We start from the raw sequence: 64,232 nt of genomic DNA on the forward strand, positions 1-64,232 counted from the left end.
AAGAAAAAAGGACAGTATAAAAGATTCTTATAATATATACATTTTAAATTAGTATGAAGCTAGCGTTTGATTCCAAAATTTTAAATATTTTTGATAAATTATTTTTGAGTGAAGTTTTGGTGAAATTTCATCATGTATTTGATCATGATTATTTTAAAGAATATTTGATTATTTCAAAAAATATTATTTTGTATTCATAAATTTTAAAAATTATTAAAATTCTCAAAAGTATGTATTATCATATTATAATAAATATGTTCCGTTAAAAAAAATGTGACATAATTGATGACAATCATCAATAACAAAATAACAATATGGACAAGGGCAATACATTAATCGTATTAAAAATAAAATATTATTTTTTTTCAATTTTGTTACTCAAATTATTATTTTTTCGGAGGAGGTAGCAACAAACTATTCTTTTATTAATAGATAAATATATTATTTAATGGTGTTAGTTGGTCATGGTAATGGAATTAATTGGTAGATAAACATTAATTGAATTAATAAATGATGAGTGTTTTTATAAAATATAAAAGTTTGAGATGATTTTTAAATTTTTGAAACTTCCCAAGTTTCCGAGTTCTAATTTATTCTAGAACTTGAGAACTTGAGATTCAAAAACTATTTGGAGCCCAACCACACCTAAGAAAAGTATTCCAATATGATCATATGCCTTGTATATCACGAAAACCCTTGTAATTATTTTTTTTGAGAAGTCAAAAATTATATATATATATATATATATATATATATATATATATATATATATATGTATATATATGTATATTGTTTTTTTTCAATAACGAAGGTATTTGATGGGGAAAAAAAGTGATTTTGACTAGCAGGAGTTGTATTTAGATTTTAAGCAAAAGGTAAAAAATTTGGCTTCTCCTAAAAATAAGTGTTTCTTTTATTACAAGATTGCCCATATAAAAATTATTTTTACCAAATTAATCAGTAGTAAGTTTTTTCTCTTTCCCATATTAATACTTACAAACATTTTAAAAAAAATATACATCAAATACAAATTACTAAGTAAAACATTTCTCAAATAACCAAGTCAAACACAAACGTATACTTTCCCAAATCACTTTTCCAAAAGATGTTTTGCACGAAATAAGTTATTTCTCAAAATACTTGGCCAATCAGGCTCTCGTAAGTATATTTGTGAAGAAAATGTTTCATGCTAATAATAAAGTTAATTTTTGAGCATGATATTTTTTGTTCTACTGATCAATGTGTTATCCTTCCTATATTAAGGTTAGCACACCAGAAATAATAAATATAAAAATAAAAAATAGTATTCGAGTCCACAGAATTCACTGTGTGTCCTTAAGAAATTTAATCTCATCACTGTACCCGAGGTTAAGGATTATTTCCTCCCAAGATAAAACGGATAAACTATTAAAGAAATACCGGTACCTCAAACTTCAATAATTTCAGCGAACTCAAAAGCCAGCAACAAAATCACAAAAGACTCAACTTTGTTTGTAAGAAAATATATGCAAAAGTGGGAGAATTCAATATTTTAAAAATGAGGGAAAAATCCTCTATTTATAGAAAATAAAGGGTAGTGTGAACATGTGCTTATTGTGGCTTATCGAAAAAGTTACAATCCTTCACGAAAGTCACAACTCTTCAAAAAATCACAACTTTTGTTGAAAAGTCACAACCTTTCGAAAAGTCACAACCTTTTGGAAAGGTCATAACCTTTCATTTCCTATTCATACCTTTAAAATCCAACAATCTCCCACATGAATAGGGAATGACTATTGTTAAAACATATGCATAAAAAATTGTGTGATTTGTAAGTAAGAATTAATTGCATCTGGATAAGTAGGTTTCCCATTGAACTTTCCGTAGTGAACATATATCGGATATACTTGGTCAATCGGTAGATTTGATATCTTTGAACCGTCGAGCTTTGGTGTATACCTAGACAACAAAAGTCACACAATCAACCCTTTAACTATTTTTGATTCTCATTGTTTTGTTCGTTTCAGCCGTGAACACTTCTTGGTTCATAAGTGCGTAGAGAACTGACCTTCCCGAATTCTCCTTGAAGCGGCTTACACTTCACACTTACATAGGTGATATCTAAATGTGTTATCCCATAGAAACACCATTTGATATGCCCTGTATCAAACTTAGATATCATTAAAAGGTCCTAATGCCTTATCCTTGTTACTGAACATTGTCGCATCATGAGAATGGATCATAAATATTATTTTGACAATGTTGAACCGTCATCAATGACTTTGTTTGATCTCCTTGAACCTAGATCATGGTATCTCCAGTCTTCTAGGTAGAGTTACCGCCATGATGATTTTTCCTCGACCATAGTCCCATTCTCTTTTATGATCGCTCAACTCCCTCTCTAGCTAGGCCTTTTGTAAGTGGGTCCGAGATATTATTTTTTGACTTTACATAGTCAATTGTGATAATTCCACTAGAGAGTAGTTGCCTAACGGTATTATATTTTTGGCGTATGTGACGAGACTTACCGTTGTACATAACGCTCCTAGCTCTTCCTATTGCAGCTTGACTATCACAATGTATGCATATAAGAGCCATTGATTTGGGCCAAAATGGAATATCTTCTAAGAAATTTCGAAGCCATTCTGCTTCTTCACCGGCCTAGTCTAAGGTTATAAACTCAGACTCCATTGTAGAGCGAGCTATACATGTTTGTTTGGAAGATTTCCAAGATACCGCTCCTCCACCAATAGTGAAAACGTATCCACTTGTAGATTTAGTTTCGGTTGACCCAGTAATCTAATTTGCATCACTATATCCTTCAACAACTGCTGGATACTTACTGTAATTTAAAACAAAGTTTTGAGTATGTTCTAAATACCCAAAACTCGTTTCATTGCCATCCACTGATTTTGATTGGGATTACTCGTGTATCGACTCAATTTACTTATAGCACAAGTTATGTCTGGCCGTGTACAGTTCATAATGTATATCAAACTTCCCAACATTCTTGCATAATCCAACTGAGCTTGACTTTTACCTTTATTTTTAGCAAGATCAAGGTTCACATCAATTGGTGTTTTTACACTTTTAAAGTTTAAGTACTTGTATTTGTCAAGTACCTTTTTGGATATAATGAGTTTGAGACAATTCTAAACAACAGAATAACCAAATAGGGATTTTTGTTCAACTTAATGAAGTTTTATATTCTTCAAACTGAAAAGAAAAACAAAAACTCAATTAACTTGATGAAGATTTTATTTCTCTGAACCAAGTTAATCACTTGAGTAGAAAGTCTTTCGATTTTAGTCTCTAACCCTCCAAACAGAATATAAGATGAAGCAAAAATATACAACTTGTTTCTAGTTTAATGATGAAGTTTTTATGTTCTTCCAATCGTAAACCGAATGAATCTTGAACACTGATGAAGTTTTTATACTCTTCAAATCAGTATTAGTTCAAACAGAATAGAAAATCATAAAAGTCCCTAATTGTTTCAATCTAATTGAAACCAAACAACAAGAACAAAAATTCTTATTGGATAAAAAGCTTTCTAGAAAAAAGATATAAAACTATTGCCATTTTAAGCTCATTCTTCACACCAATAAAAAAAATATTGAACCACCATCAATATTATTATTACTATTATTTTTCTTAAATATGAGCAGTCACGAAGTGCCTTTGTAAATTCTCATTCTTAGCAACAAAGTGCACTTGTTCCAAATTTCTTAAATACTAATTTCAATCCTTTGAAAGATACCAGTGACATTTGAAAAGCCACAAAAAAAAATTACTAGTAAAATTAAATGACACAATTAGAAAAGTTTTCAGTGGCTTCACCACACAACTTTGCCACATTAACCATTTTTGTTGTCATTAAGATGCAATTTTCATAATGAGAGATTATCAATATTAATATTTAATAAATTCCTTAAGATTGTTATCCCTCCTATATTAAGGTTAGCACACCAGAAACAATAAATATGAAAATAAAAAATAGTATCCGAGTCCACAGAATTCACTGTGTGTCCTTAAGGAATTTAATCCCATCACTGTACCCGAGGTTAAGGATTATTTCCTCCCAAGATAAAACGGATAAACTATTAAAGAAGTAGCGGTACCTCAAGCTTCAATAATTTCAGCGAACTCAAAAGCCAGCAACAAAATCACACAAAGACTCAACTTTGTTTGTAAGAAAATATATGCAGAAGAGGGAGAATTCAATGTTTTAAAAATGAGAGAAAAATCCTCTATTTATAAACAACAAAGGGTAGTGTGAACAAGTGCTTATTGTGGCTTATCGGAAAAGTCATAATCCTTAACAAAAGTCACAACCTTTCACAAAAATCGCAACTCTTCAAAAAAATCATAACTTTTGTTGAAAAGTCACAACCTTTTAAAACGGTCACAAACTTTTATAAAAATCACAACCTTTCAGTTACTATTCACGCCTTTAAAACTCAACACAATGATCATACGTGTGAATAATGATATTTCACCGAAAGAAGAGCAGTGGAATACTTTAATTTTATGACAATGGGGAAAGAAAGAAAAAATCAAAATATTGTATTCCTGAACTATACCAGAATGTTTTTGTCATAAGGTTGGTATAAGTCTTAAATGCTAATAATATATATCATTTTTCTTTTCTTATTTCCTTTTTAATGTCGGTAACATTCTCGTTTTAAAAAGAAAATTTGAAAAAAGGAAAAATTATTTTATTTGATATCCTTATCAAACAAAAAATATAAAAATAATTAATAAAGAAAAGTTTCTATAGACGGTATTTACAATAGACAATCAGGGGTTCTAGATTTACATAGTTACATATATAAGTTTGCGTAAACAAAGTAATTGTTGCTCAAAAATTATATATTAACTTAAAGATCATTATTGAATTCTTAAACTTTGAATTTTGAATCCACTATAATAAATAATAATATGTAGATATTTTTTAAGGAATACTACTAAAAAGTTTATTATACCCAAAAAAAATTGATATGGTGAAAAAGTTGTGTAATGATCCTGAAAGTCATTTTCAAATTTTTTTGTAAAATGATTATTTTATCCCTTCCGATAGTTGTCCCGAGTCATTTTTAATCTGTGTTGGGGGCTGCTTTTGGGAAATTCTTTGAAAAGATGAAGTTTTAAAAGTTTTTGAGTTTTAAAGGCTTAAAGTGTTCAGAAGTGGTATTTGGAACCAACCGAATCTGCGAATCTCGGAATGGAATTCCATCGATTCCAGCAGCTCCGGAATGTGGAAGTTGGTCAGAAGAGTTGATGGAATTAGATTTGGAGTTGTAACAAAGATTTGAGGTCATCAGTTGGTAATTCTTGAAATTTTGATCATGGGTTGATTTTGATCAACATTTGGGGACTCGATGTTCGAAATTGAATTATGACAACAACGTTGGATTCGAGGGATGATTTTGATTATATGGGTAGTCTTGGTTGAATATTTCCGAGTTCGTTTTGGTGTTTCGAGGTTTAAAGTTAGTTTAATTGCGACTTATCGAGTTTTTGGTCAAAAAATATCGAATTCGAATTTTGATATTCCATTGAGTCTGAAAAATCGAATTTAGTAGGGATGCATATATGATTTGTGTGTACAGAATTCCGAACGAATCTCGAGAGTCGATCCCGTGACTTTGAGACTTGTTTGAAATTGCTGATATCTGTTGCACTATTGTACTTTGCATTCGCGGACCCTCCTAACCGCGTTCGAGAAGGGTCAGCTTTTTAACCTTCGCATTTGCGGAGGGTCGTCGCTTTCGTGAAGGGTAGAGGTCAGTTACCTTCGTGTTCGCGGAGCTCTATCTGCTTTCGCGAAGGGTCCAACCTTCCTTCATCGAGTTCGCGTAGGCTTAGTGAGCCGCTATCACAAAGGGTTAAAAACCCCTAAATAGTGGCTTTTCTCCAAAAAGACAGGAAATGACTATTTTACTCCATTTTTGAACTTTAGAGATCGATAGAGAAGATTTGGTGAGGAGTTTTTTGAGAATTCATTGGGTAAGTGTTTTTGACTTAAATACTTCAATATCCAGCTATTATTTGGTGATTTTAGGCTTAAATTCATTGTTTTGAGAATTCAATTTTGAGGTTTTTTACTTGAACCAAGAATTTTACAAAATTCGAGTTTGTGAACTAATTTCAACCTCATTTTCAAAATGGTTTTTGACAATAGATTCCTAATACTTCAAAGAGCATTTTCATGTAAGAATTTTCAAATTTAATTTTCGTTTTCAAAATTGGATATTTGGGTCGATTTTGACCCGAATTCAAAAAGTATGATCCGGTATCGTTAATTTCGTAATTTGATTGAAAATATATTTGATTAGATTCCTACGATTCGAAGCATAGATGAAAGGGAAAGATTCAAGTTCCAGAGTAGTTGGGTGCGATATTCAGGCAAGAGAAGCTCTAAACCTTCGTAAACTTTTTAGAACGTGTATTCTTGTTACTTGTTATGTGATTTGATTGAATTTGGTAATGGGATGATCACGAATCATGAAAACACTTTTAAAAATTGAGCTTTCGGAGATTTAGAAAGGAAAAATTTATCTAATGAATCGAGTTATTTGATCTATCTGACTCTGTTGTCTTGTTGTGAAGCTTACACTATGATATCTCAGACATGAATTGTATAAGATGTTGGACTTCATTCCTTCCCATCAATTGCATGAATATTCTCGTTTGCATTTGGGTTGATGTATATCATTGAAGTCCCACTTAATGAATTCGCTGATGTGAAATGGTTTTGGCTAAGTGATAATGAAAGAGGAAAACAAAGAGGATTCGAGGGACGTGCCACACACCGTGGTTGTTATATTATTGCATTGAAGGATGTGTCACATGATGTGGTTGTTATATTATTACATCGAAGGACGTGCCACATGCCGTGGTTGTTATATTATTGCATCGAGGAACTATCACACGCCGTGATTGTTATATTTTGCATACGTGGAACGTGCTACGCGCTGTGGTTGTTATTTTTACATCACATTGGATATTCATTGCATTTCATTGTATTGCATTGATTTGAGTATATAAGTAATTACCCTTGCTCTGTGTGCTACTGAAACTGAAACAAGTGTGACTTGATACTATCCATTTGGAGTTTAGGAAACATATTTGACTTTGTACTACATGAGTTATATTTGCACATAGACTGTTAGATTAGGTTATTCTGCTTGCAGATCGTAGTTATGGAGGTTTGAATGTGGTGTGAGGAGTGCTCGTTCTATTTAGCTTTACATGCGTTTATTGTATTAATTGCTACGTATGTGTTATTTGGTACTCATCCTTTACTATCTACACCTGCATAGGTTCTGAATCCGGATAGTGATCCAGATTTCTCCTTTCTTCATCCGCGGCTTTTAGAGTATTTTGAGAGGTAACTATTGACGTCGGCGATCTCTCTTGCTTCTTTTTCATGCTTTGTTCAATTAGAGAGACAACTATATTTTTAAGACATATTTATTTTAGTTCTATTGTTTTAGAAGTCTGATACATGTGACAAACCAATCCTTTGTGGTTTTACAGATGATTAAGACTTTCGCATTTTTATATATATCTATTTACTTATATTGTTTCCATTTTATTTTCGTTTTATTTGGATTTTGAGCTTACTCGTCTCAACCCTCTATAGTGAAATTAGATAATATTGTTACACCATCAAATTATGTTATCTCCAAGACTCCAACAACATATAACTATTCCGCACAAACATAATCTGATAACCTAGGAATACAAGCATTACTTAATCCTATCAACTAAATACTGCACTATATTATTTAACTACTACTATTAATATTTCTTATCCGGTCAGTCAAGTATTATATCATATTATACAAGATTTTATATTGGAATTAATGGTTCTAAATTCTAATACCCTTGTTTACATGAAGCGTAGTACCATCAAAATGTATGGTAGAATAAATATGGTCAGTCTATTTTTAACGAGATTCGAATTCGGTTTCTAAAAGTTTTAATACGCAACACTTTTTATTTTTGATAAATTTTACTCGACACAAATTTAAATGAATCAAATTTATGTATATCATATGGTTATACCAAAACAAACTCAAACGTAAAAAAGGAAATGACTAAGGGGCCGTTCGGCCTTGCATAATTTTCACCTATTTTTCTTTATCAGAGAAATTGTTTAGACATAGAATTATCATAATTATTCAAAAGTTGAAGAATTTTTAAAAGTTATTTTCACAATTTTCATTCAAAATCATTCATAAAAAATTCAAAAACTATTTCAATTCATATTCATGTGAAACTTAACTTCTGGTTTTCTATTTCTTAATAACATTTTTAACTTGAAAATAAATATAATTTCAAATACTACTATATTTTTCTAAATATTACGATTTTTATGTCCAAACGCGTTAAGTTTTTGAAAATGGTTAACATCTGTGAACTGAAAAAAATTACAGAATGAAAGTAGGGAGTGGGAGGTGTTGTACTGTATGAAGTGACTGGATGGGCAGGATGTCCTGCCCTTTGCCCCTCAATCAAATCTATCCAAAACCCTCTCTGCCTTTATGCTACTACTCCTACTATTAACATTTTGTTTTTCCTCCTTTATTTTTATTTTTTTCCTTACATTTTCTGTACAAAAAGCAAATTTCTTTCTTTTGATTACTGATATTTATCTCTGACCATTCTCCTTCCCCATTGGTTCTTTATTTCCCACTAGATTGAAGTGGCCTCCCCCCTTCCCCTCCCCCACGCACACCTTCTTCAATCTTGGTGATTGCTTGCCTTTTTCTATAATAATAAAAATAAACAAAAAGCCAAATATAACCTTTGCTCATGTTAGTTTCTTCATTTATGGTTTAAATAAATACTGGGGTTTCCATTAAGTTGAGAAAAAACATACTCCACTAACAACTTGGGCTGTTGGACATTTTTCCCCTTTTCTTGGTCTGAATCTTGGGTATCACTAAGCTTAGTTAAGAAAAAAGATTATTTTTTTAAAAAAAAAAGCATATAGTATATGGGTAGTGAGATAGAATATCTATTTACACAGATCCCTATGGCTATATGGAATGCAGAGGTGCTATCCAACATTGCTTGCTGAAACTCATTCTCTTTGTTTAGTTTAAAAGGTCCAGTTTTTGTTCTCTTTTTAAGAGTAAGAAAGAAAAGAAAAGAAAAAAAAAAGAATGAGAAACTACAACAAAGAGAGTTTTGGGCTCTTTTCCTCACCTAGATTGAAGTGAAGTGAAGACTTCTTTTCCTCTTTTACTTGTGTGAGTGGAGCAAAAATATTTTCTTGGGGTTCATAAGTTCTTGCTGAATCTTGAAATTTTAAAGGTATGATTTTTTTATTTTTTTTTATTTTTTTTAAAAAACCTTTCTTGTTTTGAAATGATTACTCTATTTTTTCCTAATGATTGTGAACTGCCTTGAACAACAGAAAGAATATAACTTTACAACTTACAAGAAGATGAAGTCCATGAATGATGATAGCAGAAGCAGCAACAACAACAGCAGCAGTAATAATAGTTGTAATAATAATCATAACAGTGCAGCAGCTAATAGTAACTGGTTGGGTTTTTCTCTCTCACCCCACATGAAAATGGAGGTTACTAATTCTTCTGAAACTCAACATCAACATCAATTTGCTCAAAGTTTCTATCTTTCATCTTCTCCTCCTCCTCCTATGAATGTGTCAACAACCTCTGCTCTCTGTTATGAAAATAATCCCTTTCATTCTTCCTTATCTGTCATGCCACTAAAATCTGATGGTTCTCTTTGCATAATGGAAGCTCTATCAAGATCTCATGCTGATGGTTAGTTTAGTTTAATTTAATTTGCTTATAAAAATTTAATCTTTTTCACGTTTCTTGTTACCCCTTTTACTAATCGTTGTTAAAAAAGCTATGGTGCAAAGCTCTTCACCTAAGCTTGAGGACTTTTTAGGTGGTGCAACTATGGGGACAAGTCAATATGGAAGTCATGATAGGGAGGCTATGGCTTTAAGCTTAGACAGCTTATATTATCACCAAAATGATGAAGAGATTCAAGTTCATAGTCACCATCCTTACTATTCTCCCATGCATTGTCATAGCATGTATAACCAAGAATCACTGTTGGAAGAAACAAAACCAACTCATATTTCAAACTGTGATGCACAAATCACTGGAAATGAGCTGAAAAGTTGGGGCCACTATGCAGAACAACATGCTATTGACCAACACATAAATGCTACCTGCAGCATGGTTGCTGCTGCAGCAGCAGCAGCTGGTGTTGGTGGTACTTCTGGTTCTGGTGGTGGTACCGTTGGTTGTAATGATTTGCAGTCTTTAAGCTTGTCTATGAATCCTGGTTCTCAGTCCAGCTGTGTCACTCCAAGACAAATTTCTCCTACTGGGCTGGAATGTGTAGCTGTAGAATCAAAGAAGAGGGCTTCTGGTAAAGTTTCTCAAAAACAACCTGTCCACAGGAAATCCATTGACACATTTGGTCAGAGAACTTCTCAGTATAGAGGTGTTACTAGGTCAGTCCATTTCTTACATTTATTTTAATATTTTAGTTTATGGGGTTACTATTTCTCATGTCTTTGAATGGTATGCAAGGTGTTTGTCATTTTATTTTTATTCAAATGTGAATACTAGTTGCTTCCAGTTGGAAAGATTTGCCCTTTTTTTGATTTGTTAATCTTCATATCTACTTTATTGTAAGATTTTCAAATGACATTATGTGAATATGATTTCAACCAGACATAGGTGGACAGGTAGGTATGAGGCACATTTGTGGGATAATAGTTGCAAGAAGGAAGGGCAGACCAGGAAAGGGAGACAAGGTTAGCTAATATGAAATTTATATTCAATCCACATAAATGTTTGGTTTATGTTTCTCTTTGGCTGCCATTTTTTTTGGCCCCATTCTGTTCACAGTCTGACCATTGTTATGAATTTTTTGTCATGTATCTGCTTGATGTGGGGATATGCTATTCTAATCAACTCCTTATTTCAGTTTATCTTGGTAAGGAACATTGTCAACATCAAAATTTTAAGAAACATTCTTTTATATTCTTTACTTAGCACTAAACTAAAAAAATGATGTGGAATTTAGGTGGCTATGATATGGAAGAAAAAGCTGCAAGAGCATATGATCAAGCTGCACTAAAATACTGGGGTCCTTCAACTCACATTAATTTTCCAGTAAGTGTAATTAATCAAGTCAAGTTATTGAATTTAATGTCTTGCGCTTACAGGAGACAACAATTTTCTTGGCTCCTTTTTACAGTTAGAAAACTATCAGAAAGAACTAGATGAAATGAAGAATATGACCAGGCAAGAATACGTTGCACACTTGAGAAGGTGAGTTTTGTTACTACTCAAAATTTAGTCTTATATATTCTTGTGTTGTATTCTTTTGTGTTCTAATCATTATTATTATACAGGAAAAGTAGTGGATTCTCAAGAGGGGCTTCAATTTACAGAGGAGTGACAAGGTATACTTAAAATATCATATGAATAATTATTGTGTGAAACAACATAAACATATTCGGTGAAATCCACAAATGGGTAGTGTACGCAAACCTTACCCGTACCTCGTGCAATAGTATTAATTTTTTTTTCTCTTATAACAGGCACCATCAACATGGAAGATGGCAGGCTAGAATTGGGAGAGTTGCAGGGAACAAAGATCTTTATCTTGGCACTTTTAGTAAATTCTTGCAAACTCTTTTACATTGATTTAGTCTTTTAAACATGTATATTATATATAATCTCATTAAAGATTACAAGTAATAAGACTCTTTCCTTTCTGTTACCATGTAGTATCTTTTTTATCCACTACTAGTAATGCTTGTCTTCAAAGGCTGACTATATGCTGTTACTTTGCTGGTGTATTTCTTATACTTGGTGGGACTGAAAAACTTTCCCAAAAGCTGTTTTCTTCCTTGTGATCACATAATAAAGAGAAAAAGAAAAGTTCTTTCTCAGTGTATGACATAATTTGTGTATTTTCTAAGAGTCATTTTAATATTTTTAGGCACACAAGAAGAAGCTGCAGAAGCTTATGATGTTGCTGCAATCAAATTCAGGGGTGTAAATGCTGTTACAAACTTTGACATATCGCGATATGACGTTGAAAAAATCATGGCTAGTAATACTCTACCTGCTGGTGAATTAGCTAGGAGAACCAAAGAAAGAGAGCCAAGAGAGTCAATTGAATACAACAACAACATAAGTGGTGGTGGTGGTCAGAAGAATGAGGAATGTGTTCAAAATGACAACAATGGGAATATCACAGATTGGAAAATGATGTTGTATCAAACATCTAATCCTTCTCTAGGATCGAATTATCGAAGCCCCACATCATTCTCCATGGCATTACAAGATTTGATTGGCATAGATTCAATGAATAATTCAAGTAATCATGCCACAATTCTTGATCATGATCAACAGAACAAGATTGGTAACCACTTTTCAAATGCTTCATCTTTGGTAACAAGTCTTGGTAGTTCAAGAGAAGCAAGTCCTGATAAAAGTGCTACTGCCTCATTAGTCTTTGCAAAGCCTACAAAATTCGTCGTCCCCTCGGTTGCTAGTACTGTCAACGCTTGTATTCCCTCAGCTCAATTGAGGCCAATTCCAGTCTCCATGGCTCACCTTCCAGTGTTTGCAGCTTTGAATGATGCATGAGAAAAAATGCAACTATTGCTTTTTTGGTTACATGTTGTAACTTGCCTTTTTTTTTTTGCATGAACAAGAAAAAGAAAACAAATTGGTAGTGGTTGGTTGAAAAAAGGTGAAAAGGAAAAGAAAACAAAGGAAGATGTCGGATTTTAGTAAGTATTTTTATATTTTTTTTCCTAATTTTGAATGTAAGTGGATGACTTTAGGGTACTAATGGACAGACTAGGTGGGGGGACCAGGTTACCTGTCTGTAACTATGTATTGGAAACTTTTTCAAACTCGAAAAAAAAAAAACTCTTCTAAGCATCCTTAGTATTACATTCTGCAAGAAATGGAGGTAATTAGTATTATGTTCTTTTATTCTTATTTGGTGTCTTGTATTTGTTTTGTCGCTCAACTAATCCAAATGCTTAACAAAAATAACTTCATATTCTTGAATATGCAAATTGGATTAAAGACGTGTTGTACTTGTCAATCCATCACCTATTAAGTTTTATGTTATGGAGGGTCTAATCTCATGATGAAAGTTCAAATAATAATATGAGAGAATTTAAGATGACCCCATTTTATTATTCAATCCACTTTTTTTCTTTCCTTTGTGGATTCTTGATCAAGTACACAAAACTAATTTTACTCATGTTTCACAGTAATGCAAAAGAAAAGGGAAAAAAAGTATATCCTTTGACCAAATTATGGCATTCTCATATTGATAACACCATCATTCCCATATCTTTTTCTTTTCTTCTCATTGAGCTAAAGGCAACAAACATTCCCTCTCATATTTCAAAAAGTATTGGAAAGAAGGAGATTCTTGGATTGAATGCTTTTTTAAGGATTTATAGGTCATAATTAGTTACAACTTTGTCTCCTTTTTGATGAGCCATAGCTTAGTTAAAAAATCACTTTAACTTTTCAAAGACCACTTACTTGTACCTAAAAGCAATTCCATGTCTTTGATGAGTTGATGTGGCACTAATTAGCCTAAAGAAGTTTATTATTAATTGATCTTCCTTATTATTTTTACTCACACGTGTGAATGTGCCTTTTTGTGCACGTACTTGAGCTAAAATTACCATTGAGAAAGTTTGAGTAATGGTAAATTTGCATTATTAGAGACAAAGAGGATATGATGCCGGGAAAGAAGGAATATGTAACAAATAATGCTAATTTTTGCTTGTTACTTTCTCCGTCAAATATTAGTTGATCACTCTTCATTTTGCACGATGTTTAATAAATTATAAATAAGAAAATAATTATTACCAATTCACCCCTTAAAAAGTTTTTTGAGAATTTTACAAACAAATGTGAACACTTATAAAAAGAAATACTTATAAAGGTAATATAAAAAAAATTTAATTAATATTTTCTTGATTTAGTAAGATAGACAACTAATATGGGACAACTATTTTAGTATAATGATCAACTAATATGGGACGGAGGGAGTATTCAATATTTCCTCCGTTCCAAAATAAGTGTTGATTAAAAATAATAAGTAATAAATAGAATGTATAATATACTTATTTATCTTTCTTAAAAATTGAACACTATTACGAAGTAGTTCTTTAATACAAGGATCGGATATAATTGAAAACAACTATTATTTTTTTGTTGAATTTATAAAGCAACAATTATTTTGATTTTTTGTTGTTGATAAATGATACTCACAGTACTTATTTTGGGATGGGGAGTAACAAAGTGACAACCTAGCCACTAATTATGAGTAAAAGAGGAAATTAATGCTTTGTTGATTCATAGTGAGTGCATGTTTCACTAATTAATGTCATATATGTTTCAAATTAGGACAAAGTTAGATACTGCATGGACAGTACAAAAATGGTCCAAAAGTTAAAGAGTGGACCCAAAATGAAATGACAAGGTGGGTAGTGCCCTCATATTGTACCTGATCTTCATAATCATGATGTTATTGTTCTATCCTTATCAATAACTTCATTAGCTGGCCATAATTGCGCATAAACTTTTAAAGTAGGGTATTTAGTGGCCACAAGAACTAATTTATAAATGAAGAAGACTTTGTGGTTTATACAGTAATCTTAATGTATATATTACTAGCTCCCTACTATTAAATTTCTTTGTCTGATTTTAAATTGATATAAAATATAAAAAATTGAAGAAGACTTTTTAATCTTGTGGCCTTAAGCTAAAAATATGTAAAATATATATAAATAATCTTTAATCTTATGGTCATAAACATATCACGTGAAAAGTTAGAATTAAAAAGTTTACAAAAAAATAAAGAGATATTTATTTTAAACGGACTAAGAAGGAAAGTAACATAAACAAATTGAAACAGAGGAAGTATATGTGTATTTATAAAGTTCATTCAAACAGAATTTTGAAGCAATAATAAAGTTATCTCTATATAATTTATAAGTTATGAGTTCAAATCGTAAAATTAGTAATGTCAAAAGCAGACTCCTACATTGTTCCCTTTGAAGAAGGGTATATATGACCTTTCTTTGGACCAGCATAACGTGAGATATTTTATAGATATTTATACTGTAATTACATGTATTTCTCTATAATAAATATAAATATGTAACTAACCTACTGCTTAAATCTATGGAAGAATAGGTTATATTAAGCTACTTCCATAAACTATTAACTATAATGTTTTTTAAAGAATAGTGATATTTGCATTTATATAGCGGAAGAAAAATAATGCAAAATCTACCAACACAGAAAGTTTATACATACTTATAAAACATTTAAAATCCATCCAAAATTTAAAATGGAAAAAAGGATATATAGAAGTGATTGAAGAGGAAAAATTGAGAAGTGTGTATTTTACATAATAATTGAATGGTCAATGAATAAAAGAAGGCATATATGAAGGAGAGAACATGTATAATTGATTAATTTTCTTGTTGAAAGGTCATTGTAATGGTCAAAAGGATTGAAACCTTTGTGGAAAAAATGGGAAAGTAAATTTGGATACTTCTAAATTCTATATATATAATAACAATAAAAGCTACCTTACTAAATAATGTGATTTGAAGTTTGTCACCTTTTGGTTTATAGTCAAAAACAATGATTACTTAATCGGTTGTGGACAGCTATGTAGTATAATAAATTAAAGCAAAACCATTACTATGTATTATGTAAGACAGCACCTAATCAGCTAATAATTAACCATTTTTGTCCTCCATGCAATGTCTACTTCAAATGTTATCACAATATTCTTCATTGTCTAACAATATATCCTTTCATATATATACACATTAAGAAATTATAATGCTAAAATGGGGATAATCAGAGGCGAATTTATGATTTTAAATTTTTGGGTGTCACGCTGCTTTAAATATTAATATATGACAAAAATTCTAGTGAGTAAGATAGTACTTAATATTTATTAGCAAATTTACATACAAAATTTTTACTTATTTTATTGGTTTAATTAAGATTTTACTTATAAGAGGTCTTGGGTTCTAATATTCTTATTCACAATTTTTTTTACAATAAATTCACAATCGAGGTTTTGCATGATAAAAAAAAGTTTTAAGAAAATATATCCCACAACAGGATTCAAACTTCCATCCCTATTGCGGTAAACCTGAACTTTAACCACTGACACCTCAAGACTCATTATTTCTAAGAGTGTCACGTTTAATATTTATACTTTCTTTATAAATATATATATATATATTCAGATTTTCAACCAAGATCAGGGGATGTCATGGCACCCCCTTCCAAGCTATGTAAATTCACCCCTGAGATAACTCAACTCAATTATGGATAACTCTCTCAAAAAGTCGCATAGTTCTATTTTATAACTCAAAAGTCAATAAATTTAGTATGATTCCCTTATCTGAGAGATCGTAAAAAATATGTAAATTTTTTAGTAAAATTGTCATAAATATTTTCGACAAACCAATTCCAACAATGTAAAAGACGGTTATTTTTGTTTACCTTCACAATGTAAAATTATTATTTCACTACACGGTCCCCTAAGAAAAATTTACATATATACAATAATTTCATAAAGTATGAGATTTGTTTGGAAACATAAAAAAGTAAGACAAGCTAATACATGTTTATTTTTTAAAAATAATTGTTATGTCCACGTCAATTTACATGCATCTTATTAAAAGCTTAAACATTTTAGTCTATAAACAAAAATGGATATAAGCGGCAAAGCGGACCACAAACATATATTTATTTTATTTGAGGACCACGTAAAATTGAAGAAAGTGAGTGAAAGTCGAGTAGTATTAATATATAAATAACATTACAAGCATATCTTATATATGCTCAAAGATTTAAGAAGATTTTCTTTCGAAAACAATAAGAAAAAACAAAGAAAAAAACGAAACCGTACAATAAAACAGCAGTATGTCAGCTGGTAAAGAATGGGACAATTCTACAACTACACAAAATATGTTGATTCGTTTTCAAGGAGTTAATAACACTAAGTAGATTTTTCAGAAAAGGACTATATGATATGGTAAGACCACAATATATAATATATATATAATGTTCCCTCTAGAGGGACCTTGTTTCCTATCATGAAACTGTTTTTTATTTTATATTTTTAATAATAATAATAATATGTAAATAGTTGAAAATTTGTTACAAGAAAATAAATAAGTGGTCCCTTTTTTTTTTTTTTACCACATAAGTCTCCATTTCCACGTGAAAATTGGCAGGCCAAAAACTCTTAAATCGGATGTGTGACATTATTGTTTCTATGCCAAACATAGAAGGCTTTTATAGTATTGGTAAGTTAACTAGATTGCTTTTTGGCTAGGTTAAAAGTTAAACCCTAGGTGAAAAAATAAATAAATGCAAATCTCTGGTTCAAGTTTTCTGATGTTTTAGTTGGAAGAATGGTTCAAAGTTGGAGTAGAAATTAAATTTGTTCGGTATATATTTGGTATAATAATTATGAATTCACTGTAATTCCACAAGTTATTTGGGAGGATAAGATGTACACAAACTTTAACTCTATTTTGTGAGGAACAAAAAGTTATTTTCGATATACTTTCAGCTCGACAAAACTGTTTTCGAAACAAAATTGCAGAAAAATGTGTCTACAAAATAGCAAATACAGAACAAATAAAGCAATAAAGTAGTTTTAAATAGGATTTTTAGTCAAAATAATATATTAATAGACTTTCTAATTCCTAGCTAATTAAATTATGCTTTGCATTAATGTTTTGAAAAGATATAGTAGATTGCTAAATTCGAACTAGTTCCGTAATTCGAGAAGAGAATTTTATTAGTGGACTAATGTTTCTTTTTTATAAACAAAAAAGGGGGGGCAATGTGGGAGGAAATTGAACTTTCACCAGGATAACCGAACTAATATATATTATTTCATATCAAAAATATTAATTTCTGTTGAACCAGTAAAAGCTACTGTCCTCCAGTCCAAAATATGTAATAGTAAGTTTGGCAACCAAAATTAATTTCAATTCTTTTTGTCGTTATACATGAACAAAACGTCATTTATTAGTATATAAATTTTAAACCTATACTTGTGTTCCAACTAGTGGCCGGAGTACTAATTAAGTGAGACTTTTATGGAGAAATATAAATGATAGTTTAAAAGAAAAATAATAGCGACAAGAGTGTACGTATAGTAATAACTTGCTTACACAATCAAATGTTTTCTATAGCAATAATTGAAAATTTTAGGCTATAAAACAACATTTTTTCATTTATTTTTCATTGAACCAACTCACTCATAAAATGCATGATGAGAAATAGATTCTCACTAAAATAGTGGGAAATTTTCTAAGTTTGCATATGAAACATTTACTTCTTTTTTTATTTTCACACCGATTCAATCAAAATATCAATAGAAATAGCCATTTAACACTTTTGAATAGTGATTGTGTTGGAATTGTATAATTAGAAATCTAGAGATCAAGCTTTAGATATAAAATAATTCCCGAAGTAAAATTTCTGGACGCAAATAATTCAAAATAATTGAGCTCTAAAATAGGTACAAAACATCAAATAAGTGGCTTACACTTGTAGGCACATGAGAGTAATTTTGAGAAGGTTGTAGTACTTTTGACAAAAGGAAAGGTAGAAGAAAAGTGAACATTAAGGAGGGAGAAGTAAAGACATAGCTACAATTGGGGAGGTATGTTCTGTCTCCAAAAGAAAAGGCCATAAATATGAACCCCTTATTCTCCAATTCAACATTTATGAAATGGCAGTGTTAGATCAGCTTCTTCAATTTTTTCACCAGTACTCAGGTCCCATCCACCCCTCTTGTGTGATAATACTAATTATTCACATAATGATGTGCTTCACTCTTTTTTCCAAGTAAATTTATCAATTTCTTTAACAATCTCAAGTTAGTTAACTATAATATAATAAGTAACTGATTTTTATAATCAAATATTTATAGGTAGTGACTTATAAATATGTATAAAGTATGGGAAAATCTTGATTACTTGAGTCGAGGATATTTTAGAAATAAATAGTCTATATTCACGAGATAAAAATACGACTGCGTACAACTCTTTATATTAGTTATGTTATAGTTATTATTATTGTATAAAATATGGCCAAAAACAACGAGTGATTTACAAAAATGACCTTAGAACATGGGTGATTTAAACTTTTTATCCAGCATGCCCCATGGGGAAATCTTCAAGTTTAATATGTTTTGATTTTTGACTTTGAAGGTTTACTTACCCATATAGCAAAGGGAGGTCAAAAATTCAAGATCTATCCATTTTCAATATAATTTCTATTAAATCTATTGAATTCCTATAAACCCGTATATTATATTCTAAATTCGCCTTTATATTCAGACTTTTAGCAGTGGCGTAGCCATATATAGTGCTGGATGGTCAAACATATATTTTTCGTCAAAAATTATATTATATATATATAAAATTATATAAAATAATTTTTTTTATATATATATATTAAATCTTGAACATTCTTAATAAATTTTTTAGTTTTCTTCAGACTGAGGTTGTTCACAACTTTAGACAAATATCAGAGTGCAATGCAAACGAACAAATTAAATAACCTATTTACTACCCTGAAAAATAAGGCGAGTTATCAAGTAACAATAATGACTCAATGAGTACATGTTTTTTACTGGCCCGGTGTCCACTATAGGGTGTGTTTGGTACGTAGGCAAATGTTTTTCCTTAGAAAATAAGTGCCTCTTTTTTTAAAAAAATAAAATTATTTATATTTTTTGTATATATAAAAAATATTATTCTAAATTTATTTATATATAATTTAGATAAATACCATAAAAAATAGGGATTGGATCGTGGGTGATAGTGCGGATGTGGGCTATGAGGGCAGGGGTTGAGAGAAAGTGAGTTGTAGGTTGGGGATGACATAATCAATGTTGAATGTCATTTGTAAAATTTGTTTGCCCTACTTCTATTAAGGAAGTCATTTTTCTAATTTATTTTTTTAAGCAACTTATTTTTTTAGAGAAAATATTTTTTATAAATTTTGACCTATTAAACATGAAAAAATTGGAAAAAAAATTGTCGTACCAAACACACCCATAATATCAAACCTAAATCTAACCCCTTCTTCAATTTTTAGCAACTTCAACTATGTTTGTGCCTACGTATGGAAAAATTATTGGTAGTAAATGTTTCTCTCCAAATAAAGTCCTACGTGATTTGAATTCGAAATAATCGAACTTCAAAAGGAGTATCAGACATCGGGTGAGAAACAAAAAAAAACATGTTTGTCTACCACTTAAGAGTGTAATAAGTAATAAGATCTACCAAACCAAAAACTTCTCAAACGAATTATCTAAAATACTTAACCATAAATCTTAATATTAGTAGTAAACTATAGATATTTTCAGGAAAAGAAAACATAGATAAATTAAACGATCAAAAATTATTTTTCACATAAAGTAAAGGTCCACTAGAGGTGCATTCCCAATGCAAATTGTCTGAGTATGGGTAGGTAAATTCAAACATTAGGTTATTTGTACCTTTGTGACAAAAAAAAGAAAAAAGCAACATCTATACGATATTTTTGCAGACACTACCTTCTGCATAGTAATTAAATTGATAGTATAGTACCATTTTGATTTTTGCGGGGTACCATACACTAATCGTATTCCTTATTTCGTTACACTGATATAACCAAATAATATCCCTCTTTATTGAAACTGTAACGTAATTTAATTTGTTCTACACCGCACTGATTTTCTTTTTTTTTTTAATAGTAATTATGTCTCAATTTCAAACAAGTTGGTGTTAATCCTTCTCTTTCGTATTCTTTGATATTCAGCCCCTCTTGCAATTTATATGACTATTATTTTTTACTGAAGACGCCGATCAAATATCAGATTTGCATTCAATTCAAGTAGAAGTAACTTTTATGGATTTTTATAAACTCAATTCCTTTAAAATAGAATGTTAACATTGTACTAGTCAAGTAGGAAACTACTCTTTTGTAGTAATTTTTAGTTAGCATGAAGAATTGTAGCATTATCATGTGATTTAAAAGACAATTGACGATATTATTTATAGTAAGGGTAGATTAGTACATCGAAAAATAATACTCCCTTTATCCCAATTCAGGTGGCGTAGTTTAAATTTTGAGATTCAAACTTTAAAATTTTAAGCGTGAATTTGAATATAAAAGCTTTAAGTTTTTTAAAATAAAGTTTATATTTTTCAAACCTATATAAAAAATATTATGAATTACAATAATTAACAATTTGAGATATTTCAAAAACAAAAAAAAAGAAATTTGATCAACGAAAAAAATTGACTATCAAAATTTCAATTGTATCACATTATTGAAGGAAAAGGTTTGAACGAGAGGGGAGACAAATGATGTTAAGTTGGGCCGTATAGTTCTGCCAAATCCAACATGTCCACATCCCCAAATCTAGTTGCAAATCTCTTTTAATAGTCCTTGCTTTTGTCATCACAAATAAACGCCAAATTAGAAATTAAAATTTATGAGTTCATAATTTTATTTTTTATAAGTTATGAGGTTCTATATAGTAGTGGCAATTGAGTGGGTTGACTTAAATTTGAACGGATCATAATAGGTTAAGACCCAACACAATTTAAATTTATTTGGATCAAAAGGGATTATGTTAAAATGGGGTTTGATTTTGCTACCCTAGTTCTACATTAGTAATTTATACATATTCAATGAATTTTTTACTATAAATTTATAATTTGAACCAAAATTATTGATTTTCGTAACCAACACACTCACTCAGCTCCTATTCACAAAAGGCATTTTTTTCTTGATAACAAAGTTTATTGGACTTGGACAACCTTACCGGCTCAGTTGGTGCTTGAACCTTAACTTATTGGTGAGCATTGATTATCGAGTATTTCATTAGTATTTATTTTATAAAAAAATAAATCTACTGAAAGATCTTAAACTTCCTTTGAATGGAAAAATTACATTAGATGACAGTTCATAATATTTGTATACTATTTTTTGATAGATTGAATGGAAAATGGAGGAAAATATTTTAAATTAATCCGGGAAAGAAAGAAACAGGTCGGGTCACGGGTCAGGATTTTTAATTAATTAATTAAATAAATAATAATTTATTAAAATTAAAGGAAATTTGACCCAAAAAGATTATCAATCAATCAAATTCAAATCCGAAGCCGAAGTCGAGCCGAGCGACGACGGCGCGAGGGGAGACCCTCTTCTTGACCCTTTAGCAACATGAAGGAGTGCTTCTACTTTTAAGTAGGAGACCTTTTCTTTCCACCACCTATGAAGGACAAATGCTTATTTCATAAAGCAAGAGAGAACAACTCATTTTTCCCTCTACTTCTTTTCCCTCCATTTCCCATTTAACCTATCAATTAAATCCAACAATCCCCCACATGAATGGGGAATGACTATAAGATAAAGGAATGCACGGATAAGTGTGTGATATAAAAGCGAAGATTAATTGCATTTGGATAAGTAGATTTTCCTTTGAACTTTTCGTAGTGAACTTATATCGAATATACTCGATCAATCGGTAGATGCGATATCTTTAAACCGTCGAACTTTGTTGTATAACTAGACAACATAAGTCACACAATTAACCCTCAACCATTTATGGTTCTCACGGTTGTGTTCGTTTCATCCATGAACTTTGTCTGGTTTCGTGAATGCATAGAGAATGGGCCTTTACCGTCAATCCCCTTGAAGCGGCTTATACTTCACATTCACATAGGTGATTTCTAAACGTGAATTCCTCTAGACACACACTATCTAGTCATTTTCTGTCAGACTTACATAATTATTAAAAAACTTTAATGCTTTATTAACTCATTAAAAAGCCTTAAGGTTTTATCCTTGTTTCTGAACATTGTCATCATCACGAGAATGAGTTGAGTTATTTGACAATGTTTAACCGCCATTCATAACTTTGTTTGATCTCTTTGCACCTAGTTCTTGGGATCTCCAGTCTACTACGTAGAGTTACCGCCATGATGACTTGTCCTAGGACTTAACCCCATTCCCCTCGATGATCTTTCAAAACTTTCTCTAGATAAGACTTTTGTTAGTGGATCCAATACGTTATCTCTTGACTTCACGTAGTCAATAGTGATAACACCACTAGAGAGTAGTTATCTAACAGTATTGTGTCGTCGTCGAATGTGACGCGATTTTCTATTATACATAATGCTCCCTGCCCTACCTATTGCCATTTGGCTCTTATAATATATACATATAGGTGCAAAGTTGGGCCAAAATATAATATCTTCCAAGAAATTTCAGAGCCTTTCAACTTCTTCACCAGCCTTGTCTAAAGCTATAAATTCAGATTTCATTGTAGAGCGGGCGATGCATGTCTGTTTTAATGATTTTCAAAACACTGCTCCTCCACCAATGGTGAAATTATATCCACTCGTGAATTTAACTTCAGATGATCCGGTAATCTAGTTTGCTCACTATATACCTCAATTACTGCGAGATATTTATTATAACGCAAAGCATAGTTTTGGGTGTGTTTCAAATACCCAAGACTCGTTTCATTGCCATCCAATGAGTTTGATTGGGATTACTCGTGAATCGACTCAGCTTGCTAATAGCGCATGCTATATCTGGTCGTGTATAATTCATAATATACATCAAACTTTCCATAACTCGTGCATAGTCCAATTGTAAATCATTTTCACCTTCATTCTTTTAAAGTGCAAAACTTACATCAATTGGAGTCTTTGCAACATTGAAATTTAAATACTTAAACTTATCAAGTATCTTTTTGATATACTATAACTGTGATAATGCTAGACCTTGTAGAGTTTTATGGATCCTAAATCCTAAGATCAAATCAGCAACCCCTAAGTCTTTCATGTCAAATTTTCTACTAAGCATACGCTTCGTAGCATTTACATCGGCAATATCCCTACTCATTATCAACAAGTCATCAAAATATAAACAAACAATGACTTCATGATTTGGAGTATTTTTAATGTAAACACATTTGTCACACTCATTAATTTTAAATATATTTTCCAATATTGTTTGGTCAAATTTCACATGCCACTATTTAGTGCTTGTTTAAGTCCATAAAGTGACTTAACAAGTCTGCACACTTTTCTTTCTTTACCAGGAACTACAAAACCCTCAGATTATTCCATGTAAATTTCTTCTTTCAATTCTCCATTTAAGAAAGTCGTCTTGACATCCATTTAATACATTTCAAGAACATATACGGCTGCTAGTGCCACTAACACCCGAATAGATGTTATCCTTATTACCGGCGTATATATGTCAAAGTAATCAAAGCCTTCTTTTTGTCTATAACCTTTGACCACAAGTCTTGCCTTATATTTGTCAATAATGTCATCAGCTTTCATTTTCCTTTTAAAAATTCATTTTGATCCTAAATGTTTATTTCTAGGAGGAAGATCAACCAATTCTCATGTATGGTTGTTCAAAATTGATTGAATCTCACTATTGACTGCCTCTTTCCAAAATGCTTAATCAGAAGAAGATATTGTTCCTTTAAATGTTTGAGGCTCATTTTCAAGTAAGAATATCACAAAATCTGGTTCAAAGAAAGTAGATATCCTTCGACGTTTTCTACGCCTTGGATCCTCTTCGATTGGTTTTCTTTCCTTTGATTCTTCTCGCCGTCGTTTAAATCTTTCACTTGACGACTCACATTCAGTTTTATACGAATAACTGTTTTTAAAGAATTCAGCATTATTTGATTCAATTACCGTATTAACATGAATTTTGGGATTGTTCGATTTGTGAACCAAAAACCGACAAGCTTTTCTGTTTGAAGTTTAGCCAATAAAAGTACAATCCACGATTTTTAGTCCGATTTTTATCCTTTTAGGCAAAAGAACTTAGACCTTTGCTAAACATCCCCAACCTTTGAAATATTTCAAATTGGGTTTTCTTCCTTTCCATAGTTCATATGAAATAGATTGTGTTTTGTTGTGGGGAACCCTGTTGAGTATTCGATTAGATGTAAGAATAGCTTCCCCCCCACAAGTTCTGCGGTAAATCGGAAATTATTAATAAAGCATTCATTATTTCTTTTAATGTTCAATTTTTCCGTTCCGCAAATCCATTTGATAGTGGTGTGTAGGGGAAGTAGTTTGATGATTAATTCCATAATCTAAATATATCTTTGCAAAAGAAGATTCGTATTCTTCACCACTATCACTTCTAATCATTTTTATCCTTTTGTTCAATTGATTTTCCACTTCATTCTTGTATTGCTTAAATGCATCAATTGCTTCATCCTTACTATTAAATAAATACACATAACAATATCGAGTGCAATCGTCAATAAAAGTTATAAAATACTTTTTCCCACCGCGAGATGGCATTGACTTCATATCACATATATCTGTGTGAATTAAGTCTAAAGGATTTGAACTCCTATAAATAGACTTATATGGATGTTTAATAAACTTAGATTCAACACAAATTTCACATTTTGATTTATTACACTCGAATTTAGGCAATACTTTTAAATTAATCAATTTTTGTAAGGTTTTGAAATTAAAATGTCCTAAACGAACATGCCATAAATTATTTGACTCCAATAAGTAAGACGAAGCTGAATTCTTATTAATACTGTCAACAACCATTACATTGAGTTTGAAAAGGTCCTCGATGAGGTAGCCCTTTCCTATGAACATATCATTCTTATTTATTATAATTCTCTCACTAACCAGCACACACTTAAACCCGTTTTTGATGAGTAGTCCGACTGAAACTAAATTCTTCCTAGTTGTTGGAATGTGCAGAACATTGTTGAGAGCCAGCACCTTGTCGGAAGTCATCTTTAGAAGTATCTTCCCATATCCTTCAACCTTGGCTGTTGCAGTATTTCCCATAAACAGTTCCTCTTTGGGTCCAGCGGGAGCATATGTTATAAATGTTTCTTTTACAGCACAAACATGTCGAGTGGAACCAGAGTCAAGCCAACACTCCTTTGAATTTTCAACCGAATTGTATTCTGATAGCATTGCACACAGATCATTCACGCCATCATTTTTCTCCACCATATTGGCTTATTCCTTTCCCTTGTCCTTTTTCAGGAGATGACAATCTGGGGCTTTGTGATCAGCTTTCCCACAATTATAGCAATTGCCCTTGAATTGTTTCTTGCTCTACTCCTTACTCTTTCCAAAAGATTTCTTCCTTTTCTGATTCTTTGGAACAACTTCTTCAACGATGTTCGCTCTCATAATCGTTGAAGTTTCACGCGAATTCTTTTCATCTATTTTGTTATTTTCCTCAATCTTAAGACGAATCACAAGATCTTCCAACTTCATTTCCTTGCACTTGTGCTTTAGATAATTTTTGAAATCTCTCCACGAAGCAGGCAACTTTTCTATCATTGCAGCCACTTGAAATGCTTTATTAACTACCATGCCTTCAGCAATAAGGTCATGAAAAATAATTTGAAGCTCTTGAACTTGAGTTCCAACGGTTCTGCTATCTATCATTTTATAGTCTAGCAACAACAATTTTTTTAGCATGCGTCTTCAGTCTTATACTTCTTCTCAAGTGCATCTCATAATTCTTTAGAAGTTTTCATAGCACTATAGACATTGTACAAATTATCATCCAAAGCACTTAGGATGTAGCCCTTACATAGAAAATCCGCATGTTGCCATGTCTTAGAAATCATAAATTTTTTATTGGCCGGCGTATCAGCAGCAAACACAGAAGGGTCTTCGTTTGTGAACTTCTGCATACAAAGAGTGATAATCCAAAAGAACATCTTTTGATGTCATTCTTTGAAGTTGGCTCTAGAAAATTTTCCTGTTTTTTCTACCGGTGGCACAGTAGTCCGGCTTGTTGCCGCAACAGTCGTAGAAGTAGTAGTAGTTTCACTTGCTATTTCTTTTCACTCTAAAAATAGACAAACTGTTTTAATACTCAGAATATCAAACTTTTTACAACAGCAACGATGAAGGTTTTATGTTCTTCAAATCGTTGTACAAGTATGAACTTTAATATTCCAATGAAGTTTTTATGTCTTCAAGTCAGAATACGAAATTTCATACGGAGTAAAAAACCACACAAATTTTAGTCTCCAAAACAGAATACAGTTTAATATGTAAAAATAATTTCCTTAAGATTGTTAGTAATCTGTAATGGAAAAAAAATGTTGAAACAGTAACAATAATTTATCGAAATAAAAGACAGAAACTTGCAAATAAGAACAATGTTTGGAAAATATGTAAGAACAAAAATCGAGCCCACTAAATGCATAGTGTGTCCTTAAGGAAATTATCCCTCTCAATGTACCCGAGGTTTTGGAATCTTTTCTTTTAGGATAGAATGATTTATTCACCAAAATAGCGATACAATAAATTAAGGTGATGGCGAACCACTCGAAGGTAGTATATCACACGATTTTCTTAAGATGTGCAGAAAAGAAGAAGATAAGTATCAAAAAAATTTCGTAAGGAAAAATTCTAAGAATCAACAGAAATATATAGCCTGTTTGGAAAAAGGTTGCAACTTTTGAGAAAAGATTACAACCTTTTAGAAAATTCCGTTGAAAATTGGTTGGGTAAAGGTTTGCAGCTTTTCAGAAAAGGTTGCAACCTTTCAGAAAATTCAGTTGGAAAAATGGAGGGAAACGTTTTAAATTAATTCGGGAAAGAAAGAAATGGGACGGATCACGAGTTAGAATTTTCAATTAATTAATTAATTAAGTAAATAATAATTAATTAAAATTAAAGATAATCTGGACCAAAAAGATTATCAATCAAATCATTTGACCAAATCCAAATCCAAATGTGAAGCCGAAGCCGAGCGACGAGGACGATGGCGCGAGGGGAGACGCTCTTCTTGACTCATTAGCAACATGAATGAGTGCTTCTACTTTTAAGTAGGAGACATTTTCTTTAAATCTCCTATGAGGAACAAATGCTTATTTCATAAAGCAAGAGCGAACAACTCATTTTTTCCTCCACTTCTTTTTCCTCTATTTCTCATTCAACCTATTAATTAAACCCAATATTTTTTTGGTTTAGTTTTACATAATTATCCAAAATGGTCCAATTCGGACAAAATGATCATGTTTGATGCAATTAATCCTATTTCTTTGAAAAGTCTGAGATGAGCTCAAGTTTTGACTTAAAATACCCCCAAAAATTTGTTGTTTACGTTTTCTTTTTTAAAAATCTTTTTTTATTATTTCACTTCTTTTGTGGAAGAATATTTATGTGATTTTCTTATTTTATTATTTATTTTTTATTTATCTTTTATTTATCTTTTTATATACTTAAAATAGCAGCTCGACTGTTTATTTTACAAAAAATGTGGTAAGTGCCCATATTTGGCGGTTGACCATCTTAGTTTAGACATTTTTAATTATTTTATTTATTTATTTTTTCTATTTTGTTTGTTGTGTTATTAGAAAAATACTTTTAATTGTTTATATTTTTTTGTTGCTCTTTTTAAAAAAAAAATTCCCTTTTCTAATTGTTTCCCTTCTTTTGTGGAAAAATAAATATTTATATCGTTTTATTATTATTTTATTTATTTTTAAATTTATTAAGTTGGAATGCATGATAGTCAAATAAGTATTGATATTGATACATTACATAACTGTTTATATTAAAATGATACACAATTATACACCATTTATACAATGTCGTTACATTACATATTTATTTATACACTATTGATTTATTAAATATACATTACATAACCATTTGTTGTGCTGTTTAAAAAAAAAATAATTTGTTTTATAAATTTTCTTGTTGCTCGTTTTTTAAAAACTTTTTTCTTTTTCTAATTGTTTCACTTTTGTGTGGAAAATGAATATTTATATCGTTTTTTATTTTTTATTTATTAAGATGAGAATGAATATCGATAAATTACATAATTGCTTAAATAATATTTATACACGATTATATATGTTTATACAATAGTGATATATTATATATATACTAGATAATTATTTGTACATTATATATACATGTTTATATACCATTAATACGATATTGATACATGTTTATACATGAGTTATACAAGATCGATACATTATATACATACTACATAACTATTTATACAATATCGATACATTATATATACACTACATAGCTATTTTTACAATATTGATACGTTGCATAACTATTTATACATCATATATACATATTTATATACTATTTATACAATGTCGATACTCCTTATATACTAAATAACTATTTATAGAATATCGATACATTACATATACATCACATATCCAAGCACTTGGTGCGCTTGACTTTTTTAACCAAGTGTTCTTCCAAATTCTTTTTTAACCAAGTGTTCAAATGATTCCAAATTGGTAAACGTGCTCTGCTCCCGCCCCCCAACCCCCCCTAAAAAAAAGAGAAATTGAATTTCTTTGAGAAGTTATATATGAATTTCCCTTGGCGATTAATAAATTAAATTATTAGTAAACCAAAAAGGGTGGCCATTTAGCCTCGATTTTATACCATATAGGCACAGTCAAACCGTGGCTAAAATGCGAGTGATTTCAACTTTTTAAAATTAAAAACATCACTATATTTGTTGTAAACTTTGGGATGGCAATAAGGCGGGTTGATTCAACCCGCAAATTTTTTAAACCATCACACCCCGCTCCGCTCCATATAGACCCTCCCTGTATAAATCCGTCCCACATAAATTCTTACGTTTTTTTAATTAAGTTTAATATAAAATAAAATTCATATTTTTTAAATTTTTTCGCTAATTAACATCTCAACAACTAATTAATTATTTCTAATTAACATTTCAACAATTGTTTCTTAATCGCTAATTAACTCTAATTAACATTTGTCAAGTTTAAATAATTTTTTTTTTAAAAAAGAAGAAGTTAAAATGAAAGTCAAAGTTTAATATAAAAAGTTTATATCTTTAATTTTTACTAATTATAAATATTTAATTTTCTTCGGGTTCCTATTTAATACATTAAACTCGCATAAACCTGCAACCTGCCTTGCCCCGCATTAATTTTGATAATATCAGGGTAGAAGGCTAGTACATAGTGGCATTATACCCCCTTACCCGTAGGCGTATTAACGCACTATGATTTCTTGTACTCTGATTTATGTTATTGATGTTATGTATGTTATGTTATCTTATGTTATTTATGGTATTTATGCTATTATTTGACGATATCTACTGTTTTTTGATATTTTGACTATACTATTGTTTGCAACTCTTCCGTTATCTACTCTCCTACTATTAATATTCTTGTCTGACCTTTTTTCCTTTGCTTTTATTGAGCCGAGAGTCTTTCGGAAACAGCCGTCCTACATTGGTAGGAGTCAGGTCTGCGTACACTTTACCCTCCCCAAACCCCACGATGTGGGATTTCACTGGGTTGTTGTTGTTGTTGTTGTTATCTCAACTCGCCCCACAACAGCCCCGTCCGCCCCTGCCAGCTCTAACTCTGACCCGCCCTATTGCCATCCCTATGTAAAATAATTACTTTATTGTATATATCCGAAATTATCCCTTACATTTACCCAAATTTTCCAATTAATAACGGGCTGGACTCAGGTGCTCGATTATAGGCCCAGTCTTTACGTTTGGACGGACCTTGCATGGCAACTTGTTTTTTGGGTTTGGAATTTTAACTTCTCAGCAGCCCAAAGTGGCCCACTTAAAAAAGTTCAACACAAAAACTGTAAACTTTTTTTTTTTTGGGGTTTGATTTTTCTTGTTCAAATTGAAGTTTGTATAAATGTATCGATAAGTGAAAACATAAATTATGTAAATAATGTAGTGATGATAATCTTTAATTGGATTTTTTTAGCCCAACCAACAATACACTAAATACAAAATACGAGTATATATTTTGTTGTTTTCCCACTCATATAACTCGAAGTGTGTATATATGGATTGATAATACTCGAAGGCAAAAATTTACATGAGTTAATACTATAGGTTCACGTGAATATGGTAGTTTTTTACCACGAACCTAGTTAAATATAATTGTGTTAATTTAGGGAAGATTTACAAAAATGATCTTGGAGGGTAGATCAATATCTTGACCTTTTTACCCTGCTTGTCCAATGAATGAAACACAAAGATTAACAAATTTTGATTTTCAAATGTTGAAGGTTAATTTGTCCATGAGGCAAGTCAAAAGTTCAAAACTAGTTATTTTCAAGATCATTAGATATAATTTTATGAATTATTTAAGATTGTAATAAGATCAACTAGACTTATAAATGAGAAATAAATTCTACAAATTAATGTAGAATTTTGTATATATCATGTAAAAATAAAAATGTGGTAACTCGATAGTCCTTAAATATATCCAAATTTGGTAATAATTGAAACACTACTGACCTTTGTAAATAAAATGTACATGCTTGTCAATCACCAAAAAGTTTCAATATTATCTTCACCCAAGAATTGCATGCAAGGCCATGCAGAAAGCACAATAATCACAACAAAATTATGATGTTTTCTAAATTCTCATAGCTAGTTCTAGCAATAGTATTATTACCACACCAAACTCCAAGAACAACAACAACTCATATGTTTGCAGCTTTCTTGCTCCAAGAAGGACATTCGATACCACAGAATTCGTTTAATTTAAATCTACATAACATAAATAAAGCTGAAACTTCTTATCGTAAGGATTAATGGTTGGAAGATCGGAATCCAATCCATCCCAACGCAATCCTTGTTAGTGTTAGGGGCGAGGCTACAATTACTTTGATTCAACAGAATTCAATAGCTTTAGCTCAAACTTTGTATTTATATTTTATAATTCACTTAATATGTATATTTAATAATTCATCAAGATCCAAGTAGTCTATTTCTTAAAATTCAAAACTTATAAATTTAAAAATTTTAATTCCGCCTCTAACCGAGTATTACCATAAAGAGGAGTTGTGCACAAACTTCTTGATGGGGAAAATAACTTTTAAAAATGTCTTGAAAATGATTAGTCTTTTTCATGGTTGTCGATGGAATTATCGTTTTACAGCAAAGAAAAAATAAAGCGACATTCTTATATCAATCTAGTGCTAATTAAACTGCAGCCTTATTACTGCTAGCTTTTACTATAATATTTCTTATATTATTCTTAAAGGTAAAAGCTAAATTATTATACTCGTGTTTTGCGCATGCTTCCTACTTCTCACATTAATATTGGTTTAATTTGCATGGGTTTCTGAAAACTACCTATTAATTAACTAGTCTTAAACTACCCTTCTTAGGCTCTTTAATTAGCTTTACTTCTTTCCACATACCAACGTAGGATTCAAGTTAGCTATGATAAGTAGGAGTGGATATAGCACGATAGATATCAAATTATTTTATTCAAATCAAAATTTTTGACATCACAATTTAGGATTTATGATATTTGGCATGTTTTAAAGAACCTTGGTATTCAGTATTTTTTTTTAAAAAAAATAAATTTTGAATATCGCATCGAAATATATAACACATATACAATTCATGTATATTACTATAACTCTACAAATTTATAAACTAGTATTAGTACAAAACAAAATACTAGACGTTGGAACTTTGTCTACAACTCTATCTTGATTGAAATGTCGTTTTTGTATAATTGATTAATAGAGAGAATTAGTCGTACTTTATTTTGAAATATTTCTACATGTTTAAGCTGGTGTTATTATGATATAATTGAGACATCTCTTGAAAGGCGAAGTCATAGTTATCTAGTAAAAATTATAACTATCAATTTATATTGTAAAATATTGGTCACATTTACCATAATTTTAAGACGGGGAGAGTACAATATAAGCACCAATGTGAACAAATTTTATTGCTCTAGACCTAAACACACATACAAATTGAGTTATGATAATATACACACACACATGTGTATATATAGAGAGACTGTCATTGCTTGCAATATAATCTTGCTACTTAGAAGTTAGCAAATGAAAAGGATCTAATAAATTAAGCTTCATAACAATATTATGTTTTGATAAAACATATGACATTAATGAAAGTTGAAATTAAAAAGCTAAACTATTTTAAAAACTTTAATTATATGTTGAAAACTTGAGAATTGGTAATTTGTGAAAAAAATTCCCCTCCTAATTAATTTGAAACATAGTTTTTTTAACTGGTAAAAGCCTTGGGGTGGGGTGGGTCCAACTTTTCATAAACAGTATTGATGACAAAGCTTCTTTTGGAGATTAATAATGTTATTATGTTAATATAGAAAAAGGGATTTGAGTATGGACTAAAGCAAAGCATGAAGTGAATTTTTTAATGTGGAAATTGATTATGTTTAAAGTTGAAGAATCTGATTAGGCACATATAATTAGCTAACTTTATTAGAGATTCTTCTCTTTGAGGTATCAAACCCATCATTGCTAATTGGGCAGGACCACAAGCTTTGTGAGAACTCAAAATTAAAGGCCCACTCCCCAAAAATAAGCCCATTATAAGCCGCATGCGCTTTGTCTATTGCATCTTCGAGTTTTTACATGGTTTTAATTATGACGTTTTAATCAATAAAAATGTTCAGAATTAAACTCAATATATCAATATTGAAAATAAAAAGAGAAAAAAATGGTAAAAAAATTGGCTTAATACGTATTCATCCTCTTTAATTTGTATTTCATTAAGATACTCAATTTAAGTCATGTTCCAATTAGATTTTTTTTTCAAATTTTAAATTTTTACACCAGAAAGTCCCATATTGGGGGTGAGGGACTCAAATCTAAGACCTCTGATTAAGAATGAAGGAGTATTTACCACTTCACCCCAACCCTTGTTGGTTATTAACCACATAAAATATGTCATCTTCTTTAATTTATATGCAACAACCTCAAAAAGAAAATGACTGCGTTTTAAGGCTTATTGAGGTGAATGCACAAAATTGAAAAAATAACTGATGGGATTAACTTAAGTAACTTATAGATAAACAAGAACTCACGCAAAAAAAATTAATCCAAATTTAAATTGAAAGTATCTAACTAGAACACTTTATTAGGACTCGAGGTATTAAATTGAAACATGAATTATATCCAAATGAACTTTCATGAATTCATGACTGGTTTAAAGAGTTTATTTATATATTAAGCCTTGAACTTTCTTCTTTCTTTCTTTCAAGTGTATCCAAGTCAGGTTTATCTAAGTGTAGAGTTTTTACACAGAGTTGCATTCATGATTTTAAGAGAATGAGTGTATTATTACAAAGAGATGTAATTAGAATATAAGATCAATCAATGTTCGACTTTTAGATTTTTATCGTTAAACCCATTAAGCTTTTAAAATATAACACTAATATACGTGATCTAAGAAGGGGAGCATAGATTCATATGTGAGCTCGGGAACCTCCTACCCATCGCCCTCCCCTCCCCCTCGATACCCATCCTATATACGCTTCTATTCTTATATTTACCTACAAAAAATAATCATAAAACATGACATTAACAGTGAAGATTGAAAAAAATATCCATTGGGAGTTACTATATTATTATTCCAATATAACTAGTACATCAAACAAAACCACCCTTCAAAGATTCAAAGTAACATAATTTCTTGGGTCAGCTAAGTTAGACATCAAATCATTATTGCTGATTTCTTCATTCTTAAATATAATACTTTTTGCACCATAATCACTTATTTAGAACTGTCATTTATAACCACAAACTCCATTTCGAGACCTCTCGTTAAGAATGAAGAAATTCTAATTATTTCATCACAATTTATATTGATAATTTTTCGTTTTGCATAAATGTTATTTGCATTTATTTTAATAATTTCAACAGGACTGTATGTAATTAATTGTAAGTAGATTTCCCATATTACCCCTCAATCCCATCTCTGAGTTAGCTGGGGATGCCCTATTTATTTAGTTGTAACGAGAGAAATGATTTGATGTGAGTGCCCACACTGTTAAGTTTGGTATGCCGTTTCAATCATCTTATAATATCATCATCATCTTTATCTTTGAAACATTTGAAGCATAAGTTGGCATAAATTTGTAAATTAAGATACTTGCAATAATTTGTCCATATAGTAGTACAATATTTTTCCTTTTAACAAATTTCCAAAGATATTTAGTTCGGAGTTTTGTTTTATGTTTCTTATTTTACATAATTTTGTTTTTATCTAATACTTTTCCCCCCTTATTAAGACTATAAATAACACATCAAATAAAAAAAAATCTAGATATAAAAGTTTTTCCGTAGGGCGATATACTTAGGCAAAATAAGTTTAACTTTCAATTGATCTGAATTAAACGGATCAAAATAAACTAAACTAATAAATAGGTGGATTAGTTAAAAAATAGTTAAATATCTATAAATATTTGATTATGAAATCATTAGATTGTATATTAATTTTAGATCGTTAGAAAAATTACAAACTTTAAATCTTATCTTCTCATCCTTGGAAAGTCCAAGTCCAAGTCCTATAATCCTATAAATAAAATAGAACCAGTAATTCAACTATTCACATGCATTTTCATTTTGAATAATTAGTACCTATCACGTTATAATAACGAATGTCACACCAAAATTGTTGATGTTCAACTATATTATATATTGCCGTGACGGAATTAAGAACGTTCTTGATAAATGTGTGCTATTTTGTTTAAAAATTAGGCTGATTATTAATTATGATCCACCTACTTACGTACTATGAATTCAAAGGATAATTAATGTGTTAATCGCTCATTATAATGTAACACAGTACAAAACTAACCACAAGTAAGGCATTTAACGAATCATCCCTATATAGGCATAGAGCCAATTAGTACAAATCAAACTAATTTAACCCTAGAAGAGGCAATGGAAAATTGTTTTTACTTCCCGATAGTACAAATCAATTCTGAAGTGCCAGAAAATTAATATTTATTTTCATGATAAAAAACCGGCCTAACGTTATTAGACCAATCACATCTTTTGAAACGCAGAAATAATGGATTAGTCCCTTTACCTTTTTTAATTCAAAAACCAGATTTATTTTTCTGAAAGATTTCACACTTGTAACTCATCCCTCAACCCACTTGAACTAAGCTTTGGGGGCTCAGATTTGTTTTGTCCATACATACCGTATATTATACCTTTATTGATTTGAACTTTTTTTTTCCCAAGGGAATTTGTAGTTATGAATCAATAATCAAGAATTAGCTCCAATTTGGATCAAGACATTGGGGGGGTGGGGTAGACAATAATATAATCTTGAATTATTTCCAGCAAGATTACAGCCTTAAGAGATTATTGACCAGAGATAACACATGGTTTGACCAAGTTTTAAGGTTGGGACATGAAAGAAAAACTAAGTAAACAAACAAACAGTATAGATATAAAGGGACAGCCCCTACAGCTGGAAACAGTACTAGGACAATGAGGTAAAATTATGGGGATTAGATTCCCTAATTCCTTTATTATGTTATATGAGGACCCAATGGTCCTATGGGAAAGACATTATTTCTTGAAAACAAATTATATATAATTAAAGAAAAGAAAGAAAAAGATGGGACTGACATATCAATATTAAAAAAATGAATGAAAAGCAGAAGTGATAGAAGGAGAGTGACTATTATACTGTGGACTAAACTTTTAAATGGCGATCCTAATAAAAAAAAAATTCTAATCAAAACTCAAATTTAGAATTTCTAATTAATTAAAAATAAAATAGGCTTACCATTCTTCGTACTCAAAGCTCAAATTTAAAACTTTTAATTAATTAAAAATAAAACAGTCTTATCACGTAGGACAATTCAGTTGATTGGGACTTGGGAGAGTGGAGTACTATTATTGAGTGGTACTTAGCTTTGTCAACAGCAGCACTATCTTTTCAATTGTACAAATCTTAAACCTCACACTTTACTCTCTACCCATCAATCAAAGCAACTTCTCTACATAGCATCTTTTCCATACAACTTGAGGGCCCCATGCCTTTTTTTTTATTTCTTCCAATTTTTAATTCCTAGAAACTCAATATTGCAATATTTTAGTAGCTTTTTTAAGTCCTAAGGGGTCTAGGCTCTAGGAACTCAATGCAACGCATCGAGTCCGGACTAGACTGGATGGTGTTAACACTTCACTTAAGGCAGTTGATGGTGTTCTGATCACTGCTATGTTGGAGCAAATCAAACAACTTATACGTGTCTTGGCAGATGTTGAGGCAAGATGAATTACTTAAAAAAATAGTATGTACAGTATCATCGAGGCACTTAAGACACATGTGAGTAATCTGATTGAAAAATAGATCATTATCGTCCCACCTTAGTTGATGAAGAGAGTTCGGAAAAGAATTCTTTCTAGTATTGAGGAAGAGTTTGTAGACCATACCCCTTACGAATCTTGTTGAATTTGAAGATAATTTGAAATATTGTATACATATGAAGTTTTTTTACTTTGGTAGATTTTGTGGATCTGCTGGGTGGATTGATTTTGATGTTCTAATCAATAATTAGTATGTTGTTGATGATGTAACTCATTTAGAAATTGATTTGACAACGATTAGTGTTGGTTTGTAGTTGTATATTAAAATGAACTTTTTAAGAAAAGTAACACAAACATATTAAAAAGAAGAAACTATATACTATACAAACTCCCTTTATATTTTAAACGGAAAAACATCAAAAATTTTCTTTAACTATTTGAAATAAACAAAAATGTCATTCGTTTATGGTTTGGTTCAAAAATGCATTTGTCGTCAATATTTTGGTCCAGAAATGCCCTTATTGTTATTTAATGAATCAAAAATGTCCTTTTTCAAATAAATAAAAATTATATATATGACATATATATTTTTTTATTAGCAAATGTTTATTCTACTTCAATTAGATAAAAATTAAAAAATTAAAAATATTTTTTATTTTATTATAATTATTTTTTATTGTTACTTGAATAAAATTTAATGATGGATTTATTATGAACTTATATATATGACATATATTATCCATTAAAAATTAGAGTACATGAAATTATTATTTTTTAATTAATAAAATGAGATTACGTAGAATAAAATATTTTCCTACATTTTTATTACTTGAGGTGGCTTGAAAGGAAAAGAAACAAAAATAGTGTTCCTTAAAAGTAATATTTTTATAAGGAATAAGATTTGTTTTTTTTAAAAAAATATATATATTTAGTCGGAAAAGGGCATTTTTGATCCATTTTGTAATAATAGGGGCATTTTTGACCCATTAAATAACAATAAGGGCATTTCTGGACCAAATTATTAACGGCAAGGATATTTTTGAACCAAATAATAAACGGATGACATTTTTGTTCATTCCAAATAGTTTAAGGACATTTTTGACCCTTTTCCCTATATTAAATATAGATCTAGAGTTTAAGTCCTGAAAATAAAAAATATTTTTAATAGATGTGTTTTACTACTTATAACGGAATTTCTCGATACAAATTCATATTATTGGGATACCAAAAGGTGAATTGTGCGAGAAACCAAAAGGAAAAATTTCCTCCATTTTATTTTCTTCTTCAGAGGAGTCAAATAATTCCTTTTAAAAGTTTATTACATGAAATGCGGTTTTATGTTGTTTTTAAATATGTAAAAGATTAATTTACAAATTTAAGAAATCAATATCCAAATTTGATGTCAAGATTAGATAATTGACTCTTGACACTTTGAAACTTTGATTTTTTTTTTTGTTGGAATAAAGTGAGTAGTAAAAGAAACTCTAATATTCGTTTCATATTCTTGGACATGAAGATTGTTGTATAAATAATCCTCTCTCCGTTTTAAAATATTTGTCATTTTTCGATTTTTGAGAGTGTATTTAACTAATTTTTAAAACTAAATATAATTAATTAAATTTACTATTTTGAAATTAAAAATTAGATAATCATGTCATAAGTTAGCAATTCTTTTCCATACTAAGATAGTGGGAAATTACAACTTAAAATATTAGTTGAAGTTCATAATATTTAAATTTTGAAAAAATGAAATATCCTCTGTGTTTTAAGTCATGTAAAATCGTTTGACTTGACACGATTTTTTTTTTTAAATAAACTTTTAGAATTTGCATCGAAAATAAATTTTAGACATTTACATATATGGTTACAAATCATTACTACCTCTACCTCAATTAAAGATAGATTTATTCTTGTAGGGAATATCATAATGCTATTTACACAAAGCATCAAATAAGAAATGCAGGCCTGTACAACAGTATACATCATCAATCAAAATTGAGAAGTGATTTTGTGGGCCATGACATGCATAATACACAGTAGAAATGAACAGTAGAACTCATTGGAGTTTTGATGGACCACAGAGGCACAAGATTATTTCTGAAAGAGGAGAAGAATTGTTAGGTTAGTTGGCACTCAGAGAAAAAAATGAGTGTGTAACAGCAAAGAGAGGTCTGCTACAACAGTTGGCAAAATGTGTCAGTTAAAAATTAGGAAAAAAAGAAAAGTTATGTCAAACTTGGCCTTCAAGAGAAGAACAAGAATCACTCCAATATGTAGTATGTGAAATCATTTAGAAGGGTTGTCTGGTGCATTAAATTTTTATTATATGAGGTTTGAGAAAAGGATTAGATATACAGTTTTATTCTATATTTTTGCAAATATGTCAAAAAAATAGATTTTGAATTTAATTTAATCGGAGGAAAATTGTCCAAATCTCCGATGTGGGACTCAACAGCCTGCTTCACGCCTCGGACTGCAAATTTAATGTGTGGACAATTTAATATGAGGATCCAACGTGAGTAAATCATAAATTAAAATAGGTCCTACTTTGATACCAATTAAAAAAATAAATCTTGAGTCTTATTCAATTCTAAAAACTATCTCAAAGAAAAAAGAATTATCCAAATTATTTTCAATATGTGACCACCTGATCATATAACAATAACTTTATTGTTACATGAAGTCATTTATTAATTGGAAATATTAAAAAGCATTAATGTATAGGAATGAGTGTATGTATTTACAATATTTTAAAGGAAAGGAAATTACAAGGAGTAAATTATGGGGGAAAAAAGGGGAAGGATTAGGTTCTGTAATAATTTAAGCAACCATTTCTGTAAGAGCAGTTGGCAGTAGTTAGTATGTCTTTTATAAAATCATAGATGTCACCATTTTGCTTGGGCAGGTAAAATACCTTTTACTATCTTCTTATTACTTATTGCTCTCTCTTTCTAAATATAAATTTGATCTATTATTAGTATAAAGTTTGCTTCTTTACTAGTTCTTGAAAGTACCCCAGTTGGTGAATTTAAGTGTTGTAAAAGGGGTACTATCAAAAACCCAATTTAGGCTACTGCATGCTATATAATTGGGGTTAGGAATTTGTGCTTTTTATTGGCATTTTTTGCTTAACATATTTCAGAATATATGAAAAGTCTTGTTGGAGTCTATTCTTTTTCTTGATACTTGTGGGGCTTTGAGTTTTTTTTGATTCTAAGCTTCAGCTGAGACAATTGGTATATTTCCCTAACAAGAACCTTTTCTTTCTTTCTTGAACACCCCATTCTCATCCCCATATTGAATTTGCTGGAAGATAAAAAGAATAGTGAAGGTTAATGTGAAGCTTGTAACTTTCTCTCTGCCTGTTTTTAATAGTAAACAAAAGGAATCTGCTTTCTTTTTCATTAGTGTGAGCTGTTATTTCACCAATGCTTTTTACTTGTTCATTTGTCTACTTTATGCTCTGAAAGTTTCATACTTTCTTGTCTCTGGGAATTAACTATTTTTTTTCCCTCTTATTAGACTAGGCTTGATCCTAGGGTTCTTGAAAACAAACAAGGGGTAAAGATTTTATGTCTATAGGATGCTGCATTGAGAGATTTCTTTTGCTTTAAAGCTGCCAAGTTATTTTGTTCCTTGTTGAGTCTTGCAAGATATTACCAGTTCTTTTTGGTCAAACCCCACTTTACCTTTTCTTTTTTATTTTTCTTGCACAGAGTTCCTTTCTGTCAAATAGCAATCAAGCTCTTAGCTTTGGTTATAAACATTGCATTGGTGTTGTTACCTTTTGAAGGTGCACGAATTGAGTTCAGAACAATATTTGTGGATCCTCTCCCTCTCTGCTGCCTTTGTATTTTCTTGAAAATGGGTACTAAGGAAACTGGTTCCTTCAATTGCCCTTCTACTGGGATGGATAGAGCAGATTCAATGCCTAATGTTGACCCTTTTAGTGGTTCTGGCTGGGATCCACTTCTTTCACTGAATCAGAAGGGAGGATTTAAAGGATCTTCAGTTGTTGGTCACAATGAGTTTGTCAATTTGCCTTATCCATCATCTCATTTTATTCATTATCCATCTGATTCAAATCTAGCTGAAATGGTCCCAAAGATTGCAGCTTTTGGAAATGAAAGTTACTCAGAATTGGTCAATAATTTTCCTTTACAAGAACAGCTAAGAGGGGCAAATTGTTATGCGAACCATGTCAAGAACAGAGGGATTTCCACTGAAGGAGAGTGCCAAATTTCTGGTGAAGGTGCTGTGGAAGTTTCACCAAATGGGAAGAGGAAAATATCAGAAAATCATTCTTTATCCAATGCCAACAAGGTATATTGCCATCTTTTTTGAGTCTTTCCTGTTAGTAGTTAGCAATGCTTTGTCTTCTTGTTCATTCATATTAGTAGTTGTAATTTTGCTCCTCGAGTTTCTTGTTCTTCAATTTCTGTAACTATCTGATGATTCCTTGTACCTCGATAATCATATTGTTTTGTTGTAGTTTATGTTTTACCATATGCTGTTTCCATTATTATATATTGTTTCATGTACTTCCGTTACTTCTTTCGCTGAATTGCATTGGACTATTTTTGTTGAGCGGAGGTCTATTGGAAACAACCTGTCTCTACCTCTTACCTCTGAGGTAGGGGTAAGGTTTGCAAATGTTCTACCCTCCTCATGCCCCACTTTGTCGGATTACACTGGTTATGTTGTTATTGTTTTTAAGTCTTTCTGATTATTGGTGTTGCTGCTAGAAAATGTCCATTTAGTTTTTGTTCTTTCTTCAATGTAGAATGCTGAAGGAGAGCTGCAGAGGGCTCCATCAAGGGATAGTTCAGACTGTTCGAAAGAACAAGATGGTGGAAAAAGACACAAAACAGACCAGAATGTTAGTGATAATTTAAGGAGCAAGCAAGCAGGTAAACAAGTTAAGGATGATTCTGATGGTGGGGAACCTCCAAAGGATAATTATGTTCATATTAGGGCTAAAAGAGGGCAAGCCACAAACAGCCACAGCCTTGCTGAAAGGGTAAGTCCTACTGGCTCCAAAAGATAATGTTTCAATTCAATCTAAGTTGTTTATCATTTCTAGACATATATGAATCTTAAAAGTCTTTCTGGCTGGCAGGTGAGGAGAGAAAGGATCAGTGAGAGGATGAGATTGCTTCAAGAACTAGTTCCAGGCTGCAACAAGGTAGTTACTGGCTTTATTGTTGCTTAATTTCTTGGTTACTTGTGACTTGTGGTTAAAATTGATAATTTTGTTTTCAACAGATAACTGGAAAAGCTGTGATGCTTGATGAGATTATCAACTACGTGCAATCGCTGCAACAGCAAGTTGAGGTAAATATTCTTTGTTTGTGTATAATATAGCCTTGGTTCGTAATTTTGTATTTTCTGTGCCTGTCGAATCTTGATTTACTATTGAAACACAATTTTAGATAGACATAACTAAATCCTGTAGGATTAATCCAATGGTGCTCCTTTAACTTATTTTGTTGGCATGATCTTTTTTCATCTGATGTAGAATCTTGCGAGATAATGGTTCATTTTGAGAATAGTAAGTTCGCCTAACAGATTAAGGGGGATCCAGTAAGATGTGTGAAAAATGAGTATTAATTTGACTTAAGGATATGTGTTAGAATTTGATCATCCTGAGTTAGAATAAGTACTCCATGCTTTCAAGAACTGATTAAACTGATACTGAATTGATCTGAATTGATGCTGCAGTTCCTGTCAATGAAACTTGCTACTGTAAATCCGGAACTGAACTTTGATATTGATCGTATTTTGTCAAAAGAGGTAATTTTTAAGTATGGTGTCTATGATCATCTATATTCAATTTTTCACTATGAAGTTGAAAATTCATCTGCCTTATCCTTAAATGTAGATGCTCCATCAGCAAACTAGCAATGCAGCTCTTCTTGGTCTTGGTCCAGGTCTAAGCTCCTCTCTTCCTTTTCCTGGAATTTCACATGGAAGTTTTCCTGGTATCCCCACAACGACACCACCCTTCCACCCCTTGCCCCAGGTATAAACAAAGATCTCTCGTCGGATAAAACTTATTTGCATCTGATTTTCCACCAAGCAAATAAATACAAGACATGACTCTGCATATACCTTTTTTATCACTAAACCATAGTTATGTGATATGCAAATTTTAGTTTGATAATGTGATTCATATAGTTAATATGATATGGTTTGGTGTAAATACCAAATGCAAAGAGAGTATTTTCCATTTCTCATCCTTGCAGTGGCGAAGATGGGAATTCTGTTACGGGTGTTCAAAATTAATATAAATGTATGAGAAATAAACTTCGACCTATACATTTAGCATAATAATTTATATAACTGAACACCCTTCACCGTATGTCGCTACACCATTTCATCCTTGTTGCATATTCTCCTCATCATCAAAGAAATCATAAAAATCAAAACCTACTTCTTTTCACGCAGAATGTATGGGATAATGAGCTCCAAAGCCTTCTTCAAATGGGATTTGATTCAACTTCATCTATGAACAATATGGGACCAAATGGTAATGCCCCTTAGCTACACATACACTTTTTTTATTTTAAAGAACATTTTGTTTTTCCTATGTTTAAAACTGATTTCATGTAAGCAGGACGGTCAAAGTTGGATCTGTAGATTCTTTTTGGGACAGATGTTTGTGATGTTTTACTCTGATCAGAAGATTCAATTTACCCCAATTGACTGCAAAATCTGTTTTGCATATTTGGACAGAAGATATAGTGAAAATTTACTTTACTTTTTTTCTGGAGTTGTATAGGATATTGGCTCCTAACTCATTTTGTGTTCTTCGAGTTTTAGCAGAAGAGATTATGTTAGATTGGTAAGAAATGACTGTACATTGAAAACAAGAAACATCATTTGGGGTAAGATGTCTTGTTTCAATTATGTTTGTGCAAGTGTAAGAATTTGTTTTTAAGTTTTATGAGGATTTTTGAGAGAAAAAACATTGGTAATTTTCTTGTAAAGTGTTGTGATATCGGAAATGATCATCAATATAGTAGTGTTTTCTTTTTCTTAGTCGAAAAGCTCGAGTTCAATACGGTGTGATTAAGTATGTAGTCTAAGGTATCATTTGGCCTCAAATAATTTTTCGAAAAAATTAAAAAAAATTGGGAACTAGTGTTTGGTCATATAATTTGCCATTACTTGGCAAATATACTTGGCAAATATCCCAAGTTTCCAAGTTCTAGAAAAAACTAGAACTTCGAAACTTGGAAAGTTTTAAAAATTACCTCAAAATTTTATATTTTATAAAAACATCCATCATTTATTGTTGGAAAGCCATTGTTCGTACAATGTGGAAAGATTTTATAAAATAATAGTTTGTTATTACCTTCTCCGGACAAGAATTGTTTGAATAACAAGATTAAAATAAAAAAAGAACAATTTATTTTTAATTCGATTAATGTATTGCTCTTGTCCATAGTTATTTTTTTTTTGTTGATTGTTGTCAATTATGTTATAAGCTTTTTTTAACTGAACATGTTCATTATAAAATGATAACACAAATTTATGTGTATTTTAAATAATTTTTAGAACTTACGGGTACAAAATAATATTTTTTGAAACAGTCAAATACTCTTGAAAAAATTTGTGGCCAAAAGCATAGCTAAGTTTGACCCATGTGAAACCTTGTCTACGTGTTTCAATACATTTTTTTGTTTGATATGTTATATATAGCTATAACAAATATAAAGAATTTTATGAATTTTGTTCAATTTTTAAATATATTATAAGAAAACAAACAAATTAATTGAAAAATTGAAAGGAATTAAAAGGATTAGATGATTCATTATTTAGCCCATCTTGATCAAACTTGGCCAGAAAAAGCTAAAAACCATGAATAATCCTTTTATGGGTAAAACTTCAAGATCAAAAGTTAAAAGTATTGCCGAATGGGCAAAAATTGTTAAATTCGAAGTTTTTCTCATGAGGTGAGGTGAGAGGTCAAAAAATCAAGATTACTCAATTTCAAGGTCAATCCTTTTTATAAAGGAAAAATTGAGTGGTTTTTAAAAATTAATTATTGATTTTAGCGATATTTTTTATTTATTACAATTTATAGCAATATATAGCAATATTATGATAAATATACATTTGTATTAAAAGTGAATTATGCATACAATATAAATGTATTATACGTGTTTTAAAATATATATTATGTTTGTGTAAAAAGAAACTGACATAATGTATTATAAGTCTATTAAAATATGTGATAAATGTATTATCCATCTATAAAACTTGTATTATATATGTTTTATAAATAGTTCTCTGCAATATGTATTAAAACTGTATTATAAATGTATTATAAGTGTTCACTGATTTTTTTTTATTATTGCTATAGATAGTAAATATTTTCTTATATTTATGTAAGTTTCCTTTTATAAAATGCCCTGTCAACTCTATAGATTTTTCTGTAAAACCTCTTGGGCTATGCACATGTAAACTGAAATTGGTGGCCAAAAAAGATGGGACTTTGAGTTAACAACTAATTAGGCCTGTTTGCTGCCATGAGTATTACATATTGAAACTAAATAGAGTAACTTTCCAACCTAAGTACCAAATAGCCCAGAAGCTTTATGTTCCACACAGCCCAACAACTTACATGCATATTACATACACTTGTATGTCATTATATGACACTTATATTTTATGAGATACACTAATCGTATGATGACTATGATCATCAAAACATCCCAAGCCACAATCAAAAATCACTTGTATGTCACTGTATGACACATATACGTATTTTATGAGATACATGACATATACACTTTATGATACAACGCTATCATAAAATCCTGACAAACCCTAGTTCGATGGTGCAACAGCAATTGAACAGAATGACATGTCAAAATATACACCTAAAAGAAAGGGATACATGTATTTTCTATGAAACACCAAACTATCACAATATATATTATGTACTTTTTAAAAAATTACCATTAAGGAGTCGTTTGTCTATAGAAAAAGCTTTTTTCCTTTTACAATTATTTTTTAAAAAATTATTGTTTGGTTATATGTTGTATCGACTAGCTTTTTGAAAAGAAAAAAAAAAACTACTCACAAAATGTCGACCTCTTCTTTTAGGGAAAAAATATGATTTTCATTTTTAAATTTACTTTTTTCAACTTATTTTTATTCCCCACATTTTTACATCCACACACACATGTCGTCTGGTGCTCTCCGACACTACATTTTCGAATAATACATGCACTATCCTGTTGTTTGATCAACAAATAATAATTTCAGACTAAAATTTTAAATTTATTTTATTTTATTTTTTATTTGTATTAAATGATGAAATTATTATCTCAGGTAAGAGCAACAGGTCATAAGCCGGGAAAGAGGAAAGTCAACTATACGTTGATAATTGACAACATAAAATTAGACAATTAATGATAATTTTTTACGATACAAATTCAGATACGTTAGAATTAACATGCCTGTCAAGACACGTGTTATGTTTTTTTTTTCCTTCTTCCCACTGGAGCTCGTCTAGACATTAGTCAATTTCTATCATTTCGCAAAAGATAACTTCCACGTGAGATAAAAGACAAGTAAACAAATCGATCAAAGCTACAATCATGTTTAATAATTATTGTCGTAGTAATCTATTTTATTTCTAATAAAACTATCATAGATTCGTTTGAAATATGAAAAAAGTTATCAAGAAGGGTAATATACTTAAATTGTAGTTTATTAATATGTTATTCTAGGAGATGAAAGTGATTAAGTGAGAATACGATTAAAAATGAAAATATTCAAAATAAAATAAAAGTGATTTTGGTGGAGGACAAGATGCAAGAATCGAGGTTGGAATGGATCGAGAATGTGATGAGGAGATGCACCAATGCGGAGGTGCACAAGAGGTTGACTATGGATAGTTTTAGGAGGTGAATCAAAGATGTATTGGGGAAAGGTGATTATTAGACAGAATATGGCGTATCCAGGGGCGGACCTACCTTGTGCCGAGGGGGTTCCCCCTCCGGCGAAAAATTATACTATTTATACATGGTTAAAATAATTTTTTATGTATATAAAATAGATATCGAACCCCCTTCGACTAGCTCATGTGTCTACTTATTTAGATTTTGAACCCCTTATTTAAAATCCTGGTTCCGCCACTGGGCGTATCATCTCATTAGTTTATCGAAGACATGACCTTAAATAGGAGGTTATGGAGAATACATATTAAGGTAAAAGATGTAATGACCCATTAGGTAGTTTTGAAAACGAGTCCTCCTCCTTTCATAGAAGACCCTTTTTGTAAATTTAAATTGGAATTTTGGACTATTCGATATCTTCGGTTAGTTAGTTGATGGGGGATTTTAAAGAACTAATTTAATTAATGGGTTAAAATGGTAATTTATTTAACACCCTATACCCCTTATATCATCATATTAAAATAAATTAGGGGTATTTGCTAATTCTAATACATAAGAGCTTTGAAAAACAAAAAAAAGGCGAGGGGAATTACCTTCGGCGGCAAAACGAGAACTAAGAGAGACGAATTCCTTCAGGTTACTGGCTAAACTCTTTTGTTTTTGATCCTAAATATTCGTTGCTGGGTTAGGTAGTACATGTTAGTAATCATAGGATAATTATTAATGGTATATGTTAGGTGATTTGAAAGTTAGAATTTCCTTCCAACATGGTCGTATAGTTTAATAAGGTAAGTTGTTATATGTAGTGCATAGTTAGAAAAATGAATTAATGGTGATATGATGATTGCATAGTGATTATTATAGGAATATAGGTTATGGATTGGGTCACGTGCTGCAGTTGTGCTCGCCTGCACCTTAGTTTCAATTAGTATGTTTTAATTCATTCTTATAATTATCATCACTATAATTCAAGTTCTGATATATTGAGATAAGTAATTAAATAATAGGGTATTGTATTACACAAATATAATTAGAGTTATGTTATTGGGGGAATTGAGGTTTAACCCTAGTTTTGAAATTCAGAAAAATATGAGAGTTGACATGTTAAGTGGCATCAAAATTAGGAATGTGTTTATGGATTTGCTTAAATTTTTGGGTCTAGGCTAGACATATGGTAATAAGGGTGTTGTTAATTTTAAAATCTTATTGTGATTATTTATTTGACTAGATTACGTTGATTTGGAGGCCCAACAAAAAGGGAAGGCTCAAGTCCCGAAGTAATTGCTTGATTAATTAAGGCAAGTGAATTTCTAAACATCAGTTTAAGCTTATAGATGCTTGTATTTCCTTGTCATGTATACTAGGGAATAATGAGAATTGGATTGGGTTACTGACGGTATGATTGGCCTTAAAAATGGAGATGAAGGGTATAAAATGGTGGTCTAATGACATGTACTGGTGGAATTGATATGTTGTGATTATGGATTTATTTTGGACATGTGAAATGACTATGTTGATGTGAGATAGGAAAAAAAAATTAGTGTTGTTGTCATGTTGTTATCGTGAATTATATGAACATGAATTGATTGTATTGGTTCTGACATATTGTGTTGAGGCTAAAAATGATATGAAGCAAAGGGGTCGGGCCACACGCTCCGTGGCAGGTATTATGAAATAAAGGGGTCGGGCCACACGCTCCGTGATAAGATATATAAGTTGAGGGGACGGGCCACACGTTCCGTGGCAGGTTACATGGACAGAAATGTCCCCCATGGGTTTCGGACTGTGATTCAGCGGATGTGTACCGATAGGACAGACATGCATCATTTCATTGCATTGCATTGCACCTGTCTGATATTTGTGAGTTTGTGTTTACCCCTATATTGCTATGTATATGTTGACTTAACTTGATATGATTCATTGATGAGGTTATTGATGATTATTCGTGGACTATATTGTTGTTGTTATGGTATAAGTGTAGAGTTGGGCTGGTTTTATGCATGTTGTAGTTAAGGAGGTTCGGTTGGGAGGATAGGAGTACTTGTATCTATTAAGTTTGGCATAGTTTTAGTTATCCACTTGTTGAATACCGTGTTGTTTGGTACTCACCCCTTGCTTCTACACTTGTGTAGGTTGTGAGCCCGAACCTGCTTGATATCCTAGTGTTCCCACTACTTCCGAGGCTATCATCCGAGTGTTGAGGTAGCTGTTACATCCATCTAGCAGACACCTCTTACTCTTTTAATATGTTTTAGTCCTATTCTAGAGACAAAGACATTATGACTGTATTTTCTTTCATATTTCGGAAATGTATTAGTGGCTTGTACACATGACAACTAATTTTGGAGGAGTTTGAGTTTGTTTTACTTATTTTCAGTTAAGTTAAATTTGGATTTATTTCTTTTTCTTCCGCATCTATTTTTCATTGGGTATTTGGCTGACTTGTCTCGGTGGGTTGAGATGAGTGCCATCACACCCGAATTCGGATTGTGACAAAAGATTAGTATATAGCGGTGCATTGTCTTGCTATTTGTCCATACTAATAGTCGTAGTATTACTCTTTTAATTTTTATCCTTCAATTTTTGTTACAATCTGATGTTTCTTTTACTTCGATTATCGTATTATTTTGTTTGTAATATTATTTTGTTATAGTTTCTTGTCCTTCGATTTCTATTATTATTTGATATTTCTTATACTTCGATTATTATATTCTCTTGTTATAGTATTATTCTATTACTATCTGCTAGTTTTTATCATTATCTATTATATTAATTCTTTTACTATCTGCTAGTTTACCCGATGTTCTATCAGAAATACTACTAGTTTCTCTACCTTTGAACTAAGAGTAAGGGTTGCACATATATTACCATCTTCAAATTTCATTTTGTGGGACTATATTGAGTATGTTATTGTTGTTGATGTAGATCGTGATTAATGAATAATTACTATTATTATTGTATATTAACCGGGAGAATAATTGAAGAATTTCAATGACATCAATATAGTTAGTAACCAAGAAGAACAAGGAAGAATATATTTGACAAGTTGAAGAGACTCCATAAAATTCTTCTTCTCTTTTTTCTTCACAGAATAAACATTAAGGTCACTGGTTAAACAGAACAATGATCGATGGTGACATTAGTTCGAGTTAAAAGTTGTTCATTGGAGTCCGGAATATTTTAGCAAAACTATATATTAATAATCGTAACAAGTAACATGCAAGTTGTGATGAATTGGCAATTGATGTAGCAAAGATATATACATTCTCCATAGTATAATAAAGGCACGTCACTATTTACGTGTCAAATTCACGGATATCAGGGAAGTTTGTTAACTAATAAAACAAACAAACAATCATCTAGATCAACCATTATTAATAAAGACAAATGGTAAGCTTAAAATTTTCTTTTACAAAAACAAATAAAATACTCAAGAAATATTGTGGGAAAAAAAGAGAAGAAATGGGGTAGTTAACAAGTCACATAAAAGCCAGTAGGTCGTGTGACACCAAACACCACATAAATATTTGATGTGGCCCCTCCTTTTAATATTTATATTAAATGCAGTCATGTTGATATTCATGAGAGTGCACTACTAATTAAGACCTCCATCTAATTTATATTTAATTAATACTCTTCCACGCTCCAGCTACAAACTCATTAATTACATGCTCACTCTAGTTTACTTTTATTCGTACATTTTGGAGTTTGCATGTTTTAGAAAAATAATAATATAATTTTTTTTAATATATTAAAAGTAATAAGCAAAGATAAATATATATATTTGAAATATCAAATAAGTAAAAGTGAATAGAAGTAGAATTCTACTTTTACATAACTATTTAAGTAAAACTGAATAGAAGTAGAATTCTACTTTTACATAACTATTTTTGCATATGGATCCTTTGACTGGATTTCCATTATTATTGCATTATTAATTTTTTTGCAAATAACTTCATCACCTTTTTCTCTAAGGTAGCCTAAGGTTACTTGTACACAAACCTTTCCAAGGGACTGTTCAAGTAAGTCCAAGATTTGATTGTGCTGAGATATAGATTTGTTTAAGTTTCTAAATTGAATTTACACATTAGAAATTTATATAAAAAGTATTATTATTAGTAATTTATATGAAAAGTATTATAAATTACATGAATAATCCATCATTCAATTCAAAACAATTAAGAGGCATATGTAGAAATTGTGATTAAAAAAATAAACGTTTACCTTTTGAAATTAAAACACCACCACATAAATTTATTCAAAATGAGTAATTGACATTGATAAATTCGTTAGGAGAAATGTATTGTTTGCTCAAGGAAAAAAAATCAATTGGCACTTCTTGTTTTCTTATAATCAAGGGACTGTTCAACTAAGTCCCAGATTTTATTCCCTCCGTCCATTTTATTTGTTGTTTTTATTAAAAATAAAAAAATTAAAATAATTATTTGTTAGTAAACTGTATTAAAAAATATTAAACAGTAACAATAACTTCTGAAAGTAATAAAAACAGAATCTGGAGTGAATCTGAAAATAATAACAGTATATAAAAAATTATTGTCAGAACAAAATCGAGCCCACTGAATACACAGTGTGTCCTTAAGGGAATTATTCCCCTCACAGTACCCGAGGTTTTGAAATATTTCCTCCTAGGATAGAACGATTTACTCACCAAAGTAGAGGTATTGCAAATCTTTGGTGACTGCGAACCACTTGAAGGTTGTATATCACACGAGTTTTAGGAAGTGCAGAAAGAAGAAGAAGATGTTATTTCAGAAATTTCATATTGAACATTCTGAGGATTAACATATATATATAGACTGTTTATACCTTTTTAAGAAAAGGTACCTGTTGGGAATAGATTTGTCTGATGAGAAAAGGTTTGCAACTTTTCGGACAAGGTTGCAACCTTTCAAAAATCCGTTGAAAAAACGGAGGAAAATATCTTTAAATTAATCCGGGAAAGAAATTTCACTTAATTAATTAATTAAATAAATAATATTAATTAATTAAAAATTAAAGGAAATTTGGTCCAAAAAGATTATCAATCAATCATATCAATTGACCAAAGCCGTAGCCGAGCGAGCGACGACGACGACGGCGCGAGGGGTCTTCTTGACCCTTTAGCAACATAAAGAGTGCTTCTACTTTTAAGTAGGAGACTTTTCCTTTCCACCACCTATGTGGGACCAAAGCTTATTTAATAAAACAAAAGAGAACATATCATTTTTCCCTCCACTTCTTTTCCCCTCATTTTCTCATTCAAACTATCAATTAAACCCAACATTACTTATCATATTAAAGAATCTAAGGTATAGTTAATCATTAGTTTTCATCTTTGTTTTATTCAATAAATATGGTGCAAGATTAATTTATAGAAATTGTTTACTGTAGCTTGTAACCAGTGCATTGAGTAATGGCAGAAAAATTAGGTTAAGGACAGCCATGTATTAATTAGTGGCTAAACTGCCTTTCTTTCTATTGTAGACATTTCTAGCTTTAGGTTTAAGTTTTTATAGTTCGAATATTCAAGGAAGATATTTCCTCCGTCTCATTAAACAACTATATAAAGTACTGAAACTTAAACTTTTAAATCATAACTAAAAAATTAATTTACTAAATATATTTTTAAAGAGAATTACAAGCCTGCCAAGTAAAATAAAAAGAAGGGACCACCTTTTAAAAAATAATGAAAAGCTTATTATCTAAAAATAATAATAAAATACTCGAACAACGTGCTGCATTTAACGTAGTACTACTACACATTCAATTTTTTTACAAAAACTTCCCTTGCACAATGTCTTGTGGCGGAGTTGGCATATAAAATTATTATTTAATATATATAAATAATTTATTAAAAAATCAATAATAATTCCTTCGTCTCCGTCTTTAATTATTGTCGTGGTTGGTTTTCCACATTCTTTAAGAAATATTCATTAGGAGGTTTCTTTTTACTAGTTATTTTATTTGTACTTATATCTTAAGATATTGTTTCTTTTTTATGATTGAGGAGTTTGTAGTTTTTCAAAATTAATACTTACTATTAAGAATAAAATAAAAAATATTATTATTTTATTTTAAAATTTAAAATTATAAATAATTTGAGACAATTTAGAAACCATGATTCCACGTCTGATGATTTGAGACTGAAGGAGGAGTAGTAATAGATGAATTCCTTTCCAATTAATCCGCAGAAATTTGCATTTATTGCATCGATAACCAGCGTGATTAATTATTTCCCTAATTAGAAAAAGAGTCTCAAATCACGGATTTCTTTTTAAAAAAATAAATAAATTATTGTAATCAATTTCACTAAAAGACACACACAAAAAAAAGTTAATGAGAATGCAGAGTTGACTGTATTCAATCTACTCTTTGTCGGTGTTTTTCCAACTCCGACGAAAGATAAGGTAACAAAAACGACAAATGGATTGTAGAGCCTCACATTCCTTCTTAAATTTCTCTCTATTAGGAATACTATTGGAAATCCAAGCCAAACAACTTAATTTGTTTGAATTAGTTTGCATGCTTCGGACTCGAAAGGTCTATTGGTACAATTTCATCGCATCTTTTTATAAAAGGAAAAAGCTCCAATATGCGATCGAATTTTGAAAAAGATTTATTTATGTTATTTATTAAAAGTTTGGTTCATTTATGTCATTGTCGTTTGATAAAAGGCTTATTTATGACATTAATTTTTAACTTCGATTTTGCAAAAACTATCCAAACAACTTTTAATATTTTGCAAAACCGAAGTTAAAAAATAATGACATAAATGAGTCTTTTCTCAAATGGTAATATGACATAGATGAGCCACTTTTAACGAATGACATAAATAAATCTTTTCTCAAAGTTTGAAAGCATATTTGAGGCATTTTCCCTTTTGTAAAAGACGATTTCACAGCTTAAATATGTGGCCTTCTAATTTCTGAGTAACAATTTTACCACTAATGCATAGACTTTCCTTCAAACAACACATTAAACTCCTCCCTTTGTTCACTTTTAATTGTCCAATATTTTAAAATTTTATTTTTATTTTTACTTATCATTTTTAACATATCACAAGAAAACAATTATTTCTTTTCATGTGTTACTCTTAATATTAATTACTTATACTTCAAATTATTTTTCAAGACCTAATTCTAAACATCAATTAATAAGAATAGTGTGATATAATAATCATGTCAATTATTATTTTCTTATTAATGTGTCAAATCTAAATATGACAAGTAAAAATAAATGGAGAAAGTGTTTCATTAATATTTGTTATTTCTACTAGAACAATAACACGTCATTTGACAATGCATCCATTGCATATGTCGGGTAGCTCTGTTCATCGAAGCTTAATTTCACCCATATAACATATCACAAACATTTGCCGGAATAAAGAAAGCTCAAAGCGTGTATGTCAAAAAACCAGATAAAAATTAGAGCATAACATGAACTTTGGAGGAACAATGTCAGAAAGAGGCAGCTCAAAAGACACTATAAATTGGTCGTTTGGTGGTTGTTTTCAAGGCTCAAAGGCTAAACAGATGTTGAGCAAAAAGTCACCCATAAAAAACCTATTGCATCTTCTTATAGTTGTGAGAAAATGTACAATTTTTTGGTTACAACATACTCCTCCTGAGAGATTCTACAAACAAGAAAAGAACCAAGGGAGATTTATGTGAGAAAAAGGCTGCATGCTGCTACACTATTTAACTTTCACTAAATTCCGTGTTTAATGTTTCAAAGACAAATTCTTCTTACAAAAGAATATAGCCAAAAAAAAAGGAAAAAAAGAATCCAGAAGATAAAGAAATTACATGACAGAGTGGGAGGGGGCTTAAAATGAACACTATTCACCATTCTTAATGGTTTTCTCTATTCGAAGATGCTGCATTTGCTCAACCATCTGCTCCAATGTAACTTTGCTTCATCTTGTCAACAAGTGCAAAAAGCTTAAAAGGTTTTAAATGGTCCGCGGAGAGACGATTAAGTGCACTGAACTCTCCACAATTTCCCCCCACTGCTTGCTCTTCTCATTTACATGAATGAGGGGTCAGGTTCAGCATCTAGTTTCCAACTTGACTTTTTCAGTTGAACTAATATTTATCCCTAAGCTACGGAAGATTTAATCAACCTGCTCACCGATCAAGTCTAGGCCCACGAGCAGGAATGATATACCTTGAAACAGCAAGAAGTAAAAGTGGATTCCTTGTGCTGATAGTAGGCTCCTAAGTGAAGCTGTCAACAGCAAGAAAGCTAAAGCTAATTCTTTTGTGTATATTCTGTTGTGCTTCTTCTTCCTTGATGCCTTTTTCTCCTTCTCCTTCATTTCCTCCCTTAGTTCCTCCAAATCAGGCACTGAAACACCTCGTTGGTGTTTTGGTTTTCCATCGACCAATGAGGTAAGATCGCCCTCGGAGGAACGCCCTGATTTCTTGGTGACTGTCCAATCCTCCGAAGCACCTCGCTGGTGTTTAGGTTTCTCCTCAACTAATGAGGCAAGATCGCCCTCAGAGGAACGTCCTGATTTCTTCGTGACTACCCATTCGTATGCACTTCCGAGTTGGAAGAGGCCTGAGACCATGGCATTAAACTTGGTCACTGACATAGTGTTCTCGAATAGAAGGTATGGCACGATAAAAGGGAAAGATTTAGGTGCTGGAAGTATATTCAGGAATGACATCGTGGCAGGGATGTAACAGACAACCCATGATGGGAGCGTCGCCTCAGGAATGAACATTGTCATCGGGAGGATTATGCAAAACAGGGTGAATGAATAAAATGGCAATATCAACTTCCTCAGAAGGAAGAAAAGAAATATCAAATTGCCCTTCTTCCAAATGCTTATCTGCATCAACCAAATTGCAATCATTATTGCTAGGCACAACATTCTAAAATGCTAAACTTCAACAAACAGAATTGGATATCACTAAAGTGGAAGCATTCCAATTTTGATTATTTACCTTTGATTTAACGATGGCAGGTAAACAGAGACGGAACAACTGCATTGGCCCCGAATGCCACCTATGTTGTTGCTTCCTATATGCTTCATATGATTCCGGTAACTCACACTGGCACTGAAGTATCAACAAATTCTTCTTTAGGCTCCAAACAAACAACTACTTCCAATAAAGGAATACTCGAAAACGAAGCGTTTTGCAGTGAATTTACCTCTACATCATTGAGAAAGATGAATTTCCACCCATGGAGATGAGCTCGAACTGCAATGTCCATATCTTCAACGGTCGTCCTCTCCAACCAACCACCAGATTCTTCCAATGCCTTAATCCTCCATACTCCAGCAGTCCCATTAAAGCCAAAGAAGTTCAGAAAAATACCATTCACCTGCTGCTCCACTTCAAAATGAAAAGCCAAATTAATGTGTTGCAATCTTGTAAGTAGATTTTCATCCTTGTTCACAAAAGACCATCTTGCTTGAACCAATCCTATATCCTCATTATCCTACAATTCAAAATCAAAACAAACCACTCACATCATAAGCACATTCTACACTAAAGTGATAGCATATAATACAAACCATACACAACAATTACTTGAAATTATCACATATGAAGGTAATCGAATATACCTTGAAATAAGGCACAGTTCTTTTAAGAAAATCAGGCATAGGCTGGAAATCAGCATCGAAAATGGCAACAAATTCATAGTCTTTGACATAACAGCAATTCATAGCTGACTTAAGATTTCCAGCTTTATAACCTTCTCTGATCACTCTATGCCTGTATATGATATTTGCACCTTCCTTCTGCCATTTACGAACCTCCTCATTGATCAATGTCTGAGTAGTTGGATCATCAGAATCATCAAGAATTTGAATCAACAATCTTGATTTAGGCCACTCCAAACAACACACAGCACCAATGGATTGCTGATAAACCTGATAGTAACAACAATTCCCACCGACAACATAATTATGAGTTCTTGATACACAATTAAACAAAATCTTGGAAAGACGAATTTTTTTTACTAAAGTTTACCTCTTTTTCATTACACATGGGGATCTGAACTAGTACCATGGGGTAGTAACCACTACCATCACCAGACTCCAGATCCATTGCACCCTGTTTGGCTACTGGCTTAATCTTCTTCATTTTAACCCAAAAACACCCTAGACATAGTACTAATCTATCCACACTTTGGATAAGAAAGAGGACAATGCAAGCATTGGCTAAAAATTGAAGAGGGGGAGCAAGATACTCCACCCTAATCAACACCCATTTTGAGTAAAACGAATCAAAAACACTTTTCACAGCTAATGGATTTGCAAATGTGTGAAAATCCAATGAGTACAAATACTGTAATTGAAGATCTGGAGCACTGAAGTGCCAGCCTTTGAAATAAGCAGCAATTTCAAACCCTAACAAGATTACCGACAACCAAAGGAAGATCTTTATGCAAGTATAAAACCGGTTCTTGACAGCCGGGTTCTCGGTGGCGCTGTTGTCGGTGGAATCAGTCCTGCCGGAAGCTACACGGCGGCGTACGACGGAGGCTAAGCTGAACAATGCTGATGCTATAGAAGTTAAACAACCTGCGGCTTTATGAGCCTTGAGAAGGAGAACCCATGTAAGCTGTTTAGCATTCTTGTTTCTTACTTTTTCACGTTTGTAAGGAGACATTGAAGAAACATCTTCGTTTGGTAACAAGAAATCATCTTCTGATGGTCCTTCAAGCTCAACCATAGACCAGTTGTTTGGATTCTCCATTTTTACTACTACTGGTGTACCCCTATGGGTTTCTTTACCCCACCAGCTAAAAGATGGTGCCATTGTTTAGGTTCTTGAAACAGATCCAGATGGGAAAATCACCCTAAAAGTTGTAAAGATTGAATCTTTCTCCTTTTTTCAGCTCAAATAAACACAATGCGAGCAAATCCAGATGAAAAAAACTAAAGGGTCTTGGATTTTAGAATTCTTGAACTCATTGCAGAGTCAAGAAGAGAAGAGGAAATTGAAAAAAAGTGAAAGAGATAAGAAGACACAGACAGAGAGACACAAAAATACACACACTCACTCACACACACAGAGAGGTTTATAAAGGGAATATGAAATTTTGCAAAATAGTATAATGAATGTAGAGAGAGAGAGGACCATATAATAAGAGTGAAAAGGGAATAGGTAAAGACTATAATATAATGATATGATTTAGTTGAAAAACAAAAAGCAGTACACAGGAGAGAGAACAGCCCTTTGGATTACAGCTTGCAAACCCCCCAGAAAAAAAAAAACTTCACAATTTGTAATAAAAGAAAAAGATGACAGTGTTGTTATGGTAACAGCTCAACACGTCTTTGATTTTTGAAAAATCAAAAATCTCAAAAAGGGAAATTTGACAGCACGTTGTTCTTTGTTTCAATACCACCACTCTTTTTTTTTTCATAAATAAAAAAAGTTACCAGAGTGGTTTTATTGCTCCTTTTTTCACCCTTTCACATGACCAAGAACATAAAAGAAAAAAATTGGCCCAAAAATTAAATCGGACATGAAACTTTGTGGGCTATTGTGCTTTTCTACCTACTACTCCTTAATGGTGTTTTATAATAATGAATCAAGAAAAGAACCCCCCCAGAAAGAAGAATGAAATACGAGATATTATATTCATAATAATAATAATAATATAATACGTGTATATATTTGTAGATAAATAGAGAATCAAATGGTAAAATGATATGGTAAAAGATCTTATGAAGCTTCAAATCCTCCTTTGATGGAATTTTTCACCGTGTGAATTCCACAAGGTAATAAATCAAGATTCAAGATTTTGTCTTTAATTTGATCATTGACAATAAGAATATTTGGTAGTGTAAACGATAAAAACAAATGTTTTAATAGAGATGTAAATAGGAGGAGGATGTGATAAAAAAGGCTTACGATTTAATCATCCAATCTTTAATTTGGAAATGGCATGGTGATTAGGGAGATCATAAGATCTGGGAAAAAATAATGTGCATTTAAGGTTTTTTTTTTTTATTAGCTGTAATAAATTCATAATGTTTTTTGTAGGAATAAAAGAAAAGGAAAGAAGAAGAAAAAAACGAAAAATGGATTGTTTTTTTTCTTTTGGTAGTATTTGTTTTCTTGTTTTTGGTCACGTTCGACATTCCTTGACCGAGAAAACAGCGGGTCATGGCCGTCATCAAAGGGTTAATGTCCAAATCACCCCATTTGAAATGGTAGTCCCCTATAATACATGAATTATGTTTTGTTTTGTTTTGTTATTTTTATTAATAATCATAGCGTTCGAATTAGCTTGAGCATGATATTAAGTCACTTCATTGATCACTAATCTAAAAGGTCATTTGGACTATAAATAAGCTATGTTGAAATTAGTTATGCTAAGATTAGTTATTTTGACATTATTTCTTATTGGCTGTTTAATTTAGTATATTAAAAATTACATTTATTGCTTAATCTTTAAGGAAATTATTTGTTTACAACATTATCCTCCATCTTATTTAATTTTAAAAAAAAAGATTGAGGGAGTTCAAAGGTATTTTTGTCATTTTCATTATTCTATCGTGAGATAAGTAGGTGATTGATACCATATTATTCCACTTTAGAAATAACTTATCTCGAAATTAATTACGAATCATGATATAAACATATTTCAAAATTAATAATCAAACAAGAGGACATTATTAAATTTTTAGTCCCAAAACTAGCTATATTTGTCAAACATACCAAAAGACCCTAATAATTTTAAAAGAAATTAATTACTATTTTAAATTAACATACAATATTCGATAACTCATAACATTAATCTCGATATAATAACTTGAAAACCTATAATTTATAGAGAGAGGTCTCAAGGGAGATCTCTATTGTCAAGATTTAGTAGGAGGATTTGATAGTAATTACACATCATTTATCAACTTTTTCCTTCGTCTTAACCGGTTTTTGTCTTTGTGGTGATAATTATAGTTTCCAAATAATTAGCGTCATTCACGCTCCGCCAAATACCATGGGCAACGAAACTTGCCACTTCAACTATACTAATTTTTGAGAAGACAAAAACACTATATGAATTTTTGTACGATAAAAGAAATTATTAGGTGGTGGACCTCTTTCCTTTTAAAAAAAAATAAAATAAAATTGTCTTTTTACAATACTTCCGAAAATAACGAAAGTTGCCTTGAACAAGTGGAGCTACACAAAAAGGGCTGCATCAAATCTTTCCTTTTCTAAAAGGTAAAATATTCAAAAATATGGAGTAACATATTGTTACCTTTTAGAAGCATAGTACTCATTAAATTGTGAAGTGAACTATGTATATTTATTGTACCAATATGGTAAAATATGAGATCACTTCTTTTAACCTAATCGAAATTACAAAAACTCAAAATAATTGGATCCAAAATAAAGAAGAAGAAGTAAAAGCCCGTGAAAATTATTGAGAAAGAGTGTAGCATGTAAAGCCAAACTTTTTAATACAAAAAAAATGGTAGTAGTTTTTCTTAGCTAGCTACGCTCTCAAAAAGTTAGTGTATAAAAGGTTATTCGAATTCAATTCCATTTTTTAGCTTCTCAAATTCAATTTAACTCATCCATTTAATATCTTTAATGAATAAATTACGTATTTTATATATTTTATCACACACTTGAATAATATGCTCGTGTGAAAACCACGCTTTGAATGATGTAGAATCATTACAAAAAAAAAAAAAAAAAAAAACAACAAATTTAGTTGATTTAGTTATGAAGTGAAGATCTAAATTACCTTCTTAACACTGAACCAAACACCGACACTTTGCGGTCAAATACAAACATCTAGTATACTGAGGAAAAAAAAAGGGAACCGGTAAATTCGTTGATTGAGTAAAAAGGGGATTAACTGGATTTAATAAAACAAATTACTCAAATGTTTTTTATATTAGAGGAATTTGTCATCTTAGTTCCTCTACTATTGCATAATTTCAGTTTTAGTCCTTGTATTATTTGACTATGCATATTTAACCTTCAATTATTTGAAGTGTGCAATTTTGATCCTTGAAGTTAACAAAAGTTAATTATTTAACAAAATGATTATTTAGAAATAAAAAAAATAAAAAAATTAAAGGGTTGGTTATTCTAAATGCTTGAAGAATTATGTGTGTAAAAAAATTAAATTTAATAAAAATTAAACGTTAAATTTTTTTAAAGACCGGAAGTTGTTAGGACATCATTGATAGCCTTAAGAAGCTTGTCAACCTACTAAACCCTCAAATGTAATTGTATTTATCCTTGATAAGTAACCATTGAAAAAAAGAGAAAAAACGAGTCACTAATGAATAAGAAATAAAACATATAGCATTTGAATAAAATGGAGCTAATGAATAAAATATCATTTTAATTTTATATACGTAATTCTTCAAGCATTTAAAATCACCAACCCTTTATTTTATTTTATTTTATATATTTTCAAATAATTATTTTGTTAAATAGTTAACTTTTGATAACTTCAAGGACTAAAATTACACACTTTAAATAATTGAATGTTAACTGTGTATAATCAAATAATACGAGGATTAAAATTAGATGCAACAATATAGGAACTAAAACCGCTATTTTCCCTTTATATTAACTTAAATACCATATAGAGTTTGACTAACACGAATTTAAAGAAATATGAAAAAACTTTGCAACGTCCAAAATGAAATCTAACATGAATAAAATGTTGATAGTGTCGTTAAATATTTGTTAATTAATAAATATGTTATTTTTTTTAGATTAACTAAAAAAATATGTCATATCAATTCGAAGAAAGAGTCTAATTTATTCATATATAAATTCAAAAGTTCCAATTTTTTAAAGACAACGTCTTCAAAGGTTGAGTGGTCATGTGACTAAGTACACAAATGTCAATTAGTACCTGTTATTTTCTTAGAGGCTCCCTTTACTTCCAACCCCCCCCCCCCCCCCAAATTGGCTCCAAGTATCCCTGTATATGTTACATTTATTTATGGTTTTATAATAACAAAAAGGTAAATATGAATTTAGAAGGAAAAATATGAACATAGTAAAAACATATTTATATTAATAAATAGAATATAAATATAAATATCTCCTCAATTTCAGTAAAGCCCATATAGATCATATAATTACTACAAAAATATCAAATTATATAATTACATCGAATTATATACAAATTTAATATTTTGGATTACTTTTCAAAGAGATTCTAAGAAATATTTTGTCTTGCTCTTTGGGACTTTCTTCTAGTCAATGTTGTCAAATTAGACCTTCCAAAGAGTTTTTTTCATTTGGACCACCCCACAATTCAAGGAGTATTACGACAATGTTTCAATTTCATGTTAAAATACTGCATTATCTTCTTAAAAAAAAACTTTAATTCTCTTTGATAATAATTTTTTCGTATACGTTGAATAGAAAACATATGATTGATAGTAAAACACCGAACAAAACAAAATTCTTTTTGTATTAGTTTATAGAGGAGAATGCCAAATGGAATTGTTTCTCAAACGAAAATAAATATAAAACAAAATAAATGACACAATTTCAAAATTCAAAAATTCTGCCAAGTCCTATTTACTAGGACACGTGATAGTTCCTTAAAATGGAATTTTCTGAGGCACGTGCGAGACTATTGAATGTATTAAAAACCGGTAAGAAAAACCCGGCCATCAACCACCGCCGGCCAAACCGGTCGTTGCTTAATTTCTAACTCCCCCGGCTCTATCGAATTACCAATTTTAATAATCAGGTAATACTGAAATTGTTTATTATGTGATATTTTTTCGTAATTAGTCCGTCCAAATAATATTTTCATATTAAAAAAAAATTGTTTACATTAACTTTAATTTTTTTTGTACTTACAAATATATAGAACTACTTCACCTTGTATGAGATAGAGAAATTATTTCAAATATATTTTCGACTCAAGAGATTTGAAAAATACAAAATTAAAAGAGATTCTAATGAAAATACTGAGAAAATAAAAATATTGTCAATAAAATAGTAAGCTAAGCAACATAAAAGATATAACAATATATAGTAATAAACATTTGTAGCCCGTTGTTGCAGGTTCGAGTATAGCTAGAAATATTCTTTTTGCACCTAATGGTGTGGCCTAATGATCAATGAAGTGAATTAAGAATCATAAGTCTCGAGTTCAAATTTAAGTAGAGATAAAATACTAGATGATTTCTTCTCGTCTATCCTAACCTTGGTGGAGCGACCTAAGCTACAACCATGCTCCCCGAGCTCTTTCCAGAAGAAATTTAATTATCTAACTTTTTATTCTAATATTTGACCTTCATGCTCTCTTGTCATAAATTTAAGAACACACTTTTTTTAAAAAAAATTAATTAAGTTTGTGCTAATTAAATTCAGCTACGTAAATTGAAATAAGGGAGTATAGCACTATGTAACCAATTTAATCCTGCAATGTATAGAAGATTATACAAGAAAAAGTGAGAGTAAATGAAATGCTTCATTAGGGGATCCTATGCGTGTAGGGTCAACTAATGAAAAAAATAAATCATCTTTAACCAAATGTGTTGAGTTTGATTGAAAATCATAGTGTATTAATCCAACATATTAATTCACAAGATTATATTCATCATTACCGTTAGCTGTGTACAACTGGATACCTCAATTATGCATCTAATGATCTTAATTTATTATTTAATGAATTAACAATAGATAACTTTATTTGCTTATCCAAGTAAACAATGATTAGTGACATCTAAAGTTGTGTTTTTTTAATTCGCCTGTTTGGGTTCCACGGCCAATGACCACATTACACTTTTAGTGCCTTTGATTATTTTTTTATATAACAAAAAATAAAATAAATCATGTTAAGTACAACCTTATTAAGTACATTTTCAGTGCACAAAATATTTTGCGTTTGCAGGTTTGATGAATAACCGGATCCAAAATATGTGATATAGACAGTCTACTCTACCTAATGCAAGTATTAATTAATGATTAATTTACACGACTCAAACATATAATTGATAAGTCACATAAAGATAACCTTTTCATTACTCTAAAACTTTGACTTAATAATTAAGGGAGTATTATAATTTATGAATTAAGTGGGAAATTTTATTGGTGCAAAAAGTGTTTGATCAT

The 64,232-nt window shown here is 30.9% G+C and overlaps 3 protein-coding genes across 4 annotated transcripts; 2 read left to right on the plus strand and 1 right to left on the minus strand.

Annotated features, from left to right (window-relative positions):
- Window positions 1–8,804: 8,804 nt before the first annotated feature.
- LOC129903300 (AP2-like ethylene-responsive transcription factor ANT) lies at window positions 8,805–12,947 on the plus strand. The gene is made up of 10 exons (XM_055978820.1): window positions 8,805–9,306; window positions 9,410–9,785; window positions 9,874–10,492; window positions 10,716–10,798; window positions 10,972–10,980; window positions 11,071–11,159; window positions 11,245–11,318; window positions 11,402–11,452; window positions 11,591–11,667; window positions 11,995–12,947. Exons 2-10 carry the CDS (start codon window positions 9,440–9,442, stop codon window positions 12,645–12,647), a joined length of 2,001 nt encoding a protein of 666 aa, XP_055834795.1. The 5' UTR covers window positions 8,805–9,306; window positions 9,410–9,439; the 3' UTR covers window positions 12,648–12,947.
- A 27,160-nt stretch (window positions 12,948–40,107) lies between these two features.
- On the plus strand, window positions 40,108–44,281 carry LOC129904011 (transcription factor bHLH74-like). Of its 2 annotated transcripts, none has more exons than XM_055979542.1 (9): window positions 40,108–40,145; window positions 40,957–41,563; window positions 42,024–42,260; window positions 42,360–42,425; window positions 42,506–42,574; window positions 42,962–43,033; window positions 43,122–43,262; window positions 43,688–43,769; window positions 43,857–44,281. In XM_055979542.1, exons 1-9 carry the CDS (start codon window positions 40,123–40,125, stop codon window positions 43,877–43,879), a joined length of 1,320 nt encoding a protein of 439 aa, XP_055835517.1. In that variant the 5' UTR covers window positions 40,108–40,122; the 3' UTR covers window positions 43,880–44,281. The 2 variants fall into 2 exon arrangements, with proteins under 2 accessions (XP_055835517.1, XP_055835518.1); XM_055979543.1 differs by lacking the exon at window positions 40,108–40,145 and adding an exon at window positions 40,228–40,476 and having other exon boundaries at window positions 41,034–41,563.
- Window positions 44,282–54,847: 10,566 nt separating this feature from the next.
- On the minus strand, window positions 54,848–58,269 carry LOC129902510 (probable xyloglucan glycosyltransferase 12). Its single transcript, XM_055977788.1, has 5 exons — window positions 57,138–58,269; window positions 56,729–57,037; window positions 56,311–56,601; window positions 56,103–56,216; window positions 54,848–55,987 (listed from the first exon to the last, which is right to left on the minus strand). The coding sequence occupies exons 1-5, from the start codon at window positions 57,927–57,929 to the stop codon at window positions 55,265–55,267; spliced, it is 2,229 nt and encodes a 742-aa protein (XP_055833763.1). The 5' UTR covers window positions 57,930–58,269; the 3' UTR covers window positions 54,848–55,264.
- Window positions 58,270–64,232: the final 5,963 nt, after the last annotated feature.

This window comes from Solanum dulcamara, chromosome 9 (genome assembly GCF_947179165.1).
Source record: "Solanum dulcamara chromosome 9, daSolDulc1.2, whole genome shotgun sequence".
NCBI classification, from domain to species: Eukaryota; Viridiplantae; Streptophyta; class Magnoliopsida; order Solanales; family Solanaceae; genus Solanum; species Solanum dulcamara.

Coding starts and splice junctions, on each gene's coding strand:
- LOC129903300 (XM_055978820.1), top strand. CDS start 9,440: ATGAAGTCCATGAATGATGATAGCAGAAGCAGCAACAACAACAGCAGC. Junction 10,493..10,715: donor CAGTATAGAGGTGTTACTAG/GTCAGTCCATTT, acceptor GATTTCAACCAG/ACATAGGTGGACAGGTAGGT. Junction 11,160..11,244: donor CAACTCACATTAATTTTCCA/GTAAGTGTAATT, acceptor TCCTTTTTACAG/TTAGAAAACTATCAGAAAGA.
- LOC129904011 (XM_055979542.1), top strand. CDS start 40,123: ATGTCACCATTTTGCTTGGGCAG. Junction 41,564..42,023: donor CTTTATCCAATGCCAACAAG/GTATATTGCCAT, acceptor TCTTCAATGTAG/AATGCTGAAGGAGAGCTGCA. Junction 42,261..42,359: donor GCCACAGCCTTGCTGAAAGG/GTAAGTCCTACT, acceptor TCTGGCTGGCAG/GTGAGGAGAGAAAGGATCAG.
- LOC129902510 (XM_055977788.1), bottom strand. CDS start 57,929: ATGGCACCATCTTTTAGCTGGTGGGGTAAAGAAACCCATAGGGGTACA. Junction 57,038..57,137: donor CCATGTGTAATGAAAAAGAG/GTAAACTTTAGT, acceptor TGTTACTATCAG/GTTTATCAGCAATCCATTGG. Junction 56,217..56,310: donor TCTTTCTCAATGATGTAGAG/GTAAATTCACTG, acceptor TTGATACTTCAG/TGCCAGTGTGAGTTACCGGA.